The sequence below is a fragment of the Lactuca sativa genome, chromosome 7 (genome assembly GCF_002870075.4).
Source record: "Lactuca sativa cultivar Salinas chromosome 7, Lsat_Salinas_v11, whole genome shotgun sequence".
NCBI classification, from domain to species: Eukaryota; Viridiplantae; Streptophyta; class Magnoliopsida; order Asterales; family Asteraceae; genus Lactuca; species Lactuca sativa.
Genome location: NC_056629.2, coordinates 166840398 through 166912486, shown reverse-complemented (window position 1 = coordinate 166912486; position 72089 = coordinate 166840398). Strand labels below are relative to the sequence as shown.

The 72089-nt window shown below is 36.2% G+C and overlaps 2 protein-coding genes, 1 non-coding gene and 1 pseudogene across 5 annotated transcripts; 2 read left to right on the top strand and 2 right to left on the bottom strand.

The window, feature by feature from the left end:
* Window positions 1-21109: 21109 nt before the first annotated feature.
* LOC111919121 (small nucleolar RNA R71) lies at window positions 21110-21222 on the bottom strand (annotated as a pseudogene).
* Window positions 21223-23125: 1903 nt separating this feature from the next.
* On the top strand, window positions 23126-29125 carry LOC111919084 (glutamate receptor 3.5). Of its 3 annotated transcripts, none has more exons than XM_023914692.2 (6): window positions 23126-23267; window positions 23678-24052; window positions 24158-25500; window positions 25646-25955; window positions 26842-27251; window positions 28581-29125. In XM_023914692.2, exons 2-6 carry the CDS (start codon window positions 23752-23754, stop codon window positions 29019-29021), a joined length of 2805 nt encoding a protein of 934 aa, XP_023770460.1. In that variant the 5' UTR covers window positions 23126-23267; window positions 23678-23751; the 3' UTR covers window positions 29022-29125. The 3 variants fall into 3 exon arrangements, with proteins under 3 accessions (XP_023770460.1, XP_023770461.1, XP_023770462.1); XM_023914693.3 differs by having other exon boundaries at window positions 23182-23267; window positions 23610-24052; XM_023914694.3 differs by lacking the exon at window positions 23126-23267 and adding an exon at window positions 23291-23576.
* Window positions 29126-31504: 2379 nt separating this feature from the next.
* LOC122194901 (uncharacterized) lies at window positions 31505-35372 on the bottom strand. The gene is made up of 3 exons (XR_008225106.1): window positions 33190-35372; window positions 32086-32835; window positions 31505-31984 (listed from the first exon to the last, which is right to left on the bottom strand). It is a non-coding gene; the product is annotated as an uncharacterized LOC122194901 (transcript).
* Window positions 35373-49026: 13654 nt separating this feature from the next.
* Window positions 49027-51218, top strand: LOC111919083 (septum-promoting GTP-binding protein 1). Its single transcript, XM_023914691.3, has 6 exons — window positions 49027-49493; window positions 49665-49803; window positions 49908-50001; window positions 50085-50124; window positions 50205-50288; window positions 50757-51218. Exons 1-6 carry the CDS (start codon window positions 49140-49142, stop codon window positions 50919-50921), a joined length of 876 nt encoding a protein of 291 aa, XP_023770459.1. The 5' UTR covers window positions 49027-49139; the 3' UTR covers window positions 50922-51218.
* Window positions 51219-72089: the final 20871 nt, after the last annotated feature.

The window sequence follows — 72089 nt, the reverse complement described above, 5'->3', positions numbered from 1 at the left end:
ATAAACTTTAATTTTGAAAACACGTTGTTCTAAAAAATCAACATTCTAGTAACATCACTCATGAATTATATAGGTTTGGAAAGGTCTACGTGTGTAGCAACACAAAATAGCCTTCCTAATTATTATTTAACCCATGTGTTGTGTGCCATATATGGTTGCAATAAGTAAAGTGGTCCGTAGCTGTAGATATAAATGTTGTTTTGTGATAGTGAAAATGATATTTTAACTATACATGTTTTTTGGAATAGGTCTAATTTGTTTTTAATTTTTTGGGTGTTTTATAGATGAACAAAATAAGTTTTGACATGTTCATTTGGTCATATAACCTAATATAATATGTTTATTTTATACTTACAATCCATCCATTTCATCTTCAACAATACATATACATACATACAAACAATGGCTTACGATTTGCCAATAATATGTGTATTTTGTACTTACGACTCATCCATTTCGTCTTCAACACGAGTCTACGTGTACTTACGACCTACATGACATTTCGTCAACACGGGTCTACGTATACTTATGGTCTACATGTCATTTTGTCAATACGGGCCTATTTATATTTACGGTCTACATGTCATTTCGTCAACAAAAGGGCCTATAGGCTCCTGAGCTCTTTGTCGTTCCGTCATCATCCCCTAACTAGATCTTAATAGAAAATTCAAATATCACAACAATTACGCACATATTCACTTTAAACTCTACTAGTACATGCACATTTATACTTTTACTCTACGAGTTTTAAGTACATTTACACCTAAGCACATAGAGATTATACTATTACCTTTACTCCACTAACTCTCTGTCCTAACATAAATGAACATATATTGCAATACATAGTATAGTGAGATAACTCACTTGGACAATTACTCAGACGATTGACAGCTATCTGGGCGATCCTACTGACGATCCAACTGGCAGGTAACGCGCCTAACAAGTAAACATGAATTTTTAGCGAAAACCGAGATTTACGTAGATAGGAGTTTGATACCAAGAACTTTTATTTGCCCGAACCTCAGCCTCAGAGTTCGTGAGGATGTGAATCAAAAGCTTGAAGAGATGAAAGTGAGTGTCTCTACAAAGCTCCGTGAGCTGGATCAAAAGTATTCTTTGATTCTTGAGAAAGTTGACATTATTGCTGATGTTGTTACTACGTTTTCCAAACACATCAATCTTTTGTTCCCAAGTTTGATGAGAAAGTAACTACTGATGATAATAGCTTTGGAAACTTAATACCATGATTGTCGAATTAAAGGAGCTTGTTTCGAAGTCTGGCCCGTCATCTTTTATAACTCCTGATTTTTTAGCTCAGAAGTTTCATTTATTTGAGGCTCAAGTTCACAAAGTGTTGGCTCCATTGTCTCAATTCATTAATCTTTTGCCAACAAATGCCCGCCTGTTGTTACAGGGGTACAAGGAGGAGAAAAGAAAGATGTTGATAAAGGAGAAACAACAAAATCAACTGAAGAAACAAAGGTTTTTGGAAAGATTTTTAAAGCTCAAACTCAAATTCCTACAACAAAACTAACATTTTCGAAGGCAGAACTAACAATGGCAACTACAGTTACTACAAGGCCAATTGCTAAAGGTATTATAATTGGTTCTGGTGGTGAAGGAAGTTCTTCAAAACCTAAGTCTTCAAAAGTAAATAAGGGAAAGGGAAAAGGAAAGAGATAGTTATTGAAAAATCAAAAGAAGAAAGAAAAGCTAAGATGTAACGCTCGTAGATCTAGGCTAGTCAATTTAGAGATAATAGGGGTCGAAAATGACTTTTCGACAAAAGATTATTTAGAATAAATAATCTTAAACAAGTTGTAGAATATGTCTAAAGGGTTCCGTACATATAAATAACGCCGAAATCCGAGTTATAACGAAGAAGTTATGGCCCGTCGAAGTTTTTCGGCAAAACCGGCACGACACCGGGAGACGTAAATAGTGAATTTAAGATAGATGACTTTTTATCCTTAGTAATCTAAACAAAATTTGTATTATACTTTAAACCGAGAAGATACAAAAAAAGAACGCCCAAATCTGACTTTGTATGAGGAAGTTATGATTTTTCTAAGATTTGGCATAGCAGTGCATGGCCCGAAACTTGAATTTTAGTTCAAGCGGTTTTTGGCTTACGCAGCCTAAATGAGAGTTGAAGATCTCATTAATAGGAACTCAACAGTAAAAAGACAGACGAAAACAGAGTCCGTATGAAGGAGTTACGAATTCTCCGCGGTCATTTAACAGTCTAAACGCCTCCTACTACAAAATTTAAGATCGGTCGAGAATTAGCTGACGGAGTCTAAATGAAAGTTGTATATCTTTGTTTTACCTACGCGTGAATATAAATAACATCGAAAAAGGACATCGTATGAGAAAGTTATGAATTTTTGAAAATCGGTTGATTTCCACCCTGTGTGTGATGCCACGTGTCAGCACCAGGCTGGCTGGCTGTAGCCAGCCTGGCTCACAACGTGAATATCAAAAATTCACTACGTGAGTGACCCTCCAGCCCCCTATAAATAAGAGGTGAATCCCTCTTCATTCCTCACACCTCCCATAATTTCCCTCTCTCTCTAGAACTTCTCTCTAGCCCCGAAACCCCCCGAAAAGCCTAGGGAACCTCCCTAGCACGAGGCGGAAGCCCCGGAGCGCCCGGCGGCTCTGAGAAGAAGAGCCTTTTGGCTCGGGAACGCTGCTCCAGTAGAACCCGGTTTTGAGAAAAACCCGCTGTAAGTGAGCTACGTCTAACCTATCTTTAGCATAACTTATGTTTTAATATAGTAATGTTATTAGGACCTTAAAATAATTATTTGGGCTATTATTATGAGTTATATAAGAGTGTTGCTTAACACTTATATAATAGTAATAATAGCTAGACTATTAATTATTCACGGTTAACGTTAGACTAAACCCTAGTGGTATTGATACTAGGTTTTGTCAAGGGAAAATTATTTTGAGATAACGAATCATTGTTCAAGTGCAGAGTCACCACCTTTCAGGTGAGCGCATAGTTACTTTCATCTTACACATTGATATGAAGTATTTTATATAAATTACGTGCTATGTGTGCATATTATCTGAATACTTGTTGTCTATGCTGGATGAACGATTTTATACATGTTTTAAATGATTTAAACTGTATATGTATTTTATCTACGATAATGTTGGGGTAAAACATGGGTAGATGTAATATGAGTTGGATGATGAGTTGAGAGGTGTTATAGACCACGAGGTGAGGGTGAGGGGTGAACGATGTGAGAAGCCTTTTCCCAAACGATGGTCTCGTCATTCAGCAGAGTTTGGATGACAACCACAGACTATTCTAGATAGTCCAATGGAACAATAGCAGGCTCGCAACCTGTAAGTGTTGTGAACAATGTGTTCACCCGGTGTACTCTAAACCTTGGTGATCATGCAGACTTGATGCCTAAACCCTGGTGATCATGCAGACTTGATGCCTAAACCTTGGTGATCATGCAGACTTGATGCCTAAACCCTGGCGACTATACAGACTTAGTGCCCGTTGTGTAAACCATGGCAACGATGGACTTCATGCCAATTCCTTAGGATGATCCTTAGGAATGAATGAACGAGAGATAGCTGATTCTTAGGGTAGATCCTTAAGAATAAATAAGATAATGGGGATGGGTAATTGGTTTGATTGCTTGATTGTTTAAACATAATAATTATATTATTATGGGTTGAAAACCCTATGTACTCACCAGGTTTCCCAACCTAATCCACTCAGTTTATTTATATCACAGGTGTCGATATGAAGTTACATTACACTGATAGATTAAGGAGATATAAATCACTAGTGATAATGAATGTAAGTTCTGTTTATGCTTATGTTTCTGTATTAACGATGACATCCCAAATGTTTTAAAATGAATAAAAATACATTTCTTCATAAATGCTTTGATAACATATTTATCATGTTTTACTGGGAACAAATCCCGCAACATTTTTATTAAAAAAAAGGTACTCTGATTTTTATAAAGCATAAACAAAATCGGTCTTTTCTGGCCGTGAAAATGGGGATGTCACATGAAATAAAAGCAGAATTGGAGAAGCAATGTCAAATTCAAAGCATCATGAGACTTCGTGAAAATGATCCTCCTACAATGGATAAAGGTGATCCAAAGAAGTTGCACAACTATGAAAATATTGAAGCAAGAGTGTTATATAATGAATTGTATGCATTCGAAAAGAAGCCAAGAAAGAGCTATGCAATAGAAAACACATATATGAATCAACTTGATTTCCCAATCAATGAAATGATGTTCATCACACAATACAAGATTATTGAGAAATTCGAGAATGAAGAAGACTTTCTACATATGAAGCTAAGGTTTCATGTTGTGTTGGGAAAGGAGCAGGAGGAAGTTTGGTCCCTTATCAAGATTGTTCGTGTGATAAGTGTGACTAAGGATGTGTTGTTTGAAAACATGATTCAGAATTTTCGATTTCATGTTGTAAGGGCAAACAATGTGGTTTGTGATTTTTCAGTTGTTGACTTTCCATTAATGAACTTGAATGATCTTATTCAAGTTGCATTGATTCTCAAATATATGGATGCTTCGAAAGTTCAAGGGATAGGCAAAGAGGTTTTGAGACTTAGTCTAGGTCACAGCAAAATCTTTATAGATAATTACTATGATTGTCTAGCCTTAACTGATATTGAGTTGTGTGCTGCAGTGGGAAAGGAAGTAAAAGTTGCTCAAGAAATTGTGAAGAGTTAAGAAGAACTGAAGAAGTTTGCTGATGGGGAAATTTGTTTAAAGCCAATGGGATTAGTTATTTCGGTAAAAGAAAAGAAAGGAAAAGCTAAGTGGTTCTTATTTCAAGCATCAGAAGTAGAACGGTATATAACTGCTCCATATACGAACTTTATTGTTCGTATGAATAATTGTACGAAAAACAACGAAGGAGATAAGGCTGAGCTAAAGAAGGTTATGAGCTGGTATACGGAGGTTCGAAGGTTAATGCATATGGCTACTCAAATTCTCAGAAATTGAGTTCAACACTGATTACAAAAGGGGAGATTGTTAGTGTCAAATTTTTTTTTAATGTGTCGAAGTGATTTGAGTCACTTTTGAATGTCATCTTATCTATTTACTAAGGCATATTAGTTTCGAAGTCTTAATGTTTAGCCCTTAGTATTTTTTGTATACTTTCTTATTCTCTCTGTATTTGAAAGTATAAGTGAGTTATAAACAAGATCTTATTAATTACTCTCGCTATTGATAATACTTTGATTACTCTGATTGTATTCATACTCGATTAAATCGCTACTTCAGTTTCGGATAATTGTATTTGGTACTTGGTTTACTATTTGAGTTTTGATTGAAAACAATGATTTTACTTAATTAAAAAATAAAAAAAAAATATTATCGTGATTTTTGGGATGTTACAGTACATGTTGTATGAGCGAATATTATGGGCTTATAATATTTGTATAAAACATTATTATAAATGTAACGAATTACGCTAATAAACGTTTAAAAATAAAAATACTATTTAGGATAAATAGTCTTGGTGAAAGGTGTAGTAGCCACGATGACAATTTGGTGGGTATAAAGAACGCACAAATCTGGCTTCGCGTGAATAAGTTGTGATTCTTCAAAGTTTTGTGTTAAGCCCTATACGACTAAGTGTGTTGCAATAGATGAATTTGAGATATGTTGCTTATTAGCCTAAGTGATCTAAACAAAAGTCGTAGTAATCATAATTACGAAATTATGCATATAAAGAACGTCTAAATCTGACTTTGTATGAGCAAATTATGATTTTTCAAAATTTTGATGCGACATAGTACGACAACGTACGACATAGAAATCAAAATTAAAATTGGTTGATCGTTAGCCATAACTATGTAAACAAGAGTTGAAGATCTCGTAAATAAGAATTTGAAGATATAGACACAGTCGATAACGAAGTTTGTATGGAGAAGTTATGATTTTTGCACGGTCTTTTGCAGTGTAATCTTCATAGACTTTAAAATTTAAAAAATAATGAGAACTAGTTGTTAAGATCTAAAGGAAAGTTGTAGTACTCGGGAATAACTATACATGAATATAAAGAACGTCGAAAACGGAGCTCGTATGCAAAAGATATGATTTTTAGAATATTGGGAGTTGTACCTTGCATAGGCTACACGAGTCAGCCATAATTTGATGCGTGTCAGCACCAGATTCATCCCTTGCCACCTACGCAAAAGTGTGGAGCGCCCATGTCAGAAGTGCGGTGTGCTTTTTACACCTGAAAACCTATAAATTGATGTCGAATTTGCCTCATTTCATCAAAACTTCCACTCCAATTCTCAATATTCCTCTAGAGAACTTTCCCCTTCCATATCCCGATATTTTCTGAGTTTGTGAGCATTTTAGCATGGCTCTGAGGCATCAAAGACCCCGAAGAAAAGGAGTGTTTGGTGTTGAAGTTTTGTCCGCGACTTTCCAAGCTTTTATATTCATAGTTGTTATTATGAACCTATAAATAAGATTTATCAGTGATAAGTCATGATATTGATTGATCTACTTACAGGAATGATGTCTTAGCAGTCAGCAAGATTTGGTGAGGTGTTTAAAGTGAATTTTCCAAATAGTATACTATGTATATCAAATGGATCCTACCTCCGATATGATCTTACATGGTTGTTCCTTATTTGATGGAACTTAAAGTATTTCTTGGGATTATTGAAGAATCCATAAATAATTTTATAAATACGAACGAATACTGAAGCATAGTAATATTCATATGTAGGATGTTTAAAAGAGATAAGTTGAAGTGTTAGGTGAGAAGTTGGCCTAACCAACAATCTTCCACCTCAAGCAAGTGAGTGCATAGTTACTTTAATGAACATGATTTTAATACAAGTATTTATTAAAAAGTATTAAATGTCTATTGAAAGTTATATGAGAATTATATGTTTATTGTTTGGAATATGTGATTAGAAGTATATGTGATGACATGTGTTGTATGAAGCAGATATGGTTCTATATGTGCTAAGATGTATATATGATATTATTACATGATGATAATAATATAGGTATTATTACTGAGAAGATAAATGTGTATTGATACCTAATATTCTGTGTTAGATAAATTAGGATAGTGTTGCCTAAACAGAGTAGTATTGGACGTTGATTACAAGGATTTTAGTTTAGTCTAGTTTCTAAACTAAGGTTTGCAAAGGATGTTTAGATCCAATTGAGTTGGATAATATTATTCATATTGTATATCATGATAGTATCGCAATGACTATATTGACAATGACTAGTGAACCGATCTAGTAACAAATTAAGGTTTGTCAACGACATTAGGTTTAAGTTAAGTTGAAAGAGTGTTAGTTATATCATGTATTGTAAAGATATTACACAGGAAGGAAATATGTGTTGATGACGGTTATGGTAATCTAGTCTAGTTATAGACTAAGACCCAAAGAGATGCTTAATTCAATTAAGTTTGGATATTATGTAGCATCATATTTAGAGTGTGTGTGAGATTAAACCGGAGAGTAAAACTATGTTCACTTGTGATCTGGTGGGGTACGGGTGTGTATAGGAGTGCTATATTAGTATTCCCCTTCCTCTTCTTTTTGGATAAGCTTCGTGAGTCATCGTTTCCATTTACAAAGTGATCAGATGAACTTCAAAGTGATTGGACGAGCTTCATAGACTACCAGGGCATGTCTATATTAGATCACTGCTAGGTATGTCTGAGCCATCTAGACAGCTAGATAGGGTACGTCCGAGGGTAGAACTATGTTCAATAATACTTGTGATCAGACCACTGTTAGGCATGTCTAAGGCATCTAGCGGAGTATAGATGACCACCCCTGACTTAACTGTCTTGTGGTGTTAATCCACAGTGGCTTATTTGTGTACTCTATTCATCTCATTTGTTTTCTTTATTGATCCTCACTTGTTGTCAGGGAATCCCCAAAGCAGTATAGTCAGTTCGTTGTTTATAGTGATCCATCCGAATCAATATCGTAAGATTGGTGTATATGATATGTATCATTGAAGAAGAAAACGTGAAAAAAATGTGGTTGGTTTTTTTAGGGTTACAAGGTTTGTGGCATTTAGAAGATGTTTTTTTGTCTTTATAAGAAGATGACACACAAACCTTTTTAGGTATGCAGTTAAAAATAAAAAATAAAAAAAAATCTTCAGTAAAAAAAGTATGTATGACCGCAAACAAAAGAGCTCAAAAATAGATTATAAAGAAAACACATAATGCAACGCATGGTCAACTGTAATTTGGTCGGTCAAATGAAAGTAAATCGCACCACTTCACAAACCTCATGTTCAGGCCCCGAATAGATGTGCGTGTGAGCTTGGTCCATCATTTAATCTCCACTAAAGTCTTTGAAGGCTTATTGATAAAAAAAAGTCTTATAAAATTACGAAGGGTTAATGAACTAGAAAGGTAACGAACTTTTATCTTTGTCCACATTTAGGTAACCATGTTTTTTTCGTTCACATTTGACCATTGAACTTGTTTGACCTGTTCAAAATAGGGTAATATGACCGGTAATTACGGTAATATTACCCTATTATGAACAGGCCAAACAAGTTTATTGGTCAAATGTGTACGAAAAAAACATGGTTACCTAAATACGGACAAAAACCAAAGTTTTTTACCCGTTTTGGTAATACTGGACAAGAACCGTCTTAGGGACTGAATGCCCTGGGATCAGGCTCCGACATTCAATGAACAATTAGGTTAGGCTTGGTCTAACCCAATTTAGTCACGGCTAGTCATGGGCTAAGCTGTGTTGCTCGATCTTTAAAACACATACAACCTAACCCCTTAAGCATATATAACCTAACCCCTAACTAGTTGGGCCTAAACTGGGTTGGCCCAAGACTTAACCATCTCCTCATACACAAGACCGGACAACCCAATTTCATTTCACATCAATGGATCTTATGACTACTTGCACTTAACATAAAATAAAAATAAATAAATAAATAAATTAAAAAAAAAAACTCAATATTACCAAAATAGGTAAGTAACTTTGGTTTTTGTCCAAATTTAGGTAACCGTGTTTTTTTCGTATACATTTAACCAGTAAACTTGTTTGATCTGTTCATAATAGGGTAATGTTACCGCTAATTACCGGTCATATTACCCTATTTTGAACAGGTCAAACAAGTTCAATGGTCAAATGTTAACGAAAAAAAACATGATTACCTAAATGTGGACAAAGACCAAAGTTCGTTACCTTTCTAGGTCATTAACCCAATTACAAAATATTCTTCCTCCTGCCTATATAGGATAATAGGATAAGTAAACTAGTTTCTTTATATTTTCCAAAACTTATGTTATACAAGCCAATTTATCATTTGTGGATAATTAGTAGGAACCTCATTTTCATGCTTTAAAACATAGTTTCGTTACGTTCGAGAGGACATTAGATTTTGGTCTACATTTTCATACATAGAGTACAACCGGTCTCACTGTCTACTCTAACGTCGATTGGGAGATGTTCCTCCACCCGACCCGACGCTTGACTACTGGTTACTTTAGAAAGGGCTAATTTAGAAACATTTTTTACAAAGAAAATAATGCAATAAAATATTTACAATTTGAAAAGATATATACAAAAAATATTATTAGGTAGGGTTTATTCGTGTGGCTGAAATGAAATCTTAGAACAAACCCAACACCATATGTCGAAATCATATATTTATCTTATTGGTCAATTGGTTATCAGAAATTGTTAACAAATGGACAATACAAAGATCAAATTCGGTTGAGAAAATAGAAACCATTAATATTAATATTAATATGATTTTGTTAAAGAATAAAACACACATGGAAAAAGTTGAATAATTTGTAAATAGGAAAAGAAAGATTCTTTGCTGGGATCACAAGACGCTGTTATATCATATGACCTTATACTGCGATGCAATGTACAGTGCCACTTGCTTGTGACCTCGTAAAGCATAACCGTTAAACACGAGCATATATTTTAAACTAAATATATAATACTTTTACCTGTATTTTTTTATTTAATATGTATATATCGACAAAAAAAATACCAACTAAAATTATATATTTTGTAGAATAAATATCATATATAAAATTAATATGTATTTGAAAACAACCGTTTTTTGACCAAGTTTTTTTTTTTTTTTTTTTTTTTTTTGTAAAAAGTCATCCATTTTTTTTTTTAAATATAGTTGTTCTTTTATAAAATTCAAATTTTTACATCTCTTCCAACCGCTATAAATAAACGCTTAAGCCTTCACATTTTAGCACACATAAATCACAATACGTCTCTCAAAGTCTCCATCGGTTTATAAAAAATGTCGTCTTCATCATCATCGTCATCTTCCTTAGACGATGCTCTTGATAACGTAATACAGTCAATCGTCATTGTACGTAATAGACTAAAACAAAATATTAACAGCCATGAAGTGAGTATTCCACAAGGCAAACGAAGAAGATATATCCAAAGACATGTGAAACAATCCACCAACGTCTCATGCATCTTTATTTTGATAAGCATGCTCTCTTCCAACGATATTATTTCTGTCGACGGTTCCGGATGCATAAAGATTTGTTTATGTGTATTGTCGAAGGTATAAATAGAGCGTCTTAGTATATCCGACAATGCCCATATGTAAGAGGTACATTAGGCTTTGATCAAATTCAAAAGTGTATTGTTGTATTTTGTATGTTAGCATATGGCAACCTATAACGCCCGCAAATCCGGGCTAGCCAATTTAGAGACAATGAGCGTCAAAAATGAGTTTTTAATGGAAGATTATTTAGAAGGATTAATCATAACCATGTTGTAGAATATGTCTCAAGGGTTCCATACATATAAAGAACGCCAAAATCCGAGTTATAATGAAAAGTTATGGCTAGTCGAAGTTTTATGGCAAAATCGGCACGACACTGGGAGATGTAAATAGTGAATTTTTGATAAAGTACTTTTTAGCCTTAGTGATCTAAACAAAATTTGTAGTATACGTTAAACCGAGAACATACAAAAAAAGAACGCCCAAATCTGACTTCGTATGAGGAAGCTATGAATTTTCTAAGATTTGGCATAACAGTGCACGCCCTGAAACTCGAATTTTAGATCGAGCGGTTTCTGGCCTACGTGACCTAAATGAGAATTGAAGATCTCATTAACAGGAACTCAACGGTAAAAAGACAGACGAAAACGGAGTTCGTATGTAGAAATTATGAATTTTACGCGAACATTTAACAGTATAATGTCATCGTATTGTTAAATTTAAGATCAGTCGAGAATTAGCCTACGGAGTCAAAATGAAAGTTGTAGATCTTATTTTTACCTACGTGTGGATATAAAGAACGTCGAAAACGGAGCTTGTATGCGAAAATTACGGGGCTTAGAAGTCGGCAGAGTGCTGTTGCAAAAGGGGTGACGTGGCACAATCTTGGTCATTGCTTTCTCCCCAAGGCTTGCCACTAGATGGTGACATGTGGCACCAATATCAACCATATTTCACCCTATAAATAGAACCTCTCCCACCCTCATTTTTTCACACCTTTCCCATTCTTTCTTCTCTTTACTCTCTCTCTAGCCCCGAAATCCCCCGAAAAGCCTAAGGAACCTCCCTAGCACGAGGCGGAAGCCCCGGAGTGCTCTACGGATCCGTGAAGAAGAGTTTTTCGGCTCGGAAACGCTGCTCCAAGCAAAGCATGGTTTTCTATAAAACCCGCTGTAAGTGAGCTACGCCTACGTTATTTTTAATATGACTTTTATTTAATTATAGTAACGTTATTAAGAACTTATAATAAGTATTTGTGCTATTATTATGAGTTATATAAGTATTTTTAACGCTTATATAATATTAATAATAGCTAGACTATTAATTAGCCTCGATGAATAATAGACTAAACTCTAGTGGTAATAATACTAAGTTTTGTCGAAGGAAATTATTTTTAAGAAGCGAATCGTTGTCTGACTTCGGAATCGTCGCCTTTTCAAGTGAGTGCATGGTCCCTTTCATCTTACACATAGATATGAAGTATTTTATATAAACTACGTGCTATGTGTGCATATTATCTGTATACTTGCTATCCATGCTGGATGAACGATTTTATACAAGTTTTATATGATTTAAACTGTATATGTATTTATATCTACATAATATGTTGCGTAAAACATGGGTAGATGAAATATGAGTTCGGTGATGAGTTGAGAGGTGATATAGACCATGAGGTAAGGGTGAGAGGTGGACAATGTGAGAGGCCTTGTTCCTAAAAGCTGGCCCCGTCATCTAGCAGAGTATAGATGACAACCACACACTATTCTAGACAGTCCAGTGGAACACTAGCAGACTCGCAACCTGTAGGTGTTGTGAATGATGTGTTCACCGGTGTACTCTAAAAACCCATTGACATGTATTGAGAGTGGACTCTCGAAAACGATATTGTCAATAAACGAGATAACCCTAGCAGCTGTGCTCGTAGGACAATATTGGCAGCTACGCCTCGCATAGAATGTCAAAATTCTGGCAGTTGCGCCTAAGTGATAGAACTAGCAGTTGTGCTTGACAGCCGTGTCATTGACAACGATGGACTTCGTACCTATTCCTTAGGATAATCCTTAGGAATGAATGAATGAGAAATAGTTGATTCTTAGGGTAGATCCTTAAGAGTAAAGAATATAATGGGGATGGGTAATTGGGTTAACTGTTTGATGATTAAACATAATAATTATATTATTGTGGGTTGAAAACTCTATATACTCACCAGGTTTCCCAACCTGACCCACTCAGTTTATTTATATCACAAGTGTTGATATGAAGTCACATTACACTGAGACATTAAGGAGATATAAATCACTAGTGATAATGAACGTAAGTTCTGTTTATGCTTATGTTTCTGTATTGACGATGACATCCCAAATGTTTTAAAATGAATAAAAATACTTTTATTTCGGAAATGCCCTGATAACGTATTTATCATGTTTCACTAAGAACAAATTTCGCACATTTTTATTAAAAAGAGGTACTCTGATTTTTATAAAAGCATAAACAAAATCGATCTTTTCCGGCCGTGAAAATGGGGATGTCACACAACCCACCACCCTTTATACACTAGACGAGAGTTTTAAGATGTTTACACACACCGCACGAGAAAGTCTTCACGAATTTTGTAGATCTATCATGTCTTTGTAAGATCCACGATATTAGAGTCCAAGAAAAAGCAGGAAAATATATCGAACGAGCATTTGGAGGACTTAAAAAGCGTTGAGAAATTAACCATAACCATTGTGAGCAAATGCATACGAACTATTGTGAACGCATTTTCTGACACACAACGTGGACGATAAACATTCGTTGACACACTTTATTCTTCACGGATATAATTTAAGACGATTCAACTATATGTAAGACTGTAACAAATAAAATTCTTAAGCATGCTCGCACATTTGTTTCTTATCAAGTAGTAATGTTTTGCAAGTTCGACATTCAATTTAACCATGTCGACATAAGTTTTTATCACTAAAGAGTGGCAAGGTGATCTATTAACATCTAATTAAGGTTTTGAAAATTATATATGGAACACCATGGTTTCCAGGTATTTACACTTTTAACCTTGTTGTGTAAATTTTTGGCATTTTGGTCTAAGCGCCAAGCGTTTGGCATAGAACGCTCGGCGTTCAAATACTAGGCATTCTATGATGGACGCCAAGCATTTGCACGCAGAGACCAAACCCTAATTTTAGGGTTTGCATCCTATTTAAAGAACATTATGGCCTCAAAACCCTTCACCACTCTAGCCTCCATCCTCATTTCACAAAACCTAAGTGTGTATGGGAGTTTGAAGCCTTGTGCATATTTTTGGTATCATTTTAGTGTTCTTGATAGAGAAGGAACATCATTGGAGTGTTGGTGTTGCTCTCAAGCTTGTGGATCTGGACTCTTGGCATATTGGAGCATCATTTTGTAGTATAAAGTTTTGAACTTGATCATCATATCTCTAGATCTTGCTTATGTTAGAAGTTTATGCTTATTAGCCCCATTTTCTTGGTCGTTTGGGTAGGAGCTACCTTAGACCAAAAGAGTTGTCCTTTTGGACGTTTTATGGTAGATTGAGTGATAAAAATGTGATCTTGCACCTTCCTTTCACTCCATGCAAGTTTTAAGGTGTCTTAACAGGCTAAGGAGTTGGAGTTTTAGCCTTTGGGCTCATTGTAGCCATGCATGGCCATAAAGTTAGCAACTTTATAGCTTTAGACGTTCTAATAGTTATGGATCTGAAGTTTGGACTTGATATCTTAAGCTATTAAATCATAGGTTTGGAAGTTGGTGAGCAACGAGCAAACGTCAGGCGTTTGCATGTGAACGCTCGGCGTCATAGGGAGAACACCTGACGTTCTATGCAGAAGCCCAATGGGTCAAATTTGGGCCTTGGGCCATTAGCGTTTTTGGGCTTAGTTTAGTTAGGCTTGTACATAAAGGGCAAAATGGTCTTTTCCCTCATCATGATGAGGATTGGACTAGACCATGGTTTTTGGTTAAACCCTAATTATTGATTGGGTTTGTTTCTTGTTTTGTTTTAGCGTGAGGAGCTATGTTTGCTTTGGATTGAGTGTTGTTTCAGCTATCATCAGTAGAGGTGAGTTTTCTTCGTTGTAATTACGGGTCGAAGGCACCAAGGTCAGCCCATTGGGTTAGATTCATGTTTTCTGATAGTATGTTATCATTCTTAGTGATCTGTAGATCTGCTTGATTGTCTGTTGACTGGTTATGTGTTTATCTGTTATATGTGCACATATTTTGGTTGGTGGTTGAGGCTTTACTACTATGTGCACGGGTCAACAGACCGGGAGCATTTCAACCCGATGGTTGATTGGGCCTGAGGGTATTCGATCTCGAGAATGATTGGACCTATTGTATATTGGTATTCCAACCCGATGGTTAACTAGACCCGTTGTATATTGGCATTCCACCTGGGGTATTCCATCTCAAGGATGATTGGACCCGCATGGTAACTGGGCTTAGGGTATTCCAACCCAATTGTTGATTGAACCTGACATGTTGTTGTAGATGTTATATGTTTATGTGTTGGTACTTTGGGGGAACTCACTAAGCTTTGGCTTACGATTTTTAGTTATTGTTTCAGGTACTTCTGATGATCGCGGGAAGGCGAAGGCATGACCGTACACATCCACTGTTTTATGTACTTTTGATCTATGGGATACTCTGATATGGAACAAGGTTTTGAAAACAATGATTTTGTATACATTCTATGATTTGGGGTTGTTTAAAAGTTTAAATTTCTTGTGATTTTTATGGATGTTCCAATATATTCATGTGATTGTCTAATTATTCCAATATGATCCTTAGTCTCCTTATCATCTTTTTGTATTGTGTTTTGATACAACAACATATTTTGAGTATGTTGTTTCCTTAGTCGATGTTGATTGTTTGTGCTCCATCTCCCCCTCTTGTCATTACTTAGGTGTTGTTTGTTTTTTCAGAGACAAAATGTTTGCAGTCTACGGACCTCATCTACAAACCTATTGATATCACTGTATTTAGTCATACATTCTAGGTGATATCTTAGTATTTTTAGCTGCATTTTAGTCATTAATTGTGATAATTGATACTTAATATGTTTATATTTCGTTTTGTAGAAACGAAGACATTCTCGAGATAAAATGAGCTAAAATGTTGAGCTGGAAGTTAGAGTGCTGGAAACGAGCCTTTATATTGCCATATTTATACACATTTCAAGGCATTATTTTAATACATTTAAAGTTATAGTTTGGTAAATTGCAAAGATATTTGGTACTTATTAAGTTAAATTGTATTTTGTAGCAAAAAAAGACATTCTTGAAGAAAAAGGGTTGAAACCAAAAAAAAGTTGGATACTTGGAGGGCTGGAGCTGAAGCAAGGAGTTCAAAGGAGAAAATTTTGAGTTATATACATCTCCATGACTTAGAGTAATGATTCCCATGGCGTGACAATTAGAAGAATCTCGGTACTATTCATAAAGATAAAGCTTACGACGTGACCATGTGTCCTAGAAGATTCCTACACGGAGAAGCTCGATTTCCTTGGCGAATATGGGATAGACATTGATTTCACATCGTGACACCCTTATGGTCACGAATTGAAGAGTGATTTTAAGGAAACTATCTATATCGGAAATTATATCAATTTGAGGGAGGGATGTGTTGGGTATTTATTCAAAAATTAGTTTCAAAAACATAAGATTTAGCAATGGAAGACTTTATATTTTGAATAACATAAAACAAGTTTATACCCACCAAGGATCTTCTTGCAAAGTTTGGAAAGAAAATAAGACCAACCAAAGAAGAGATGAAGAAAAAGACAACCTTTGTAGTTCTTTGGGTCCTCTTGGGAGGCTTGGAAGTAGATGAAGAATGATTGTTACATCCTGACTCCCAGGTATAAATTTGAAGCTTTTATATTCATATTTTTAGACCTACTCGACGAGTTGGCTGCCCCAACTCGTCGTGTAGAAACTAATTATGTCGCAGAGATTATGAAGCCTACTCGACGAGTTGGAGGACCCCAACTCGACGAGTTGAGGTTGTGCATGAAAAACCTAATTTTTAGGGTTTGCACCCTATTCAAAGGACCTTAAGTCCTCTATCCAGCCCCTCTTACCACTCTATCGTCCAGAAGAAAACCCTAAACGAGCTAACCTTCCATTTTGAGTGTGTACAAGGCTAAAGAGTGTGTGTTTGGTGCATTTCTTGGAGAAACTTGAAGGTTTAGGAGCTTGCAACAAGAAGAAGCTTATAGATCTGACGTCTACTCAGTTGAAGCAACCTTTTGAAGGTAAAAAGTCGTTACCTTGATCATTTTCTTATTAGATCTCTCCATTCAAGAGTTTAGGGCCTTTTAGCCCACTTTGGATCCATTTTTGGAAGTTTAGCATGATTTGAAGTTGTAACTTCAGATCTGGACACGTCTAGGCCCCATAGTCATAAAGTTATCGGCTTTATCTAGTCTTGGCCTTTCTCCGTGCCCTAAACCTCTTCCTAAGACTAGTTTTGGGTGTTTTAGCCTCTTGAGGCCTTGCATGCACGTAAAGTTGCCAACTTTACTTGGTAACTACACCATAGGAGGCTAGATCTATAGTTTGGAGCCTTGGTTTAGCTTAAAAGCGTCTGAATGAGAAAAGGGCTAAAGGAACTCGACGAGTTGGATAGGGTTTACCCGACTTCTGGATTCTGAGTGAATTCGGTGAGTGGATGAAATGACTCGCTGAGTTGATTAGAGTTTTCCCGGTCTTCTGGACACTGAAGAACTCGACGAGTTACTCAGGTAACTCGGCGAGTTGACTCGAGTTTTTGGTTTCTGAGTTCTGAAGGAACTCGACGAGTTGGGTCAACGTGGACTGTTGACCTTGACCGTTGACTTTGACTTTGACCACTGGTTGACCAAGTTTGACTTCTAAGGGTATTTTGGTAATTTAGGATTCTAATGGAATTAATCATATGGTGGTTACAGGTAGTTGATTTTGGAGCTGAGAGTTGGGATTTGATCTTCTTGATTCAACACTACTTGTGAGGTGAGTTTTCCTCACTATACTAATAGGGTCGAAGGCACCAATGTTGACCCTTTTTGGATTGTTATCTTAGTTATCGCATGATGATATGCTTAGTGATCTGTTAGATTTGTATCCTGGTATATAGGATGATGCTATGTCTAGTGACCTGTTAGGTCGGTATCCTGGTATATAGTTGATGTTATGATTAGTGATCTATTAGATCCGTATGACTGTTTGTACATGCTAGCTAGCATTTGTTATCTATGTAATGATTGTATGCTTGGGGTGGGTTGAGGCGGTCCTGGTTTATGTTGTAGGCCAACATACCCAGGGCGTACCGGATAGACTGAAGGCCCGATGGGGCGTACGAGTCAGGCCGAAGGCCCGGAGAACGGTCCAGATAGACCGAAGGCCCCAAGAGTGGGCCAGATAGACTGAAGGCCTGGTGAGGGCGGTCCAGTCATATTGCAGACTCTATATGCATGTTGTTTGTTATGATATTGTTTTGGTTGTACGACATTGGTATTTTGGGGGAACTCACTAAACTTCGGGCTTATAGTTTTGGATTTTGTTTCAGGTACTTCGGATGATCGCGGGAAGGAGAAGACTTGATCGTGCACCTCCTCGCATTTTATGATTTTGATTTTTGGGATACTCTGATAAGAAACTATTTTGAAACATTTTGTAATAAATAATGGTTTTTTGGATTCTTGGAAAAGTTTTAAATTTTCATGAATTTTATGAATGTTACAATGATGAACTTAAGAGACACCAACAATGGCTCAACTTGATGTAGAATGCTAGTTCTTTTGTATAAAATTCTTAAGACTCTTAAGCTTTATGTTCTTATCAAAATAAGAACATAAAGAGAGCATCATGAAGCAAGTAAACATCATGTGTTCTTAAAAAAACTAGAGAGAGTGGGATGAAGAGAAAAAATTTTGAACTTTTGCATGGGTTAAGACAAGAGAATGAAATCCTCACTTTATATAGAAAATCTTTGGTCCATAAGTCCTTAACACTTTAAGAACCCATGCCCTAAAGTCTATGTGTCCCCTATGCTTCAAGTCATGCCTTTCTTTTGAATAAATTAGTTAAAAGACCATCACTCCTTATTTTAATCCTTTTGTTCATGTTTGTCCTTTTAGATGAGTGTTTTTTTCATTAAACAAATGAAAAGCTCATACTCTCTTTTGTCTAGCCATATTTCTAAAATATGAAGGCAAAAGAAGACAAAAGCCTTTTATATTTTATAAACCATGTTTATAATTAAAATATAAACTTTAACTTTTTGGTAAAAGACAAAATAATTTATCTAGTCCAAAATGTTATGCGTGACTTATTCATTCATACCATATAAATTATATAGAATGTTACTTGCTAATGAAAATTATTATTTCCTAGAAATAAATAATTTCCAATTTAATAATAAGAGTTTATTGAATATTTATTAAAATCAATTTCTAATAAACAATCAATTATATCAAGTTGTTGTTAGTGCGACCCTTTAGTATCATATGTTAATTAACAATATCATTTTAATATGATTCTTGAGCATACTAGATCTTTCAGGATGTGAAGTTTTATACGACTTCTAGACAGAAATCCTACAAAAATTAACCTTTGGAAGGAGGAGAAGATTGAGGATCAAGAGTTTAGAAGATTGAGGATCAAGAGTTTAGAAGATTGTAGCAAGCGTTCACATCATACATTCGGTTTGCTTAGATTTGATCATGTCTAGTTTGCTTTCTTATGTGTTTATGTGTTTCTTTTATGCAATTATGAGCTAAATCATTAGGTTTTCATATAGAAATGATGAACCCCAATACTAAGTGTTAGTTTCTACTTTTCATGGATTTATGAAGTTGGTTTATCTTGTGTTTGATTTATCAATACCTAGCATGTTAAGAGTTTTAATCTTTCTGCTTAGAATTCAAGTTTAGTGTAGTTGAATGATCACTTTAATTGCATGCATTTGTTTACCTAGTTGTTTATGAACATTAAATTGCTAGAGTTAGTGATGGACCAAATCCTAGAGTATGTAATAAAGACAACAACTTTAACTGTGTTAGAGAACATAATTTGATAATTGTGTTTGGTTATTTGTCTTGATTATTGATAATTAATCTCATATATATCTTACATATCCCAATAATCTTAAATAATCAATTTAGTGTCCACTTGTGTATGATCATTGTATAATAGTTCATGAATTAGTGAAAATATTAGGAGATCGGACCAAGACATCTTAAATAAATAATTTAGTGTCCACTTGTGTATAACCATTGTATAGTAGTTCATGAATTAGTGAAAACGTTAGGAGATCGGACCAATACATCTAATAACTTTTACATTGGTAACCAACCGAATTAATCAATGTCTTGAAACTAACCAAAGTAAAAAGGGTGATTCAAAGTTAAATGAAAGTGTCTTTATTCTCGTTATTACAATCATTTTTAGTTAGTTATATGTGTTAGTTAAAGTAATTACGTTAATCTAAACTTGCAAAATCAGATTCCTCCGCCCCCCCTAAAAAAAATTGTTTTTGCTATTAGATTAATTTTTAGTAGTTATTTTATTAGGTAAATAACATTTCATGATATCGACACCCGACTTACTTTTCTTTACTATTAACTAACTAGGTCCACGACCTGTAACTGCATTAGCAGATAAGTTTTGTTAGGTTAATAATTTAAAAATTAAAACCGGTATATATATATCTGTGCACATCAAGTTTTTGGTGCCTTGTCGGGGAACGACTTATTTCGGTTTTTAATTTAATTACTATTAATTAATTGATCCTTTTTGTGGGGTAATAACCGCAAAAAGTTAAATTTTTGTTTAAATTAGTTTTTCTGTTTTATAGTGTTCACGACGTGACAGCTCCTCTGTCACTACATGAAACTGAATTTTCCAGTTTGTTTTGTTTATTTACTCTATAGTTTGTTTTTATGGTTTTGTTTTGTTTTTTTTTTAGTAATATATGACCAGGGGTCTCAATTTCCTATCGTTCCACCACCTGAAGATCTAGAATCCGCATTCCGCAAGAAGAAAGATAGAAAGGTCGACAAATCAAGTAGTAGTTTTCATGTGGACAAGTTCGAAAGCTTTGAGAAAACTCCCGAAAAGAAGGGCACTGGATACGAGCCATGAACAGAAAGCAATTTAGAATATGAAGTGAAAAGCGAAGTAGAAGAGATGGCAGACATAACAAATATGGCGATGGAGGAATACAAATAGCAGATGCGTAACAGCAACGGTCCCGGTCTCGTTTCACAAGAAATTCTAGCTGTAACGAATTTTGAGCTCAAGGGACATATCCTTTCAATGCTCAAGAATATTCCATTTTCCAGGAAAGACTATGAAGATGCTTTTAAACATATTGACGAAGTGTTGGACATTGCAAACACTTTCAATGTTCCAAATGTTTCAAGATATGTGATACTACTAAGGATGCTACTGGTGACATTTACAGGAGATGCCAAAATTTGGTTAAAGTCACTTGCACCCGGAACGATTAGAACGTGGACCAATCTTCATAATGCTTTCATAGAACAATTCAACCATCCCTCAAAGATAGTCAAACTCAAGAAGAAGAAGAATATATCAAACTTCCAACAAAATGATGACAAATCTTTATACGAAGCTTGGGAGAGATACATGAAATTTTTGAGAAATTTCCCTCAACACGATCTTAATGTGCAACAAGAAGTATCTATATTCTATGATGGGGTAAATGTGACCACGAGGCAACTCTTTGATTCTCAAGGACCCATGACGAAAAAGAATCCTGCTACAATCAAGGAATTAATAGAAGAATTTGCAAAATATTCTAGAGAATACCACAACCCTCCTGAAAGACATTATAAGAGGTAAAGGAAGTGGAGAATGAGGAAACAATAGCTTAGCAGTGGTGATGACGAAGCTCATCATCTCGTATCTTGGATTATCAACAAACATATCACCAGACATAGCCAATCATGAAGACAATGATATTCATATATTTTGTACTTTCTTTTATCTAGTGATCTTGAGAAAAAAAAACATAGATTAAATGGATCTCTAAAGGGAAAAGAATAAGATAGGGATTTAAAGTGTTCAATAACATGCAACACACACTCTCTGATGGTATTACTTATAACAATATCATCACAACAATGTCAATAAGTATTTCATACATTATGAGTGTTTAGGATAAAATTTTGAATATCCTGATTATATTGATGGTTTATCATTTTTTTTTTTAAATCTATATAGTAATTAGTAAGAGGTGGAGATGCTTGTGTTTTCACTTTTCATAATTTTATGAATCGACGTAGTGCATCTTTGCGGTTATATTATTATTAGACTATCTATTTGGTTATTTGTGAAATGTAATTTAAATATTTAATAATTCAAAGAAATGTAATTTAATAATTCAATCTCTAGTAATCTATTATATATTAAAGCAATCATTTATAAGTTAACATGAGATGGTTGGTAATTACTAAATTATGACCAATAATACATCTATTAAGGAATACAAATATTATATTAGCTAGATGACTATTAATTATTTAATAACGAACCAACAATACGATCTAACCTATTTTGTTCTTAACATATGGTAAACTTATATATATTTTAAATGTGATCACATTGGAGGAGAGTTTATTAGAACAACATAGTTGCTCCTATTTTTTATCGTGTTCTTTGCCTTTTTTTTCAATGAATTAAACCTTAATGCTTCTTAATGTGCATTCTTTGCAACATTATAGTTTTTCTTTCTATTCCCTTTTGTTTAGATATCATTATAAGTTGCATGTTTGTCTTTTTCTTTGTTATCATTAATCTTAAATACATATAATAATAATGAAAGAGATATGTTGGAGATGAGAAACTCATGTGTTGTAGAAAACGCAATCGAATCGAGATTATAAAGAGTGACCAACAATTTAAAGGGCCCCAAAAATCATATTGCAGAATTAGATAATTAGTCAAGGATATAACCTCCATAACCCATACATATATGAAAACATGTAACATCACGGGTCTTTAGCGAATCAAAACTATGACTAATGTATGCATGGTTGAATGTTACATCTGAAGCGATCAAAACATTAATACTCGCGAGAAAGAAAAATGTTTTACAAACCATTATCGAACTTTATTAAGTAATGATCATGAAACTATCATAAATAGTGATTTGCGAAAATTAAATTAAATCTGCCGAGCCCCACAAAGAGAATTTTTTTTTATTTTATTGTTTTAATTAAACAACTTGAACTGAAAAGGCTACATGTATCTTCATAATTACAAAGTTGTTAAATTTGATTATTTATGTTGTGTTTGTATACTTGTATATTTTTAGTTTGTGGGAAGATTATAAAACCTATCATGTTAATTAAAAGAAATTCAAATAATTTTTTTAATTAACAAGTTATTTGAAAAATTCTTACAATTTTTATTTTTATTTTCAAAAGCTTTTTAACTTGAAAAAAAAAACATTATGTTCTAATAACTTATAAAGATTTCAAAAATAATTTAATAATATTATTATTTAGAATTTAGAACTAGAAAAAGGATAATTCTCATAAATAATTTCATCTAAAATATCAAATCAAAATAGGGTATAAACTATAACTTTAGGAGTTGGTGGGAACCATGAAGGCGGGTTGCATCGTCAAAAAAACATTTCTCTCTCCCCCGTCCTCTGTCTCACTCCACTCCCTTTCTCCTATTATTTGCTCAAGACCTCCAGGTAGATCTCCATGTCGCCAGCATCACTTTCTTCATAATTTAATAATCTTTTTATTAAATTTTTTTCAAATTCATTTAATCTCACTTGTTTGAGTATTTGATATTATTTTTTCATGGTTTTTAAAACCCTCATTTTGATATTTGACTTCTTCATCGGAAAGAATCTGCATCATATGGCTGTATCCTTTTCAAGTCATATAACTTATTTAATATCTTCCTCTTTTTTTAATTATAAATTCTCTGGTTTCCATTGTGGGTATCCATATCTAGCACCCACCCTTTGCTGGATTAAGTTTCTTGTCCCAAAAAAGTAATATTTTATCTCCTAATTCCTTTGGCTTAGGTTCGATTGTTCTTGAAAATCTTGATTTTTCTTCCAAACTTCAAGATTTTACCATTCATGTCTTGCAGAAGCTGTTCCTTCAGGTCCAGATGTGAGCTGACCAACTCCAGTTGACTCAAATTTCAAAAGGGTATCTTCAAAAATGGAGCTTGATAAGCCTATCATGAAAACAAATATGCTTTTCTTGATTTTTGGTTTGTGGGTTATGGTGGTGGCCATGGCAGACAAGGGTATAACTGTAAATACATCATCATCAAGAAGGCCTAAAGTTGTGAATATCGGAGCTTTATTAACAGTAAATTCAGTTATCGGAAGGTCTGTGAAGCCTGCTATCATAGCTGCAGTTGATGATATAAACTCCAATCCATCCATTCTTGGAGAAACCCATTTGAATCTCATCTTACACGACACAAATTGCAGTGGGTTTATCGGCACCATTGAAGGTAATTAATTAATGCTCTGTTCTTCGTTTTCTAGGGTAAATTCGATACCTTTTTATTCTTTTATACCATTAACACATAAAATCCAATCGCTATTTCGATATATAGCTTTGGAGCTAATGGAAAAAGAAGTGGTGGCTGCAATTGGACCACAATCATCAACTATCGCACACGTCATCTCACATGTCGTCAACGAGCTTCAAGTACCTCTCATTTCATTCGGAGCAACCGACCCGACCCTCGCAGCTCTCCAATACCCTTACTTCCTTCGTATGACACAAAGCGATTACTACCAGATGTCCGCCATAGCCGACCTCGTAGAATACTTCGAATACAAAGAAGTAATCGCCATTTTTGTCGACGATGATTATGGCAGAAATGGGATTTCATCGTTAGGCGATTCCCTCGCTAAGAACCGAGCCAAGATTTCTTACAAAGCAGCGTTTACACCAGGCGCATCGGAAACAGACATAAGCGAGCTATTAACAGAAATTAATTTAATGGAGTCTCGTGTTTATGTTGTTCATGTAAACCCGGATTCGGGTCTCCAGATTTTTTCCATTGCTAAAAAGCTCAATATGATGACAAGTGATTACGTTTGGATCACTACCGACTGGCTTATGGCGGTTCTTGATTCGCAAGAACCGCCAAATCCTGACGCGATGGGACTGGTACAGGGTGTCCTGTCCCTGCGTCAGCACACTCCAAATTCAAATTACAAAAAAACTTTCATCACAAAATGGAAAAACATCAAAGAAAAGGAAACAAATAGTTTCAATTCATACGCGCTTTACGCGTATGATTCCGTATTTTTCCTCGCACATGCGATCGATACATTCTTGAAATCAAACCAAGAAATCACATTTTCTTCCGACCCAAAACTTAAAAACAACAACGGGTCCCACCTTCAGTTATCGGCTCTTCAAACGTTTGACCAAGGTCAAAAGCTTCTAGAAACACTTCTCTCAACAAACTACACGGGTCTAACCGGCGAAATCCGGTTCGACTCGGACAAGAACCTAGTCCACCCGGCATACGATGTTTTAAACATGGGTGGGACCGGGATCCGCACGATCGGTTACTGGTCAAACTACTCAGGTTTATCGGTCAACTCTCCGGAGACTTTATATAAAAAGCCGGCGAATAGTTCTACGAGTGCTCAAAGGCTTTATAGTGTGATTTGGCCTGGTGAAACAAGTGTGAAGCCACGTGGATGGGTGTTCCCAAACAATGGGAAGCCTTTAAGGATTGTGGTACCTTATAGACATAGTTATAAAGAGGTTGTTACAAAAGATGTTAGGTCTCCGGAAGGTGTGAGAGGGTATAGTATTGATGTTTTTGATGCTGCTGTGAATTTACTACCTTACCCTGTGCCAAGGAAGTATATTCTATATGGAGATGGTGTAAGGAACCCGAGTTATAGCAATCTTGTGGCTGCTGTTGCTGAAAATGTAAGTTCTTTCTTGAAATAGCAACATACTTTTGATTCCTGTTTTCAACTTGGATTTGGAACCATATCAATTTTTAAGTTTTTGAGCTCTTAATTTTGACCTCAAAAGTCAAAGCCTGCAAATTTGACTTGCGATTTTTATACAGATATATGATGCAGCAGTTGGAGATGTTACAATTATCACAAACCGAACAAGAATAGTTGACTTTACTCAGCCTTACATGGAATCTGGGCTTGTTATTGTTGTTCCGGTCAAAAAGTCAAAAACAAGTCCATGGGCTTTTCTTCAGCCATTCACCATTGAAATGTGGCTTGTGACAGGTGGCTTCTTTCTACTTGTTGGGTTTGTTGTTTGGATTCTAGAACATCGTTTAAATCACGAGTTTCGTGGGCCCCCAAGCCAGCAAATCATTACGATCTTCTGGTTTAGTTTCTCAACCATGTTCTTTTCACACAGTAAGTATTGTATTGTCTGGATAAATGATGTTTAAAAAGTATTTGGGAAAATGAGGACATACTTGGGGAAACGTACAAAAAGGTCCTTGTGTTTTCTGATTTTTACCGTGTTTAGTCTAAAATTGAAACGTTTCTCAGTTTTGATACTTATTTAGAGGTTTCATGTCTATTTTGGTCCTTGGAACCTTGAAATAAGGACCAAATTCAGAAAGTTCTTGGGACGAAAATGTTTCAATTTTGATCTAAACTCGATAAAATCAGAAAGCACAAGGACCTTTCTTGTAATTTACTTAAGTAAACAACGACAAGTTTGTGAAAAGTTGGGGACTTTTTTTTTGAGAAAACCTCATTTCCCTGATTTTTTCTATTATGTCGTTATTTCTTCGTTAAATAAAAAAACAACCATACAAGGTTCATATGAAACATTTTCTAGTTTAGTCGAAAATTGAAACATTTTCAAGTTTTGGTCCTTGGTTCAAGGTTTCATATCGATTTTGGTCCCTGAATCTTGAAAATAAGGACCAAAATTAGAAAGTCCATATGAAACCTTGAAATAAGAACCAAAATTGAAAAAAGTTTAAATTTTTGATCAAACAAGGTAAATTTTGAAAAAAAAAAAAACAGGGACCATTTTTGTAATTTACTCAAAATAAATGAAACAAATTTGTGAAAAGTTATGACACTATGGAGAAAGGATTATCTCCCCACCTTTTTCTATTAAGCCGTTTATCATCTATTAAGTCAAAAAACACACACATATTTAGCTTTTTTTTTTTATCAATTATTGTTTCTTTTTAGAACTAATTGAACCTGTAAATGACCATTTTACCCTTTTGTTGTAACAATATTAAAACTTTACGAAGTAAAAATTCTTTGTAACGTGTAGGGGAGAACACGGTTAGCACGTTGGGGCGATTAGTTCTACTGTTATGGCTTTTCGTGGTGTTGATCATCAATTCAAGTTACACAGCTAGTTTGACTTCGATCTTGACCGTTCAACAGTTGACTTCTGGAATCGAGGGTTTAGATGGCATGCTTGCAAGTAACGAACCGATTGGAGTTCAAGATGGCTCTTTTGCGTATAATTATTTGATTCAAGAACTCAATGTTGCAGAATCGAGGATTAGATCGCTGAAAGATAGTGAAGATTACCTAAATGCCCTTAGACTTGGACCAAAACTTGGTGGTGTGGCTGCCATTGTTGATGAGCTTCCTTATATTGAGCTTTTTATGAGTTATACGAAGTGTGAGTTCAGGATTGTTGGACAGGAGTTCACCAAAAGCGGATGGGGATTTGTAAGTTTCTTTCAATTTTTACGTTTTGTATTTGACTTCTTGGGTCAAACTTTAAACCTTTGAAAAGCAATTTTGGTATTGATTTTATCAATAATTAAACATAGAAATCTGAAATATTTGGACCATTCTCTTGAAGTTTGATTATTTATCGAAGATTTATGAAAATTTTAAAGAATCGGTGCTGTTTAAAACTGAAGAGTTTGACCCCAAAAGTCAATTTGTAGTTTGACTTGTTACAAATTTAACAGCAAAATATCTATATTTTGTACTATTGGTTGTGAAATTTGATTGCTCATCAAATTTATCTAATATTTTTGTAAAAAATTTAATGCCAATTTCGTAGTTGAAAACCGTACTTTTGACCTCAAAAGTCAAACTACACCTCATGGGAATACTGAGAATACTGCTTCTATTTACACACTGCCATCTTTCTATTTATAGCATTCATTTGTAGAGTATGATTGGTTTTTGAAACAAATTCCCATGAATTTCACAGTGGGAAAACTATTCTTCCGACCTCAAAAGTCAAACTTGATTTCTATTTTTAGACATTGCGCATCGCTTCTTGATTTAGTTGGTGCAATCGTCTACCAACCAAAGATATTAAAATGAGAGTAAATTCCATGTTTGGTCCGTGAGTAAAGTTGATTTTCGCAATTTTGGCCCCCATAAGTTTTCTTTTTCATTTTTGGTCCTTGTTTGAGGTTTTTATAACGCTTTTGGTCGGTGTTAAAAGAAATGACCATTTTTTGTCTCTTGTGAGTTTTTAAATTTTGTCGTATATAGTCATATTACTTGTAACAAGCACCAAAAAAGTTACAAAAACCTCAAATAATGATCAAAATTGCAATAGAAACTTTTTGGGACCAATAATGTAGTTTACTCTTAACAATAAATATAAAAAACATTTTTTTTCTACCTTCCTGCAACCCTAAATTAAAATTTCACTCAACTTGTCGAATTCTTGGTCCCTGAGTTCAATTGATTTTTTCAATTTTGATCCCAAAAATTTCTCTTGAAATTTCGCTTTTTATTTGAGGTTTTTGTAATGTTTTTGGTTCTGTTCCAAGTAAAAAACCTATACTTTTTGTACCAAAATTTCTAAGGGGCAAAACATAGTCATTTTACTTGAATCATGAATGAAAACATTACTAAAACTCAAATAAGGACAAAAATTTCAAAACTCAGCTATGCACGGGGACCAAAAATGTGATTTACTCACAATAATATAAAAAATAAAGGAAAACATTTTGGCCTCCTTCCCAACCCAAAATTAAAATTTGAATCAAACTTTATTTATAAATTTTCTGACTCCAGTAATGCTTTTAGGCATTCCAAAGGGATTCTCCATTAGCACTCGACTTATCAACCGCAATTCTCCAACTATCAGAAAACGGGGAATTACAAAGAATCCATGACAAATGGCTCGCATCAAGTTCATGTTCATCAAAAGTTACAGAAATCGATGTCAGCAGTCTTTCATTAAGCAGTTTTTGGGGTCTATTCCTGATTTGTGGGGTCGCATGTTTCATTTCACTTAGTATTTACTTTTGTCGGGTGTTATGTCAATACCGGAGATTCAATCCCGATGAAGAAGAGCCACACGAGCTTCCGGAACCGGAATCAGCAAGGCGGAGTGAGAGACGGACATTCCGGTCCACGAGTTTTAAGGATTTGATTGACTTTTATGACAAGAAAGAGGCTGAGATTAAGGAAATGTTGAGGAGGAATAGAAGGCAAGTTAATGGGCATAATGATTCGCCTTTATGAAATCGGGAATTTTGGTCTTGTGTTGAATGGTTGACTTTCCTAATTTGGAAAGATTTATGTATATTGTTTATGGGTGTGAGTGAAGTATACTTTCTTACAAGAAATCATTATTATGATGCTAGATATTAGGGCATAGTTAGAATTTTGTTGCATTGTTTATATGAAGGTTGATACTACACATTTTTAGAAATGATAACTCGAAACACATAAATCAAAAGTAAGAATTCTGACTTTTTTTTATGTGTTTTGAGTTGTGGGTTATGATTTTAAGTTGATTAATAGGTTATTGGGGTATAAGGCTGGGCTGGGTATTATAAAGTGTACCATAGTGTATAGGGTTGGGTCGGTTCTGAGGATTCAAATGTCCAAGACGAAACAGATAAAAAATGTCTTTAGACCTTAACATGTAACAATGTAACGAATTAAATTGTGTAAATTATTTTTTTTATTAAAATGACCATAAAACTTATAGCAATAAACATAGCAAAATCATAGTATTTTAATGATTAATAACATATCATAATAGCTAATCGAAGATCCTTGAAGCTCTTCTAGCGTTCTTGATTGCAAATTGGTTGATCAACTCTTAGTAGTCTATATTCTCTAAGATTTTTTTCTCGATAAATATCATCGCCAAACCGCTAAGTCTTTCTTGGGTCATTGTGGAACGTAAGTAAGATTAGGGGTGAGCGCGGTGCGGTTCGGTGCGGTTATTAGCCAAAACCTCACCACTAACCGCAAATGCGGTTAATCCATTTTCAAAACCGCATGGTGCGGTTATTTTTGCGGTGCGGTTAAGCGGTTATTTTTGCGGTGCGGTTTTATTTTTTCTATGTTGCGGTTATTTTGTGTGGTTCTTAACCACAGTTTAGAGCTCAAATAGTTTTAAGAGTTCAAACATATTACTTGTAATAATAATAAAAATCATAAGGTATAAGACAATTAACTATTTAACTTAAACCACAAACAACTAATATCTTAAAAACATCAAATCAATAGTAATTAACAATAAATATCTTAAAATTGTCTAATTTCATCCTTTTTTCAAAGTTAAACATAAGAAAAAACCAACACTTTTGTCTTCTAGTATTTTATCCGTTTTTCATTCATGAAATTTGTCTTATTTTTAATATTTAATAAACTAATTATTGATAAAAAACTGTATATAATATATGCGGTGCGGTGCGGTTTTTTTGCGGTTTTTGGAAATTAATAACCGCACGGCACCGCAAATTTGCGGTTTTTGAAAAACAGAAAACCTCACCATCGGTTTTTATTGCGGTTGCGATTTTTCGGTTGCGGTTTATGCGGTTTTTGCGGTTATTTTTAGTTGCGGTGCGGTTTTTGCTCATAAGATTTCACAAATTTCAATTTGGAAAAACTCATTTCTGCAGATGCGACCGTTACTGGAATAGTCAACAATATTCTATATGCAATGCTTGCATTTGGGAAATAATCAAGTTCTTTCAAAAACTTCAAAACGTCTATAGGGTTGCTAAATTCATTGGTTTCCAATGTCTCAAATAATTTCAACTTCGTATAAAATTCATCGGCATCAATATCCGATACTTCTTCAAACTTGAGTGCTTTTTCAAGACGATAACAATATAACTTAAGATCTTTATCTTCAATTCCCCTCAAATTATGTGGAAATAAAAAACCAAAAACTTTATCATACTCTTTAAATTGTTCAAATCTTGTCTCAAGAGAAGAAATAGCTTGATCAACAATGTATAAAAAATAGTTGACTCTGAAATTCTCTTCAGGTAGTAAAGATATCACGCCCGGTTATAAGCAGGGGCAAGCTGTGCATGGGCACATGGCCTTGTTTCTGAAGGGGGCCCATTTTTTTTAATGTTATATTCAGGATCCAACCCAAATGCTCTCTAATCGATCAGTTGTAGAAGGCAGGAGAAGACAAAAGCGATCTTTCAAGCAAGGGTAATTAATCGATTACGGAAACTCACTCGATCGTATGAAGATCGATTTCAATGTTGCTAATTATGTAATCGATCACCACGGTAAGCTTCAACCTAACATTAATCTTCTTTCTTTTCAACTTTACATTGATGACGATGAACAGAACGCCACCACGTCTTACTCCCTGGATTTGTAGAACATTAATCTGCATTAGTGTACAAATTAATAGAAAATATAAAATTATATTTTAAAATTTCCAGGTGGTTCAAAGAAACAGTGCACAACACATACTACTTGAATGTTGAATACTTGAATGAATTTTCTGCTTCATGTGGGCATAATATATATGCACTATAGGTGTTTGATGTTTTGTGTCACATAACTGTTTCTATAATCATAGAATGAACAAATTAAATGATATAATAGAATACATAAAATGAAGTAAGAAACAATGTATATACCTAGTTTAATTTTCATAACAAGACCCTAATCTATGCTATAATCTAGAATGAATAATTAAACAACTAAAAACATCATTTCGTGTTTGGATTTGGTAATCAAACTGGGATTATGACTACTCTAATAAAAAAACATATTGTGCCTTGAATTTGATTAAAGAATGACAACCAGTCATTGCCATGTTATTTGAGCAAATTTGTTATTTCTTCTATGTATACTGCCAGTTTAGTTGCCAATTTTCAAACCATGCTTTTCTTTTATGGTAGATGTATGGTATGTATGGACCTACCAACTTGGATAACATTTTTGGAATTCTGTAACTGTATGTTGAATGGATTTATAAGTCTGTAACTTTAGTTTATATCATTTAATTCGTTACACGTATGGCCTAAGGGCCTTTTTTCCCGGTTCGTCCTGGGCATTTGAATCCTCGGGACCGGCCCTGAAAGATATTAGTTCATTTTGGATTAGGTGGCCAAGATAATGCACATAAAGCCTTTCACTTGTGATGTGTCACACATGCTCTTTGATAACCGGGTCAAACTCTTCCAACATTTCAATGACACCCAAAAAATTTCCATTACCTGTTAAATACAATTAACAAATAAGAAGTGGAATCAGTCATCATAATTAACAAAAAGATTTTTGGTGGAACTAAAACAAAAAAAATACAATTTATAGTTACCTTTTTATACAACTTTTCATTGGATCCACGAAATGCTAAATTATGTTTAGCAAGAAACTTCACTGCTGCAATAATTCTTAAAAGCACTTGTTTTACATTAATCTCTTTCTTTCTTGAACTGCTCATGTTGAACTTTATCAATTGTTTCGTTCAAGTTCAATCTTTTACGCATGTCAAACCACTTATTCCTATTTGTAAGATGATCCAATGAAATTTCGTGTTCTTTAACCCTAGTGGTAACATGGTGCCAATTTGCATAACCTTCACCATCCAATTTACCTTTCGAAATCCCTTTTCTAAACACTTTACAACAAAAACAAAATACCCTATTTAGATCTTCCGAATATACTAACCATTCTCTATCACACTTCTCCAAATTTGATAAAGTTCTTGTATATAAAGCTGTAGAAAATCGTCTACCAAATTTATCATAGGGACCATATATAATACTATTATCTCTTTTAGGACCTTTCTCAACCAAAATTTCAATCATATCAGAATTAAGTTTTTCCCACCTTCTTGGATCATATATATCAACAAGCTCTTTAACAGGCTCATGTTTTTCTGTCTCTTCTACTTCTACATGCTCTTGATCTTCAATGTGCTCTTCAACATGCTCTTCAATGTGCTCTTCAACAGGTTGTCTATGGATAAACTTATCTAGAGCACCGGTGTCAACCTTTCTTTTTTCTTCATCTAGTTTTCTCTTTTTATGTTTTTGATAACCAGATGGTTGTTTAGACTTCATCACTACAAGTTCATTAGTTTCAACTTTCAACATTCAAGTAATTACAATAAACATAATTTGATAAACAATTTTACAATAAACATAAACTTATAATTTAAACTACTAAACTGATTTCTATGAATCTTATAAACTAATATATTCATTGACTATTCTATTAAACTGATTTCTATAGTAGATAAACCGATAATAAAATATTAAATTCATTCAATATTCAATTAAACAGATAATCTATGAAAGTATGAATCATTCAAGTATCCAGTTGACAATTATAAACTTGATAATCCTACCTAATTGGCTGATAATTCTTAATTTCTCAATTCTTATAAATCAATTTCTCATAAATCTTAGTATCTTACCTGATCGTCTAGACGTCTGCCCTTGCTGAATCGTTGAGCCGTTGATTGAGTTGTTGTCTAGACGTCTACTTTTGTTGATCGTTTTTTTTTTGAACAAACAAAACTGATCGACTAAATTAGGTTGTCGGCTTCTGTTTCATGTCTTCGTTTCGTTCCTTTCCTTTCTCCCAAATTATTGGGCTGCCGGCTTCAAATTGTATATACTAAAAAATACTTTTGGGCCCCTCAAAAGTTTGGGCCCTGTTCCTATGCACATATTGTACTTGGGCTAAGTCGGCCATGATAATGTAACGTTAAATTTACTTAAGGGTATCTAGCTTACTATCCTTACACCTTACTACCTCACATCATTCATACAGCTTAGGTATTGTTTGTTTTTTTGAAGCAAAAATTTATGAAGTCTGCGGACCACCTCTGCAGTATAAGAGGTGGACTAAACGGTTGCAGACTATAATAAGAAGCGTGTTTGTTTTTTTAACATTCGGATGCTACTGCAAAATTAAAAATTTAAAATAAACTGATTTTATAAACCGAAATAGTTTTTAATACCGAAAAATTAATAATATATGACATTTTAGCAAGAATTTATGATATTTCAGTAAAAAATAATGATATTCCAGCAAAAAAAAATAGATATTTTAGCAAAAGAATAATGATATTTCAACAAGAAATTATCATTATTCAATATAAAAAATCAAAAAAAAAATCAACAAGAATAATAATAAAAAAAAAGGTAAAATAAGATTTCAGCAACATATAATCAAGATTTTAGCTAGGAGTGTTGATCGGGTAATTTTTTTGGGGTTTCGGGTAATTTTTTTGGGGTTTCGGGTAATTCGGGTTTTTCATGTTAAAAAAATACGCGTTACCCGATCCAAATTAAATTCGGATAATTCGGGTTTGGGAAATTCGGGTATTACTCGAAATATATAAGTTTTTTTTTGAATTTCACCTAAAAATAAATTTAATGAAATAAATATGTCATGCTTTATTAGTCTTGTTTATATAAACAAATGAGGCATAAACGAAGTTACTCAAGCTTTGAACATTGAGATTTTTAGTCAATAATATCTGAGATATCAAGTAATTTTTTAACAACTTAATCTAATCAAATAAGATATTAAAAAAACAAATACTTAAAGATCTTAATTTAAAAGTTCAAAATGTTTAAGATAATTGTAGCTATAAGTTTTATCATGTTCTGAAGTTTCGTCAAGATAATGAGTTTGTTAATTGCAATAAAAACTATAATCTAGAAAACAGTGAAGTTTTAAAGAACATGATAATATATAAACAATTATTTTTAATATTGCTAATGTCATATTATCATAATAAAAGAGATTCATGTTTTACAATAATGATAGTTATTCAAAGCGTGATTAAATACTTGCTACAAAGTAAAAGCTCTACGAAAAAAAAAATTAATAATTTGGGTAATTCGGGTATACCAGAAACCCAACAAACGTACCCTTTACCCAACCTGGAAAAAAATCGGGTTATCCGATTACCCGAAAAAATTTACCCAATACCCGAAAAAATCTGGCGGGTAATTCGAGTATCAGGTATTTTTGATAGGCCTAATTTCAGCAAGAAAAAAGAAGAAAAGGCTGGAAGAGACAATACAAGTGTTGCGCTAAACAGAACGCACGCAGAGGTTTTTTACTCTGGAAACTTCTAAAAAAAACAAACAACTGCGAGATTAAAAGTGTTACGCGTATGTTGCGCCACGCAGCAATAGGAAGTCTCAAGAGGTTTTTTACAAAAAACAAACAACACCTTAGCGTATTATGTCGAGTGGCGGATCCAAAACTATGATGTAGAGGGAACCATTTTGTATAAAAATTAATTAATAAAAAAAATAACATTAATTATACATTAACTTTCAAAGGTTATTTTAGATTTTTAAGCAAACTAGGTTCCAAAAATATTAAAATGGTAGCCAAATATGTTTTAAAAAAAATATTTTTTGCCTATAATATATGGTGGTACACACTTTTAAGTGTGGCAACGTATCCCACTCAAAGTGGCTGCATCCGCCATTGATTATGCCTAGCACCCCAAGAAATAAGACAAGAGAGATAAAGGAAGAGAAAACGAACGGACATGTCCACTGGAACTTTTCATGGTCTTGTGACAGTCCTACTTGGGGTGCGGTGTACCCGGACAACACCCAAACACCGAGCTCTCACCAAACCGCTTTGAGGGTACCATGTTGTATAACCTTATGGAAGGACCGCTTAAAATCCTTATATTAAAACTAGGTGATGACATGATGTCACCATAAAGGACCTCTAGAAAATATTACAATGATTTAGTTAGTTTTGGAATGGGATAACATTAATATAATATATATTAAATTTTTTGTAGATTTCAACCTTTAAAACTTTATATTCCAACAGTTTAATATAAGGGAAAAAGAAATATTATAACAATATAAATATACTTTATAACGGTATAAAAAATTTGATTTTATGACCAACTATATGTCATTTATGGTATATATAAGATTGGGATAAATTTATATCAGTATCTATAATAATATAAAAACTATTTATAACAGTATAAAATTGTTTTTATGACTAATAATATGTGATTATGTTAGTTAAATCTAAATATATTTCAAGGTGTCCATGAACACTTTTAATTTAAAAAACTTTTTTACATAATAGTCACATGAGTTAGAAAAAGATATTGTTATACATACTATTCGATATGATGGTTTTAACAATAAAGTGTAACCAAAAGCAACCAACGGTTACATTCATATGTTTATAAGTTTTCTTTACGTGGCTAAATGATATGATATGTCATAGTATAACGTAAATAAATGTCACTAAAGGGTAACTAATAGCCACATGAGTTAGAAAAAGGTGTGGCTATACGTACCATTCAGTGATGGTTTTAACAAATATGTATGACGAAAAGCAAACGATGGTCACATTTTTTTTTCCGTTATGTTATTTGTTCCTGTGACTAAAGGATTTCATAGGTCGCACTTTACCATAAATTAATGTTACTAAATGGTACCAAATGGCCACAACATTTAGAAAATAAGTGTTGTTATAAGTAATATTCAACGATTATTTTCACAATTATGTATCACTAATACTCAACCAATGGTCACATTAATGTGATTAAATGATATCATACGTCACAATTTAACATAAATAAGTGTGACTAAAGGGTAAACAATAGTCACATCAAATATAAAGCAAGGTTGTAGAACTCGTTACTCGGTACCTGTTCGGTCGACTATCGAGTAGCGAGTACTCGGGGAGTACTCGGATTTGGAAATTTGTGTAGAAATATGTTTAAGGAAATTATATATGTCAAAATCATAAGTTGATTGAAATATATAACAAAATTGGATACATGTGAATACACAAAAAATGAAAAACACATAATGGTCTCACTTCATGAATAATTACTAAAAATTTAAGATATATATGTAGTAATAATCACATGTGTGTATGTGTTAAATAATAAATCATTAAGTATATTATACATATTAAATACCGAGTTGACCGAATTTCACAACACTACTCAATTCGTAAGGGGCCGATCGGAGAGTACTTGGGATTATGTAACTCGCCTCGGCAGGGGGGGGGGGGGAGTAGCGAGTACTCGGAGGAGTAATCGGCCAACTTAGCGAGTTTTACAATAAAGTAACCATGGTTGATACTTGATACCAAATCGTCTTACGTTATATGTGACTAAAAGGTAGATTATAGACGCACCTATATGATGAATTTCAATGTGGCCATAAGACACCTGTGGTGTCACGACATACGGTCACACTTTTGAAGAAAAAAATAAGTGTGGTCGTAGGATACAGTCACATTTTTTAGGCCTTAAAAAGTGTGGCCGTAAGTCATTTTTGTTGTAGTGCATGTAGTTAAAGTTTATTTGATCCTTCTGCCAGAAAAGAAGAAGTGGATATCTTTTGGCCCCTCGTTGATTTGGTGTTGACAACAAATGTTTGGCCAAGTTGTGACTAAGTTGAATAGATTCAACAGTCAGTCTGAAAGGTCACCACAAGTCAAAATTGGGAAACATAATCTTGAACCATGAGATTGATCGTTGATCCATGTCTCTAGTTCATAATAATATATCATGAAGATCAAAGGAATTTATCTCTAGGGTTTCAAATCACCTAAATATAAGTAGAGGGCTCTACTCTTTCAAAAAAAAAATAAGTAGAGGGCTTTAATTATGGTTTAGATATATAAGATATACACCTCTAAGCTACAAAATTTCAGAATACTCGAACCCTAAGAGAATCCCAAATAGTCGTCTTCACGTCGTGACCGTCTAATTGTCACGTTGTGACCGAAGAACAAAATCGAGGATTCAATTTTGTTTAAGTTCGAAGTTCGAGGATGGCTTGGATCTGGTTCTTGTTTGCATCTTGGGTGCAATCACAAAAGAGGAACTCTCCTTTGGGTTCTTTATTTTAATACACTGGCTCAACAAAAGAAGAAACCAACTAAGAAATCAAATGTATGTTTTCTTATAGCAAAGTTTGTATAAGTACAGTAGTTGCATTGAAATGTCACTAATTGGTGATCCTAGTAAGCATTAGACTGATTTGTTGTTGATGTCCAAGTGCAAGTAGGAGCTGATAAAGATTAGTGTCTATAACCATAACAAAGTCCGATAATGTTATTATAAATAACAATGTCCTTTTGGGTTACACGTAAGAACAAAAATAAGCAGATCTGTAAAGATATTTATTCGAGGAACTTGTTTTGTTAATTAATTAATAAATTAATTAATTAACAACAAATAAATGGAATATGGAATATTCCAGAATGATTTCAATACCTTAGATAATTATAGTTATATTTGGTATTTATCTCTAGGGTTTCAAATCACCTAAATATAAGTAGAGGGCTCTACTCTTTCAAAAAAAAATAAGTAGAGGGCTTTAATTATGGTTTAAATATATAAGATATACACCTCTAAGCTACAAAATTTCAGAATACTCGAACCCTAAGAGAATCCCAAATAGTCGTCTTCACGTCGTGACCGTCTAATTGTCACGTTGTGACCGAAGAACAAAATCGAGGATTTAATTTTGTTTAAGTTCGAAGTTCGAGGATGGCTTGGATCTGGTCCTTGTTTGCATCTTGGGTGCAATCACAAAAGAGGAACTCTCCTTTGGGTTCTTTATTTTAATCCACTGGCTCAACAAAAGAAGAAACCAACTAAGAATTCAAAGGTATGTTTTCTTTAAAGTTCTACTAAGTTACATAGACTAGAGAGTTTAGATTCTTTAGATTTCGAGTTTAGATCAAAACTGTTTATCATTAATGAGGATCAAAATCCATCATACTTAACATGTATTAAGGTGCTAGTATAGTTTGAGGCTTACATGACTGTGGGATATTTTGTGTAACATCCCGATTAAAATAGAATAAATAAATAATAAACCCGGAACCCCGAGATGTAATTTTATTATTATTTTATAGCCAAAATCAAATAATTAGTGGGGTGTTGGTTTCGGGGTGCCAAATGGGATACTTGTGATTTCCGAGTGTTAAAGGGTAAGTGCGGGACTTAAATTGAAAGGATTTTATGGAGTCAGGGGCCGAAGTGTAAATTTCGGATCTGATTTGAAAAGAATTGAAGAGGGAAGGGTTGAAAAGGTAAATAATGGGCTATGATTGAAAGGAATATTATGGGGAGGGACTTTAGTTGCCATCATGGCAAACTTTAATTAGAAGCGGGTATTTAAGGGACTCGAAACCCTAACCCTAGGGACCATTGGTGCAGCCGTCATCTTCTTCACTCCCTCTCTCTCTCCTCCGCTGCTGCCCACGCAAGTGAGGATCGAGAGCCAATGTGTGATGGAGGAGTTGGTCGGTTGAAGCAAGGGTGCATGAGTGATTGTTGTAGTTCGCCAGTTGGGGTCGTAACCCTCTTTCTTCTCCTCGTTCTTCTGTTGCAGCGAAGTCACCGAACCACCGCCCGTCCGCTGTTGAAGCCAAGAATCTCCAGACCGACGCTGCCTTTCCCCTTCTGTTTCGTTGTGTTTTCGTCGGTGTCATGTCCCAGCTCGATCGCCGCCGCCTGTGTGGTCTCTCTTCTACTTCAGTCGACATCCGCCACCTCAAGGGTGGCTGTTATGTGCATGCTCAGCCCGTGTGTCGCAATGGCGTGTGTTTTGGGTTGCTGACCGCACGGGGATGTCTTCTTCTGGCCAGAAACATCACGGGAACCACCATGGTGGTCGTCATCTCGTTGTCGTTGTGCACCACCGTAAGGTGGGTGGTTGTGTGTGTTTTTCCGAGTAAATGGTTGTGGGTTTTGGGGTGTTTGTGTTCGAATGTGGTGACGATATGAGACTGCTGGAATGATTTTGGCCAGAGATCTGGAGGAAAACCCCACTGCCACCACCATGAGATGGTGGTTGTCGCTCTCTACCGCCGGCTATCGCCAAGGTGGTTGTGTGTGTATTATTAGTATGTGTGTGTGTTTATTTTGGTATAAGCATTGTAACTTGCAACAAGAAAGTGAAATAATGGAAAAGAAAACCCTAACCACCACCATGAGGTGGTGGCTGCCGCCACCGGCCGTCGTGTCGGGTGGCGGTGTGCTTTGCATTGTGGTATTGATTCGTTGGGATGCTTGAAACCCTAATGGGCTTAATGAAACTCTTTTGGGCTTATTGGGGCCCAATAAAGCCCTAATTGACTTAATAAAATCTTACAGGCCCAATGAGGCCCAAAGTGACCTAAAAGCCCAACCATTTGACTAATGGGCTAGTATTGTGTTGGGAAATCCTAATTAGGGTTTGGAAAACCCTAGTAGCATAAAACCCTAATTTTTGGGAATTGATCGGCACGCACACGAGAATTATTTAATAACTTGAAATATTAAATAATAGTCATTGGCAAATTAATGTAAGGCAACAATGGACTTAACAGATTAAGTCCTTAATGGGTTAAGTAAGAAACACTTAACCCTAATCATCATTTCATGTGAAAGCCCTAATCTTACTCGGGCCTTAAGTTGGGCCTTACTATTAGGCTTTGGTGATTGGACTAATAATGGGCTTTCCAAGAATAAGTAAATGGACTAAATAATTGTATGGGCTTAAGGATAAGGCCCATGTGAGAGCCTTGGGCCCAATTTGGAAAATTGGGCCATATGTTGTACTTTGGCCCATTACTTGACTTTTGGGTCTTTGGAGTGTGAGTTGGACCTTGGAATTGGAACCAATTATTAATTGGGTATTTTTTGATGTTGATAGTTCAGGAAGTTGTCAACCAGCAGGTGGAGTTTTATCTGCGGGACTTCAGCAGTGCCAGGTGAGTTATCCTCACTATATCTACAGGGTCTATGGCACCAAGGCCGACCCTCTATGATTTACATCCTGGTTTAGGATGGTTGATATGTTATTGATATGCTAGATTACATCATGGTTTAGGATGGTTGTTATGTTATTGATATACTAAATTTCATCCTGGGTTAGGGTGGTTGCTATGTTAGATTTTGTCACACCCCAAAACCGAGAACGACGGAAACGTTCTGGGGCGGAGGACGTCATGTAATGTACCACAACAATGTAAAGTAGTAAACAAGCAACAACATCATTCATTGCATTAATAGTATAATTCTAATTACAAGTGTGTTCTTTCATAATATACAACAATAACATGAATAATCAGAAAATAAGACGAGTCCGGACTGCTCCGTCTTCACAAAACCTGGTCGTCGTACCTGTCTATTTGTGACCTGAGAATACAAGTTATTTTGAAAGCGAGTATCAGCCAAAAAGCTGGTGAATTCATAAGTATTAATGTGTCTTTGATTTGTAAAACTTGTAATGAAATAATTGACCTTGTTCTGAAAGAAAGTTCGTATAAGTATGAAAATGTTTGTAAGTAATTGAAAGCGTTTGAAAACCCTAGAAATCCCTATGATTCCTATTAGTATAGATGAAATCTTCTACCAAGACCTAACTGTTTTGAAAGTAGCCTTCTACCAAGACCCAACTGTTTTGAAAGTAGTCTTCTACCAAGACCCGACTGTTTTGAAAGTAGTCTTCTACCAAGACCCGACTGTTTTGAAAGTAGCCTTCTACCAAGACCCGACTGTTTTGAAAGTAGCCTTCTACCAAGACCCGACTGTTTTGAAAGTAGCCTTCTACCAAGACCCGACTGTTTTGAAAGTAGTCTTCTACCAAGACCTAACTGTTTTGAAAGTAGCCTTCTACCAAGACCCGACTGTTTTGAAAGTAGTTTTCTACCAAGACCCGACTGTTCGACTATTATTATTAATATAAGAAATTGTATCCTTTGGTACTAGGATACTCAAATATAATTCACCTCATCGGTTATGTGAATGAGTCACAAGATAAAGGTAATAATATAACTAACTTAAGTATTATCCTTTTATACTAGGATAACTAACAGTGTTAACTGAAGACATCTGTAGATGTACATTTACCTCTGTAGCTAACAGTTGGGTGTAGGAATAGTTAGTTCCTTAAAGTATACCTATAATGGTATCAACCGTAGACATCCGTGGATGTGCTTTTACCTCTGTAGCTAACAGAAATTCTAGGAATGGTTAATCCCGCAAAGTATCCTTTGGTACTAGGATATTAAGTCCAATCTATCTCGTCGATTATGTGATTGAATCACAAAATAAAGATAAGAAGGAGAATTATATAACAGTATCTACACATATAATATGTAATAGTAACTCATCATATAGTATCTACGTAAAAGTGTCCATGTAAAAGTATTCATGTATACATACTCATGTAAGCGTATCTATGTAAACGTACTCATGTAAACGTATCTATGTAAACGTACTCATGTAAGCGTATCTATGTAAACGTACTTCTGTAAGCGTATCTATGTAAACGTACTCATGTAACATGTAATGTACTAGTATAGGCTCATGAATGAACTGACTCTTGTGTGATTCCCTATACTTGGAATGGTAAGTGGTATTTCCTAACTATACATATAATAGTTACTAACCATGTACGTGTACAACCTGAAGTATGTCTTTGCTACCCAAAGGTACTGAACTGACTGAGGAAAACTTCTATGTCTCTATATGTATACATAATATATAACTGATAGTTAAACGACCTTCGGACGGATACCCGATACCCTACCAGACCACATCCCAACGGGGAAAAGGAAATAAAGCGAGTTAGCCTTCCTAAGTCCTTTAAACATTATTTATATAACTATACATATGCAGGCATGCAATTGACAATATAAAAGCATATAAGGAGTTTTATAAAACCTTTGAAAAAGATTAATACCTAAGAAAAGATCGACTTGATGTCAGTTTATAAAACAGTTTGAAAGTATTTGTTTGACGAAAACAGTTTAAGTATAAAGGAACCTTTGTTTGAAACATAAATGTAACAGAGTTTGAAATGAACATACAATGTTTAATAAACAGTTTAATAAAGTGTTTTAAACACCTAAAAACGTTTAAGATAAACATTTGAAGAAATCTGATTGGTAAAACAGTTAACGTATAGTAAAGCCATTTGCATGTTAACTATTAATCACATGTGATTGATATAATAACTAAACATGATTCAACTTGTATTCCCCCATAAAGCATTTATAAACATTTAAAAGGTTAATTCAAGGGGTATGAACTCACCTGTAGTTGGTGGTTTGGATGAACTGAAGATGTAGGATTGCTAGGTGTCAAGTGAAGACTTGAACACACTCTATGATCCTAGTTAACATATAATATCACATATATGTATCCAATTAGTATTTAAACAACTAATAAACAAAGTTAAGACACCCTAGGACATGCTAAGCACCTTATACAAGTGTTATAAGTCCCAAGGATTGCATCTAAGCGTTGTAGGGAAAGGCTAGTGTGCTTGGGGTTCAAGGAAAACTCCATTAGAGAGTTTACGGTTTTGTGATCACTAACAAAAGATTTTACGGTCGTAAACCCTTGATTTTATGGCCGTAAGCTCATACACTTTTGACCATTTGTTGGTTTGAAGCCTTAAAAGTCCCTAGAAGCTTTTCTACTTGAAGTATGTGTCTTTGGAAGGAACTAGGGCACCATTTCACTCCTATTTGGAGTTTACGGTTCCTAAACCATTTTACTTTGAGTTTACTACCGTAAACTCATAAGTTTTATGGTATTTTGGGGTTTTCAAGTCCTTAGCTCACCAAGGTAATAGTCTAGGTTAGATTTTATGCATAAGGAAGGAATATGGGCCATTTATACTCACTTTGGGGTGTTTATGGTTTTGGGAGATCCCCAAACCGTAAACACATATAAATGAGGGATTTTGGTGCTTTTCAAGGGTTTAAACACATCTAGGAAGGATTTAGACATGTTTCACAGGCTTGTGAAGGACTAAGGCACCCTAAGGCACCCTTTGGCACTTTTATTTGGGTTCACGGTCCAAGAACATTCTTGGACCGTAAACACCTTGATCATAGTGTTCTTAGGACATTTTCTTGATGTAAACATGTATAACAAGCTTTATAAGACTCTAGGATAGAAGTACTTACTACATGGAAGCTTGAAATGAGCTAAAAGTCCAAGAACACTAGTGTGTGTTCTTGGTGAAAATGGAAGAATCAACCTTTTGGAATGATTTCACGGTTAGAAATGTGTTAAAACACTAGATTAAGTCATATAACAACTTAAGAAAGCTAGAAACACTTACTAGATTGAAGATCTTGAAAAACTTTTGGATGATACTTGAGAAAGAAATGGGTTTGGATCTTGAGATTTGGAAAAAGTGTAAATAATGACTAACTCTCATATATATACTCCCAAATTTAGGGTTTTTGGCTGAAAATATTTTATTCAGGCAGTAAACTCTAATTTCTTAGAGTTTTGAAATAACAGTGTTGCACAATATCCCCAGTGCATCCTCTCTCCTGATATCTCTTAAAGTGTAAACCCTGAAATACTCAAACTTATTCTAAAAAGTCTGAAAATTAACAGCAACTGTTCTGACTTCTATTGACTTGATATGATTGTACAGAAATAGAAATTTCAGGTTGTCACAAATTTCGGATAGATCGGTATCCTGGTTATAGTATGCTTGTATGTTGTATGATCTGTTAGACCGGTATCCTGATAGATAGGATGTTGTTATGCTATTATGATTGTTATATCGGTATCCTGGTATATAGGATGATGCTATGTTAGTGACCTGGTTAGGTCGGTATCCTGGTTATAGGATGTTGCTATGATTGGTGATCTGTTAGATTAGTATGACTGTTATATATATGCAAGTGTATGATATTTATGTACACATGCTTGTTTGATTTGGGGTTGGGTTGAGGCAGTCCTGCTTTGTGCTGGAGTCCAACATACCCAGGGCGGTCCGGATAACCTGAAGGCCCTGCAAAGGGATTCAGTCAGACCGAAGGCCCGACGAGCGGTCTGGATAGGCTGTAGGCCCTACGTGGCGGTCCAGACGTGCCGAAGACTCGGAGAGCAGTCCAGATAGACTGAAGGCCTGTGAGGCGGTCCAGTCAGGCTGATGACTCATTATGCATGTTGTTCTGTATTGGTTATATGATATGGTTATGTTGTATGGTGTTGGTATTTTGGGGTAACTCACTAAGCTCTCGGACTTACATTTTAAGTTTATTGTTTCAGGTACATCAGATGATCGCGGGAAGGCAAAGGCGTGATCGTACAGCTCCTCATATTTTATGGTTTTATGAATGGATTCTGGGGATACTCTGATGTCTAAACTATTTTGAAAACAAACTATAATAACTTGATGTTTTAAAATGTATTAAAAAGTTTTAATTTGGCTTAAATTTTATGGGTGTTACATTTTGAAGGTCATTATTATGTAGTGGTAACTTATCTTGTATAATGATATTTGAATTGACAACTCTCCTTTAATACCTCTTATAAACTAAAACTACTTTTTGTTAGATCTTTGAGATATTGGAACCGAATTTCTACAAAAGATGCTTATTATTTTTAAAAAAGTATATTGAATCGCTTTAAAACATAAAATCAAAAGAGGGTGTTTTTAAATTGCCTAACATATTATCTGCTAGTGACTATATAAGGTGTTGTATTTTGTGGTGCACAGTTTACTCCAATAATTATATAAGATAGCTCTCTCTCTCTCTCTCTCTCTCTCTCTCTCTCTCTCTCTCTCTCTCTCTCTCTCTCTCTCTCTCTCTCTCTCTCTCTCTCTCTCTCTCTCTCTCTCTCTCTCTCTCTCTCTCTCTCTCTCTCTCTCTCTCTCTCTCTCTCTCTCTCATGAATTCAAGCAAAAAACACATTTTGTTCTTGGTGGGTTTGTAAAAAACATTTTATAGTTTTAGATTCTAGTTTGCGATTATATGTAATATTTGCAATTCTATATCCGCAATCATGACAACTTAGGGAACCTTCCCATGCAACAACACTATGGTTCTTGATTATCTTATTTAGTTTGGAATCATTTAAATACATTATTTCTCAAAAGATGTATATTAATGAAATTAATTGTGAAACCCGTATATTATACGGGTTGATTAAACAAAATGCCGAGTACGAACGATTAAATAGTAAATTTATTTGAATTTGAAATTTGAAATTTGAAATAAGTGAAAATTATGAGAAAAAAAACATATAAAAAATAAATAAATTAAAATTATAAGTTTAGTTATTAGACTCGTGTACTAAACTGGTTAATTATAATAAAATGGTAGGTTTAATTTATGATAGGTTTAATTTATGGGAACTAAATTAATGATATATTGGAAATGAAAATTAAGATAAATAACAAGTGGAAAATAAATATATCTCAAAAATTATGACAAAATGACATGTGGCCAAGTGAATGAGAGAAGGACATGTGGCAAAATCATTCTCATTTATTATGGTAGACTTTGTAGATCTCTGGACATAGTTATATAAGGACTACATACATCAGTAAATACTAATCATGATGGAACGTTGGTGTTTCTTCCAATCAACGAAAAGATGCATCATTATCCTTTTATAACATGAAACATATAAATCAAACAACTCTTAGATGATGTCAAAATTCCTAACCCTTGGAATTTTGCTACACGTTTATATTCATATGACAATGAAGACATGTCATAAATGAGTATGATTCAAGTCTCATGTGAATTATGTCATGGGTATAAGTATTTGAAACAACATCATGCACCTAAATTCACAAAGATTATAGTAAAAGTGACAACATGCACATAACTTTAAAAATCTGATGTTAAAAGCGACAACATCAAGATAGGGACATTCAATAAAGGGAAAATCAGTGAATATATAATCACTTAATCAATAGTGAAAATGTACATCAAAATATAAGGTTGTTTCCATATCCAAGCATGTTTCAAATTATGGTAAAATTGTAAATAATTCAAAATTAAAAGACAAAGCTAGCAATTTAGCTAGGAGCTTCTAATTCATCATCACTTCTTCACTTGTTCTCCGTTCCTACACATAACAATTGATGTCACTATCATATAACCAAGAATTTTATAAAGTGTAAAATCGTACCATATAGGTGTATACATAACTTAATGGTCCCACCAACTTTTCCTTTCTTCACCTATTCACGGTAGAATATACAATTCCTCCTCCAATGGACTTTCTTACCAGATAGAAAACATTTGGCATATTTCGCAAGATGTTCCTTCTTATAGATTGAGTGACATCCTTATGAGAAATGCCTTTGCCTTTTGCCTTTCTTTTTACTATGCAATTTCTTCTTTATATGCCATTCCCCTATCATGAACGTTGAGGAAGACTTAAGACTTTTATTCTTAAAAATATTAGAAAGCAAAGTAGACATGCACACATGGTAAGTTCGGCATATTTAGAACGACGTTTATATCTATACCAACTCCATACAAGTTGGAATTTAGGAAGATTAATCTTCAATCCCAATGCTAAAAAACCATCTGAACACACATGCACACACGATGTTATTAATACTCTCTTCATCCTAATCATCGATAGGTATCACATCATCGGTATAAAAAATGGGTCAATCTAGTATCTTCATTCCTAACCATACCAACTCTAAAAATACCATTAGAAATTGTGTCTGCTACCATTACATGCAACTCTTCCATAACCATAATGAAAAGAAAAGGAGACAATCACCTTGGTTAAGACTTCTTTTCGACTAAAACTCGGATGTGGGGTTTCTAATAACCAACACAAAAGTTTTGGCCGATTGTAAACAATTCATAATCCAACGAATCCATATTTTCTCGAAACCCTTAAACTCCATTGTTTGAAGTCAACCTTTAAAATCATCAAATTCTTCTTTATTTTTCTTATACTAGGTTATCACATCATTAACTATCAATGGATCATCAAGAATTTAACAACTCTTCACAAAAAATGTCTATCATCTTGGCCAATATGTATGCCAAAATTTTAGCAATTACTTTTTTATTGCATACCAATTAAACTAATTGGTCTAAACTCTTTTATGAACATCAAATTATCCACTTTAGGAATGAGCGTTATAAGAAAAAAAAATTGCAACCATTCGGAATGGAACTAGTCCCATAAAAAGATCAACAAAATCGAAAATATCACATTTGAATTCTGCCCAATAATGCTTCAAGAATATATATATTTTTTTTTAATCAAGAAAAACTCTTCTCTTCTTACATGAATTGGATTCGTGAACCCAAATACCATCATCCATAATTCTATTAATAGCCCTTTGTTCGTGGCTTCCTGTTTATCACCATCAATTCTTCATTTAATCTTCGATTTTTGCAACAAAAATTTCAATTTCTTCAAGTTTCCCAATTTTTCTAAAAGTTTTCTTTCTTTCTAAAGCTATGTTTTCATTTGCAGCCCCCACGTCAAATAAAGTATCTATGTCTCTTACTTTATCTAATAGCATATCTTTTTGCTCTTCTCCTGGGCCTTCCAAGCAAAAGCAAGGCTTGATTCTTGCCTTTGATATTTTGATATTTTATTACATAATACGATGTTCAATTATTTTCACAAATAAAAAAATAAAATCGCTTTAAAACACTAGGAAGTATCATTGTGAGTTGTGACAACCTAACCATGCTTTGATTACTTATGCACCAGTAGTTTCATTAATAAATGCCTTTTGATGAAGGTTTGCCACATGCCCAACATTTGGTCTATACTACAATGCTAACTTCCAAACTAACTTAATTTTTTAAGTGGCCACCTTTCTAATAACCCGATTTTTTTCTAACATACCTAATTTAATTATTATACTTTTTTCATAAGACATAATTACCCTCATGAGGACTGCAATTATTGATCACATATGATCTCACTGACCTAAAGTCCTTTCTTGCTTATTTATGTCTCATTGTAATATTCGAAAACTTTGATTTATATTTTATTAACATTATTTTGTAGATAATTGATATAATGAACTAATAGTCTATATCTTTTATAGCAACAACAATAACGATAACTGAGGTAGAGAGATAGATGTAAGTAGTAATGCATCATCAAATATAGAATAATCGTGTCACATAAATGACTTTAAAACAAGGGTAGCATAAGTCAAAGATAATAGACAAAAACAAAATGTATAGGTATATATTATTTTTTTATCAAAATTAACAAAAGATATTTAAATTTTATAATATTAATCTTAATATAAAATAAAATATTACACAAATGAAGGGGGAAAGGAGGTTTTGATTTTGATATCGGATCTTTGCCTTCCTGAAAAACAGGTCAGCTGTCCCTATTACACGGTCGACGTCGTCAATCTAACGGTTGTTAAAAATCCTAATTTTAATTACTTTTTTAAACACCAAAAAAAATATTAAATAATTCTCAAAAAAAAAATATAAAAATGAAAATACCCTAAACTCTCATACCACTACTTGAGTTGAGAGGCACATAAAACACAGTTCTTGAGAGGCCCCTCTATCTCTTCCCCAATACATTTTTATCTTCTCGAAAAATTAGAAAGAAATTCTATAAAAATGACTCAGATTAGCAGAAAAATGTACAGATTAGACCTAAAAAGAACGATTCTATGGCGTGTAGCTCTTCTCCGGCGATGTGCTAGATCTCTCTGGCACCAAATTCTTGCTTGTTGGATCGGAAAATCTGTCCGGTACCGGCAATTGTTGCACTCCGGTCCTTTGATTCCGACGTCTCGTCGTTCTCCGACAACGACGATCGACCCAGCCACCGTGAGCCACCAGTTTCCGGCGTCCAGCGGCGAAATGTCGTCGTCCTCTGGTGGCTCCGATCACGATCAAGATACTTCTGATTTGGTGACGTTGAAGATTAGTCTTTTGGGTGATCATCATATCGGAAAAACGAGCTTCTTGGTTAGTATTTAATAATTAAATTCGTTTCCTTTTTTATTCAGATTATATTTTCAAGAAATCTTGAAAAATGAAATACCCAATTTTAATTGTGTTTTTTCTTGAATACCCAAATTACCCATTTGCTATTTTCTTATTTAATGTTTAAAATTAAACTATATAATTTAATTGAAGGCAAAATACGTTGGGAAAGAAAAGAATCAAGAAGAATTAAAAGTTAAAGGCATAAATCAGATGGATAAAACATTGTGTGTTAAAGGAGCCAGGATTTCCTACACCATTTGGGAAGTGGGTTGTGATGCATTTTGTCAAGGTAATTAATTAATATTTTATTTGATTAATAGTTCTTTTTTAATTCTAGAAGAATTTGATTCTAATTATTTAAATTAAAATTTTGTTTTCATAATTCATATGTAGATGCCGATTTGAAAACATCGATTCCTGCTGCTTGTAAAGACTCGGTAGCATTGTTGTTCATGTTTGATTTAACAAGTCGTTGTACACTTAATAGGTACTATTTACTTTATATCATAATTTGATTCTTGAATTTTCTTTTTGTCAGAAAATATTAATTATATATATTTTTTTGTTCAGTGTTATCAATTGGCATCAACAAGCTAGGACTTATAATCAGGTGAATATAAATTATATTACATTTTTGTGAAAACATTTTTTTATTGATTTTTAATTAATTATTTGTTTGAATGATTTTAGAGTGCGATTCATGTTATGGTTGGTAGCAAGTTCGACGAATTCGTTCAGCTTCCATTGGATTTACAGTGGACAATTGCAAGTCAGGTAATATTCAGTTTTTTTTGACAAAAGTCTCATAATTCGTGCTTACCAGATATAAAATTGATTATTATTTTATGTTCTTGATAAAAAAAATATGATCGATTTTTATATAAGTGCTTATACATAAAAATGAATTTGATGCTATTAAATTAATAAAAATATACATACTTACACGCATTACCAATAAAAATCTAAATAAAATAAAAAAGGACTTTGCACCTTTAAAGTCAAATTTTGTAGCCAACAAGTTTGACCTTTTCATGATGAAAATGATGGGATAACCCATCACTAACTTCTAAAAGAATGTTTCTTCTGCCCACCTCCAAACTTGAATTATGTCACACAAGTCCCATCAAAAGAGGAAAGTTCACACTTAACACCTTTTGCCTCAAAATACATTTTATAATATATTTAAAATTATGATATACATATATATTATATATGTCTTAATATTAATCTATAATTGTACAGGCAAGAGCATATGCAAAGGCTATAAACGCGACATTGTTCTTCTCGAGTGCATCTTACAATATAAATGTAAATAAAATCTTCAAGTTCGTAACTGCGAAGCTCTTTGACTTGCCATGGACTTTGGAGCGAAATCTTACAATTGGCGAGCCTATTATTGATTTCTGATTTCTGATGTCAGTATTCGTTATTCATGGATTCAGTATTCAGTATTCACACCCTCCTCCGTCTTTAAGTTTGTGATGTAAATATAGAAAAGAAATATGGGGAGGAAGTGGTCGATCGATCGTATAGTCAGTTATTGCATCTTCGTTCTTTGTTTTCTAGTTAAGTGAGATTTCAAGGGTTTTCAGTTCTTTTTATTGTTTTTTTTACTGGAGAGCTTGGTGGAGGTATCGAGGCTTCCCTGTCTTCATGTAAAACCTGTATTTTCTTGTTAGTGAATTGATTTCAAAATTGGTTAAAGCACATTTCTTTACATAGTGTGATGTCGACTTGATTCATGCTCTAACTGATGAATCTTGTATGGCACGATGAAAAATGAAACATTGAAACTTATCTATTATTTTCTTTATAATTTGTTTGAAATGTTTTGTGAAATCGATAACAATCCTAAAGAAGTCAACATGAACTTAGATTCATTCCATACATTTCCGCCTTTGGATCATCACACAACAATCCACTAGGCGATTAACGTAAAATCTTATATCAGCAACTTGTAGATGTCATTAATATTTGAAATTCTTAAACAATAACCGTTGAGGCTCGAATATTAGACATTTTCTTCAAGTATAAGAGGATGTGGTATGAGCAACAAGAAGTGATGTTATTGTTGAGATGACACCTCATAACACGGTCATAAAACAAGGACACCATCCCCTTTCTCGTTAAGGGGGTGTTAAGGCACAATTCATTGCAACGATGAAGATCAATAAAGAGAAATGTGATGGACTTTTGGTTTTTTTACTATTGAATTGTAATGGTTTTAAAAAGAAAAAAATAATAATTAGTGGGTGTTATAACATGGAGATAATTTCTTACAATGATGTTATAGCATTATGGGTGATGTGGCATGTCATATGCCCATATATCCCAATGCTCTAAATATCACCTTGAGATCACAAACAAATCTGGTAAAAAAATTAACACAAATATCTGTGACTTTCGAGTATTTCAACTCGTTTCTTTTTCTGTTTTCCCCTTTCAACACATCATAATAAAATATATGTCGTAATTTTCAATCCTAACATAGACCTAAATTCAAATTACAAAACTAGTCAAGTTGGTAGATTACTTAAGATGACTCCCGAAGACGTGCTTTCATTTGAAATTGAATTATAACTTGGTCGGTTGGTCCTCTCGTACAGTTTGAAATGGGCTTTTGGCATGATCCATGCCCTTTTAAGCTCATAAATGAGCATCTATGGGCTGCTTTTGTCGCATATGTAAGTAATAGAGCCGAAGTTGGGAATCTTTCAATTCATTTATCTAAAAATAATGTAGTTTAGGTCTTTAGGATATACATTTAAGTTTTAAGTTCTAAACATTTGAAGTTTAAATTTATATAAAAAAATGAGAAAAATATTGAATTATTTAAATTAAAGTGTTTTTTCTTTTATATTTAAACAAATAATTTAGATAAATAAATAAAGGAAACTAATAAGACTTTAATATACATTTATTATTATATTTATATATTATGTGAATTTAATAAAATGAAAAAACCATAAAATGACATGTAGAAAAAAAATGAAAATAATAAGAAAGAGTCATATGGCATAATGCATAAAAGATTACAAGTGACAAAATTATTTTTATTTGTTAAGAAGGATTTCTGGTTTTCTTTTCTTTTTTGTTTTTTCTACTTTGATCCCAATTAAAAAATTAAAAAAGTTGTATCTAAAACAAATTAAGTTGTTAACGGGAATTTTTACACCAAAAGTTATCAATAAAAATAAAATAAAACCAGGTAGTTAACATACAATATCGTTTTTAACTGAAATCGTTAAATCAACATGATATTTGGTATTATCTAAGATAAAAACATTATATTTACTAAAGGCAGAATAATGATCAAAAATGTATATGCATAATGCACACAGAATTTAAGGGCCGAAAAAAGACATTACATTAAATAATGCTTAGATAAAGAATCATATATTAATATAAAAAATATCATATTCGATGAAATTTTCTTTTGTTTTTAAACAAAATCAACATATTTATCCTTTATTTTAGATAAAATCACAAAATTACGCAAATGTTCCATTTGTTTTAAAAATAAACATAGGTTCATTCTCTAATATTTTTCTTTACAAGTATGATCTTTGTGATTTTAATTTCTTCAACAGCAAAAGAATTTTTTTCATTTAAGATCTTGAAACCAAAACAAAAAATAAAAATAAATAAACAACAACGACAAGTTTTATTTTAATAGATCGAATCATTAATACAAACTAAAACAGAAAAAATCATCATCTAAGTTTTTTTGTATGAATATGAGAAATTTATATAAATACATAAAACTTCAAGATAGTTCTATCCAATCAAGGAACACCTCTTAAGTCTGCTTTTCAATTTAAAATAGAACATCGTTGGAGATGGCATTAGCCCTATTTGTCAAATTAACTGAAAAACTAATGTAACGTGTGTCGATAAACAATATTCTTGTTGTGGTAACCCTTGCTAAGAGGGGAGTCAATCTTGCTTCTACGTCATGTCCTTTTCTTTAGTTGTTATTTTTATATGGATATTTGAAGATGGTTCTATAAAAGGTAAATGGTAAGGCTACTTGCCCTCCCCACCGGCATGCATATTAGACCTGCTATCGAAGTTGAATTGTAATGGGTTTAATAAAAAAACTAAAAAAAGATGAAACTTGGTCTCACTTATTCAGTTGTATGGTCGATTTGGAAAGCCATGAATCCTCTTATTTTTAGAAAGCTTAGGTGCTCTCTATAAAGACGGTGGATGAGATTCAACTTATCTCTCTTACAACTGATTTAAATATCATGCCAATCTTATTCGTTTAAATTGGAATATTTTGTGTTGATCTCACTCCTACCCCAAACATATTTGGAGCTATGGCAAAAAACTTTAAAAAAAACTATTAAATTATATATATATATATATATATATATATATATATATATATATATATATATATATATATATATATATATATATATATATATATATATATATATGAACTAAAATTTTTATTATAAACAACTAGAGGAGAGATATTGTTATACATAAAATTGGTATTTATATACTATAAAATAAGTTCAGAGGGAAGTAAATATAGTTTTGACAAAAAAAAAAGTAAATGTTAATGCAAAAAAAAAATTGTAACGTCTCAAATTTCAAATCAAAATTTTCATTTAAAAATAAAAATATTTATTCAAATTACAACTTCAAAGATATGAATAAACCATTTGATTCAAAAACATTTATCAGAATAACGTTTAAAGTTATTATGTGCGGAAATCTCCAATAGATGCTAAAACATTTCAAAAGTCAAGGTAAAATATATTCTATATCAACTATCTCAGGAGTGGCTAATCATTCCTTACATGCAATTCCAAACCACTAGGCTCAAGCATCTAGGTTACACATCTAGGCTTAGTACGTTCAACTTTTCTATTATTTGAATTTCTTCTTCCATCAATTTCTCCAACTCATCAAGTTCGTTTTCTTCATTCATGAAAAATACTTCACTTTGAGCATAGTCTTTCTTGAATCCATCTTCCACTCCAAAAGTCATTTCATCATCTCCCACTCGTAAGGTATGTTTAGACTCGTGTATATCAACCAAGGCTCATGCGGTATTGAGTAAAGGACGTCCAAGGATGATTGGTACATCTTTATCCTCCTTCATATCAAGTACCACAAAGTTTATTGGAAAAATAAATTTCCCAATTTTTACCAAAATATCCTCAACTATGCGTCGAGGATGAGTCACTGAACAATTAGCCATATCAATTGTCATTCTAGTAGCATTCAATTCTGGAAGGTTGAGCTTCTAATAAAACGAATAGAGCATCAAGTTTATACTAGCTATAGAATCGGCTAAAGCAAATGTCTTCATAACTGTTGGGTTTTATACAAACAATCATATGTGTGCATGCAACCCTAATTTGGATCTATGTTTTCACTATTAGACATACAAAAAATGAACACAAAAAGGAAACCCTAGCATGCATCTAATATTTCGAAAATCAAAAACAAAAGAGATTAGAATACATACCTTTGTTGCTATATAGTAATAACAACTAAATCTTGAAGTTCCTTTGCTCTTGAGAACAAGTACCACAAATGTAGTACCTCTAATGGCTCACAAACACACAAGAGTGAAAGGATAAATATGACAGAGAGGATGGAATGTAACTAGCACTAGAAATCGTCTCTTCTAGAGATTCTCAAGGGGGTGGGACGAATTCTTAAGCATATGGGTCCTATTTATAGTTGAGGACAGCTAGGGTTTCGGGGTGGAAACCCTAATCCCTTAGCTTAGGGCCTAAGCAAGTCCATGGACCTCCTTGCATTAGGCCTTGGACGAAACCTCCTAGATCCTTCTAGGATTTTCGGACTAGCCCTAATAAGAGGGATCCAATGGCCGAAAGCCTCAACTATCAAATAACTACAAAACAACCCCTGTACTTTTAATCAATTCCTTTAATCCCAAAATTAATTCCAAATTAATTTCTGATTAAATACTAATTAATAATATGATTCCAAATTAATATATTATTCATATAATATATTAAAAAAATCATATTTATACCCCAATTTATTATTCTTAATAATAAATCAGCCTCTCTCCTCAACAGTCATCCTGTCCAATCACTGGTGTGAAGGCAACCCAAAAGGACAATGTTACTATCGGGTTAAGTACATCCCATTTATAGTTATGGGTGTAACACTCCAAATCATGTACACCTTTGAAACCCTTGAAAATGAATTAACTGGAAAAATGGTCCCTCTCGTATGTTGGGCGTACCTAAGGGTACGCTTAACATACTATGGGAAAAGGGTCGTGAAGGAGCCTTGTGTACGCGGGGCGTACGTAAGGGTATGTCGGCCGTATGCAACACATGGGCTAAAACCCTAAATATCAGATTTGAACCCTATTTAAAAACCATTTAGCCTCTTGGACCAAACCCTATCAGCCTCTCTAGCCTCATTTCGTCCACCTACAGCTGAGATATTGTGTGAGAGGTTTTTTTGAGCTTAAGGAGTGGGTTTTGTGGTCATTTTAGAGTTCATTCAAGAAGGAGAAGTTGTCAAGGAAGCTTGGAGTGTCATTTGGCTTCAAGAATCTACATATTGTCGACCTTAAGGAGCTTCTGGAGGTATAAAGTTTGAACCTTTCCATCTTAATCACTAGATCTAGCTAGGGTTTTCTATTTTTGTAACATCCCGAGTTCAGGAGTGCAAGTTCAGGGTTTAAAGTGAAAATGTGGATGGTCAACTCGGCGAGTAGGGTCGCGATTTTGGTCGCGTGTTAAGTGGCCAACTCGGCGAGTCGGTGGCTAGACTCGTCGAGTTGGTGTTGTATGGAGAAAACCCTAATCCCGGGGGTTGAGCCCTATATAAAGAACATAATACCTTTTCCCCAACCTCTTTGCTCTCCCTTGAAGTCCAGAAACCCTAATATTCGTTTGTGAGAGAATTAGAGAGCATTTGGATCTTGAAGGAGTGTTTGTTGAGGAGATCTTTGAAGATTAACAGGCTTGGAGCAAGGGCTTTTGTGACAACCCAAAAATTTCCGTTAGTTTTAACGTCGAAATTAATTACGTCAAAAATTAGCCAAATTTATCCCGAAAATATTTTTGACCAGATTTAAACATGTTGGAATATTTAAATTAATATTCGTCAAGCGAAAATAAAAACACGTAAATTATCTTTCCATTTATTTGGAAAAAGTTTATTTTTATTTGCGGCCATTTAACTAGGTGCCCTAAACACCTTCCTAAGCTCCTAAAAGTGACTAGAACCTTACATGCATGAGTTAGAACCACCAAACAACAAAAGAAATGGACCAACATGAGTTTACTACTGTAAACTCATGTGTTTACGGTTTTAAACTCCTCAAGGAGTAGTCATGGGCCGTAAACTCCTTAAATGGTCCATTTTGAAGCCTTAAACCTTTCATAAGCCCTAGAATTGAACCTAGCCTAGTTCCACAAGTGTTATAAGACCTTAATGCATCAAAGAACACACCATCCATGATTTTACAGCCGTAAACTCATGGGGATAAGGTCTTAAAGATTTTAAACTCTATAAAGAGTTTACTCTTGAAGAGTAAACTCCCTAACTAGGCCATGCACATCCTTAGATGTTACCCGGGACACTCCTAGCACTTGACCAAAGTGTTGTCCGCATTTTAGGATGTGTATACGTGTTTAATTAGTATTATATTTACTAATTGTATGTAAAAATATGTCATCATATGTTAATAGGTCACTAAGTGTGTTCAAGTCTTTACTTGACACCGAGCACCCAACCGGCACTTTCGTTCGATCCGCTTACAACAGGTGAGTTCATGCCCCTGAATTAACCTTTTAAATGTTTTTACATGCTTTTATGGGAGGGGGAATACAAGTTAATGTTGGAATAGTGTCTAAGGCTGCAACTATATTAGGCAAGTATTTGATCCGATTGTGCATGGTCCTTTTGGGTTGCCTTCACCATAGCAACTTGACAGGATGATTTATTATGAGAGAATAAATATTATTAATATATTATGAGAATAATATAAGGAATAATAATAATGTTATTTGATTAATATAAGTCATAAATTAATTAGTATTAATTTGGTGACTTAAAGAGATTAATTAAATAAGAGGGTATAAACTGTCAATTGTTTGATAGTTACACTTTAGACTGTAAATCCTTAAGGGATAAGGGATGGACGGATTCTAGGGCTTAGGATAGCTCAAAATCGTCCAAGGCTTATCTAAGGTAAGGATTTGGATTGCTTTAAGGAAAGATTATCCAACTAGGTTTAAAGGTGAAACCCTAAGGAGTCTACAAGTATAAATAGATCCCTTGAGCAAGAGAAATCGGCATCACTTCAAAAGAAGAGAACCCCTGGCCGATTTCTTCCTAACCTCTCTCTCAAATCATCCTCTTTGCTAGTTGGTGTTTGTAAGCCATTAGAGGAGTGATAATTGTGACTCTAGAGCTCCAAGACAATAAGATCAAACAAGAGATTCAAAGGTAAACTTCTAGATCTGATTTTGTATTGTTCTTATACCTAATTAGTTATTAGAAGTCTTGAATTCAAAGCATGTTTAATTAGAGAAACCTAGATCCAATCATTAGGGTTTTGCATGCGCACATAGGAAAGTTCTTATGGCTAAAACCCATCAGTTAAAACATGCCAGTTATCATATCAATCACATGTGATTGATAACCCACATGCACAAGGATTTATTACACTGTCAGTTGTTTTACCAAGTATGATACTGTAAATGGTTTTCCAAAACGTCTTTACTTGTTCAAATTTTTTTCTCAAATTGTCTCTCGCGCTGTATGTTTTACTTCAAATTCAGTTATAGCAGTATTTTAAACAAAGGTTTTCTTTACTTATATTGTTTTATCAAAGTTATAATCAAAACTTGTTTATGAAAGATTTTCAAGGGTTTCTAAAGGTTTTCAAACTTATTTTACCAAAGAATACCAAGTCAAGATTTTCTTAAGTGTAAAGGTTTTCCAAAGTTTTCTTCCATGTTTTTATACTTCTACTTCGTTAGATACTACTACTTCGTTATGCCTCTACTTTGTTAAATGCTACTACTTCGTTAAACGCTTCTACTTCGTTAAACGCTTCTACTTCGTGAAACGCTTATACTTCGTGAAACGCTTCTACTTTGTTGTTAACTCTTCTACGTTGTGAAACGCTTCTACTTTGTTAACGCTTCTACTTCGTTAAACGCTTCTACTTATTTAAATGCTACTATGTCGTTAAATGCATGCCTGTACCTATATAGTTATATAAATGATGTTTAAAGGACTTAGGAAGGCTAGTTCGCCCTATTTCCTTTTCCTCGTTGGGATGTGGTTTGGTGGGTATCGGATATCCGTCTGAAGGTTGTTTAAACATTAATTATATATCATGTGTACATGTATAGACATAAAGGTTTATAAGGGTCAGTTCACACGCGAGTCTATATCATCTCTCCAGCGCCTCTAATAGAATTCAGATTACGAGATGCATCTTCAAGACACGGATCTCCCTGTCATCGAGTTGGTAACCAAAGTCTCCTGTAGGGAGAGCGGGCATTGTGTGTATAGATCTATATGGGACTGACACTCCCGCACCCTGACTGCTAGCTACAGTCCACAGCCTACCAAGCTAAAGGGTGACAAATGTCATATTTACACCGACGCTTGCAGGGCGTCAAGTACTCTAGTGTCGATCAGTCTGGTTACAAGTATATCCATGTTTACCTTATAATTCATGGCCTTAAGGTAACGGTAATTAACACTGTATGCTGGGAACACACTCTTAGAATTTCTCTTTGTTTTAGACCTTGCTAGCGGTATCTTTCATTTGATACTGTCTGGGGTCTGTGTTTCTTTGTTTTAGACCTTGCTAGCCGTATCGTACATTTGATACTGTCTGGAGTCTGTGTCTCCTTTTGTTAGACTGAGCCAGGCGTGTCGTTCACTCGATACTCTCCTGGAGTCTATGATTTCTTTGCCTTAGTCAGCAGTATTTTCTGCTGAGGCATATGTTATTTTCCCTTGTATTTTACTAGTGATATTATCCTACTTTCTTTAAAGTGAAATACCGTATTTTGGGTAATGATAGTATTTCAGGGAAAATTTCTCTTTAAAACATAACACTGTCGAGTCTTGGTAGAAGACTACTTTTAATTAGAAAATATAAGATTTTCTGGAAAGGACTCTAATACACTGTAGACTCTAAACTACTACTTTTATAAAGTTATTTTGAATAAAATGCTTACTTACATAAATGACACTAAATACTTATGAACTCACCAGCATTTATAATAATGTTGATATTCGCTTTCAAAATAACTTGTATACTCAAGTCAGCAATAGACAGGTACATCCCAAGAGCTTTTGGTGAAGACAATTAGTACCAAGCTGCACCTATATTATTACTTGTATTACTTTAATGTCTCTATGAAATGTAAACCATGTAAAACTATTACTATTAATGCAATGGTTGTTGTACTTTGATTATTATACTGCATATGTTGTGATACTTGACATGACGTCATCCACCCCAGAACGTTTCCGCCGTTCCGGTTTTGGGGTGTGACAGATTGGTATCAGAGCATTGTTTATAGTGAGCTAAGTATGTCAATTCATAAAAGATATACAGCCTATAAATACATAGCGATAAAACACTCTGACTAAGAATTATACTTTAAAATATAACCATATTTTACCAATGTATAAGAACATCTAGAATCTAAACACTCGAACAAAAGTATCACAAGAAGAACAAGAATAAAAGTCTTAGGATGTTGAGCATTACCGTCAAACCTGGGCAGTTATGTAATCGTAAGCTGGAATAAATGTAACCTGATCAACTACATTTATTCGAGATGCGATGAACGTGTGCTTGGGAGTGATAGTGGTGTTGCAACAGGTCTGAAACTTACCAACTAGGAATGCTAGAGCCAAGCATAAAGCTTAAAATACTATGGGAGTATTTTGGAATACTAAAAGACTCACATTAATCCCAGAATCATATTCAGAAGATAAGAAACAAACAAGAAATAAAAAAACCATAGGGGTATTTTAGGAACCATAGATAACCATGTGTGAAGAACTAAAAAGATCCTTATTGATATACCTACAATTACAAGAGGGTATACTCCCAAGGTTATATATAATAAGGATCCCATAGGCTAAGAATGTGTGGTTTCACTCTACTTCCTTTTCCTCGTTGGGATGTGGATATAGAGTAGTATCACATATTCGAAGGCCTATCGGATCTAAGCTATATATGATTTGTATACCCTATGTAATCGTAGCAGGACTCGATATGGATCACCCAATGAAATGTTAATAATCTCTTAGGATTCTTTATACATTTCCATTCTCGCACGAACCCTGTAGAAAACCCTATCCACTTCAATACTCGACATAAGAGTTGATTCAGACCCCGAAGAGGTTCATTGAGAAGATTTCCAGTCGAAAATAAATGAACTAGGTCTAGACTATTGAAATCACCAAGTGCCTATATCTTTTTAGGGGCATCGGTGAGAAATTCGCCTAAACTTCCGAGATTTCCAGTCATCCATCATGAAGTGATGACACCCAGAGTCGGATTCGGAAGTAAGGCAGAGTAGAAATTCAATATGTCTATAGGAGAAGAAAACCCTAGGTAACTACCCGAAGGAAACCAACGCCGGTCCCAGTCAAGGATATGAGGTAGACAGAGGGAGCCAGTACATGGAACCCGAGAAGTGTCTTTTCCCCGTTTTTGTCACGCTAATACACCTATAAAATAATACAATTTAGTGAGTTAGTGATTACACTACTCACGCTATGTGTTAGGTAAATCGTCTTTTCCCGTTGCAAGTAATACGATTAGAGCGGATCCCCACACCTCTAATGAGAGTGTTTAGCCATAAGTCTTCATGAGCCTTTCTTCCCGCGGTCTTCATTCTGAACTGTTCTCAGATCTTTCCAAGTCGGAGAGTGAACCTTTCCCAGTATAAAGGTAACTTAGTAGGAACGAATCCCATCTTATGGCTTTTCCGATACTCATAGTTCTACCTTGAATACCCGGACTACATCATAGGGGTGTAGGTCAACACTCAGACAACCAATATCTGAAGCACGGGAAAAATTTATGCCTAATATAGTAAGGATAGATACGTCTAAGGGTTAACCATCGTCTCTCACCAGCTGTGATTCCTGTCCGTGTAGGAAAACCATGCCTCCGAAGAAGCGTAACCAATCCACTTGCAAGAAACCGACTCTCCTATTTGATGAAGCTACGTTCCAAGTTGTAGTCTCGGAAGCCGTAGCAGCTGTCATGGCTCAACTGAATGCTAACAACGCCAAGGTTAGCAAGAGCCCTATCGGGAATTCCGATCCAAGTAATGGACAGCAGCAACCAACCTCTGTGTACCCAGCCACCCAAGAACCTCAACCAAATCCACTTAAGAGAAAGTTCAAGAACGAGGAGGGAAGTACCTCAGCTCAAGGACCTTCCGAAGGGCAACGAGCTGAGACAGTCAATACCCCTGCCAGCCCTTACATCCTGACTTCAAGAAGATCATACCTAGGAAACCTTCCCCACTGCAGCAAATGTAGCTACCATCATCATGGTATCTGTCGAGAACTCCCTTGTGCTAGGTTCCACATGAACGGGCATATTGCTCGCGTCTGCAGAACCCCGGTCGAGTTTATTACATCAACCACCAATGTGGCGATCAATACAGTTTGCCGCCTATGTGGTGAGATTGGGCACTTAAAGCGAGATTACCCAACGGAAAGAAAATACAAGGACACAGGAGGAGTCTAACTCTAATGCTTAGGGAGAAGCATCAAGGAACTCGGTAGATTTTTGGTACGTCTCTCAATCTCAGATAACTAACCAAAAACATTAAAAGGCTAATTCAAAATGTAATTACTTCCCCGTTAAGGCGAAAGTCGCAGCACGGTTATAAAATTTAAAATTTCATCAGGTAAAACTATAATGGCTAAATATATACGTTACGGCCATGTATAATTGAGATGGATAGACCTAGAATGAGTGAATGTCGCCTCATTTCCTGTTCCTCGTTTGGTTGTGGATTTAGGGCGGAGTCGCTCAGTCAACAGTCCTCCCCACCTTAATTATACATGACTAGTATATATTAGGCGATTATAGAAATGCCTCGTGAGAATCCATTCATGAAAAGGTACTTTACTCAGAAACACTCAGGACCCTCTATAGTTTCGCGTCGACTCTATCGGTCCAAGTATCCGCGATAGTGATACACGGGACGAAACCCGAGACACCTAGAACTTGTGTGCCCGTTCGGCACATGACTCTATCGACCCTCATTCTATGTCATGTCGAAGTATGCCAACTTCGACGCCTCTATCAATCATGGTTCGACTTCGTGAAACCTTGTGTAAACCCTTAGTGCTGTGTAAAAAGAACTTTCACCGTAGCCATTTCGGCAAATAAAGGTTCTTCCGAACCTAAACATAATAAAACATAATAAAGACTAATGCAATCCTTCAGTCATCACTCTTATTTCAAACCTCCCAAGTACCCAGGAGAAGGGTACCGCGCGCTGTTAACCAACCCTTCTTAGATAGATAGAAACCGAAGTGAAAGACACTGCAGGTATTCCAGAAGACGATAACCACCCGAAGCATACTCTGTAGATCCCCCAGAAAGACCCTTCGTACCTCGCAATCAGGTTCGTGAATCAAGAGGATAGAACTCATGGGACTGACCACTATAACTGAGTATATGCATAAGGGTGGTATATAATTGAGATCAAAAATATTTAAAATGTGTGCTTCCTCCCTACTCCCTGTTCCTCGTTGGGTTGTGGGTCTGGGGAGGAGTCGCACAACTGAACATCCTGCCGACCTCAATTATATACGGCTTGCATACACCAAGTATTAGTGGTTAAGCAAAGTATGAGCTCTACCACGAACCTCATAGTAAAACCCTTCATCCTACCCCGTGGAATAGGAGCTAGAGTCAAGAGAATCCCTGCGGGTTGAGCTACTATAATGACCACAAATCCGAAGTTTGTTGTCATCCCGGTTAAGCCAACATAGTAGCTAACACCCTCAGTTGGTAAAGAAATCTGAGTCATAAGAGTCAAGGACATTGACTACGACCATCCACTCACGCTTAACCCCACGAATTGGGCATCTCAGTGAATATCTCGGAACCCTGGAACCCACGATAAGCTAAACCCTGAGAAGAGTGGATGAGGAGATTAAAGTTCCGAGTGATGGAACCCTATACTCACTATATTTGACCTTGATCGAGAAAACTCAGAACCTTCAGAAGAGTAGTTGCTGAAGATGTTCGCACTACTCAGGCACTTCGTCCACCCCGTTACCGACGAGTAGTGCCTAGGACCCTCCGCCCTCTCGCGTGGAGGAAATCTGTAACGCCGTAAAAATTAAAACAATTTTTCGCATTTTCAAACACATTCTTACAAACTCATTCATACATAAAATGTCATTGTATCATGTCTTTGTTTCACAAAACATCTCCCGAGATCAAAATACATAAAATCCCATGTGTGTGTACGAATCAAGTCGGCGCCTTCCCGCGGTCATCACCGGTACCTGAAACACATAACACGTAACACTGTAAGCATAAGCTTAGTGAGTTCCCCAAAATACCACTCTAACACATAATAGCCACTCGAGGCTGTAACTCTGTCGACCCTCTGGTCAATGTGTCTTAGTAGGGCCCTCCAGCCCCAACTCTCTGTGGGCCCTCTAGCCCTAACTCTATGGACCCGAAAGTCCCAACTATGTAACTCTGAATCATGCATATCACATATCACAATAAATCACAACACATAAATAACATGCAAATACACTGGCATATAACTCTATAGTACTCTGTCACATAACTCTGTTACCACACTAGGTAAAGTATAGTGAGAAGACTCACCTCAGGCGTCTCGGTAAATCTCTGACTCGGTGGAAGATATTGCCTAGCCTTCGCCTATTCACATAAATAAATACTCTTATAAATATAACCCTCGAGACTAGACTCAACCTGCCATTGGCACCCTCAGAAGGGTAAAATACTATTTTACCCCCCTCTTGACACAAGTACTCCATTGTTGACCAAACCCTAAAAGTCAACAAAAGTCAACGGTCACACTTTGACCCTACTCGCTGAGTGCACTCTGGTGACTCGGCGAGTTCACACATGTCCTCTAACTCTTTGTCCCGCTTGGCACGCCGAGTCCCTCCCTATGCTCGACGAGTCATACCAGGCACGAATCGCGGGGCCACCCCAACTCAACTCGCTGAGTCTCAAGAAGAACTCGGCGAGTACCTCCTTGAACTCCAGTCCTCTAACCCCCTCCTGACTCACTGAGTCATCCCCTAACTCGGCAAGTTTACTCACTAAGCAATTTACGTGAAACCCTAACCCTACTCGCCGAGTCACAAGAACAACTCGGCGAGTTCATGCCATGCACAAACTCTACTAACCTCCTAAGGTCAGATCTATTTCCCCAAACCATAGATCTGGCCTCCCCAAGCATGAATGTCACGTAAAGTCCGAAACTTGATGCTTGTATAACCACAACAAGGCATCAAAAGGAGATTTAGTCCCAAAAATGGCAACCTAAGCCCAATAACCCCAAACGGGTCCATAAAGCTCCAAGGGTTAAGGTCTCTGGACCTCTTTGAGTCCAGATCCAAGGCACAAACTCGAAGAGGGACCATTTGCTCCACATAATCACTCTCCAAAGGGGGTTAGAAAACCCTAACTCTAATGATCAACACCAAAACTGAAGGAGGTTCGAACTATTACCTCAAAATGAAGTCTCTAAAGTCTGGAACTGCTAGAATCACACCCCCTCTTTGCTCTTGGTCACCTCCTTCTTGCTAAACCAAAGATACAAGGATCAAAAGTGACTTCTTCTTCCTCACAACGATTTGGCTCACTTAGGGTTCTCTCAAGGGACTGGTAGCCGCAATAGGAGGCTATAAGTGCCCTTAAATAGGCTCCAAACCCTGGGGATTAGGGTTTCATTAAACAGCGTGGACTCGCCGAGTCCACTAATGGACTCGCTGAGTCCGGACGTGAACTCGGATGAACATCCGCGACCCTACTCGGCGAGTCTTGGCTCCAACTCGCCGAGTTCCTCCACAAACTCCAAAATAATTAAATAAAATAATGTACCTGGGAAATCAGGATGTTACAATTCTCCCCACTAGAATCAGACTTCGCCCTCGAAGTCTCACTCTGGAAACAACTCCGGATGCTGCTCACGCATCTCACGCTCCGGCTCCCAAGTAAGCTCTGACCCTTTCCGGTGTTGCCACTGGACCTGCACCAGAGGCACCTCCTTGTTCCTCAGAACCTTGATCTTTCGATCCCGAATAGCCACCGGTCTCTCAACGTAGTTCAGGCCCACATCCACCTGAATATCCTCTAATGGCACTACTGCCGACTCATCGGCTACACACTTTCGCAACTGCGACACATGGAAAGTGTCATGAATCTGACCTAGCTCTGCAGGTAGCTCCAACCGGTAGGCTACCATGCCTACCCTCGCGATCACCCGAAAAGGACCGATATATCGGGGCCCCAACTTGCCCCTCTTCCTGAATCGGATCACTCCTTTCCAAGGAGAGACCTTCAGGAGTACAAAGTCGCCAACCTGGAACTCGAGCTCAGACCGGCGCTTGTCCGCATAACTCTTCTGATGACTCTGAGCGGTCAATAACCTCTGCCTGAACTGTTGTATCTGCTCAGTCGTCTGAAGCACGATCTCGATACTACCCATAACACGCTGCCCGACCTCTCCCCAGCAAATGGGGGTTTGACACCTTCTCCCATACAACAGCTCAAAGGGTGGCATACCAATGCTTAAATGATGGTTGTTGTTGTAGGAAAACTCTGCCAAGGGCAAATACGTGTCCCAACTCCCGCCGAAATCCAACACACATGCCCAGAGCATATCCTCGAGTGTCTGAATCGTCCGCTCGCTCTGTCCGTCAGTGTGGGGGTGGTATGCGGTACTAAAATGTAGCTTAGTACCCAATTCCTCATGAAATTTCTTCCAGAATCTGGAAGTGAAACGCACATCTCGGTCCGAGACAATCGAGATCGACACTCCATGCCGCGATACCACCTCCCGCACGTACATCTCTGCCAACTTCTCCGTGGAAGAGCTCTCACTGATAGCAAGGAAGTGGGCGCTCTTTTTCAACCTGTCCACAATCACCCAAATAGCATCGACTCCCCTCGCAGTCCTTGGCAATTTGGTGATAAAATCCATGGTAATCTGTTCCCACTTCTACTCGGGAACCTCCAACGACTGCAACTTACCATGCGGTCTCTGGTGCTCGGCCTTAACCCTACGACAGGTTAAGCACCTCTCAACAAACCACGCGACATCCCTCTTCATACAGGGCCACCAATACTCCCTCTTCAGGTCCAAATACATCTTAGTGGCCCCAGGATGGATCGAGAACTTCGACCGATGAGCCTCTTCCATCAAAATGGTACGCGTCCTGCCCACAAACGGTACCCAGATACGACCCTGAAATGTCATAAGCCCCCGACTATCGGTAACGAACTCCAATACCAACCCGAAAACTCGCTCTGTCTTCTGGTTTTCTGATCTCACGGCTTCATCCTGGGCCCCACGAATGGTGTCCAACACCGGAGTCATCACTGTCAATCTCAAACAAACATCTCGCATCGGGGCGCTCTCCGCCCTTTGGCTCAGTGCATCGGCTACAACGTTAGCTTTACCCGGGTGATACAGGATCTCGCAGTCGTAATCCTTTACCACATCCAACAATCTCCTCTGGCGCATATTCAGGTTGGACTGATCCATGAAATATTTCAAGCTCTTGTGGTCTGTGTATATGGTACACGGAACCCCATACAGATAGTGACGCCAGATCTTGAGGGCGAACACCACTGCCCCCAACTCTAGATCGTGGGTGGGATACCTCGTCTCATGAGGCTTCAGCTGCCTCGATGCGTATGCTATCACATGCCCTCTCTGCATCAGCACCGCTCCCAACCCTGATATCGATGCATCACAATACAACACAAAGCCCTCTATTCCCTCCGGAAGGGCTAACACCGGGGCTTCGCATAGTCTCTGGCGAAGTGTCTCGAAGGAGGCCTGCTGCTCTGGGCCCCAAGAAAAAGCAACACCCTTCCGGGTCAACCTGGTGAGTGGCACGACGATCTTGGAGAAATCCCTGATAAATCTCCGGTAATAGCCTACCAGCCTTAAGAAACTCCTGATCTCGGTGGGTGACCTCGGCAGCTCCCAACTCATAACTGCCTCAACTTTGGCCGCTTTGGCATAAAGCCTCTCTGATCTCAGAACTCCAAGGATCTCCCTCAAATGCTCCTCATGCTGCTCTCTAGATCTCGAATACACCAAAATGTCGTCGATGAATACGATCACCAAGCGATCCAACATCGGCCTGCACACTCTGTTCATGAGATCCATGAACACTGTCGGGGCATTGGTGAGTCCGAAGGGCATCACCACTAACTCGTAATGCCCATAACGAGTCCGGAACGCTGTCTTCTGGATGTCCTCATGTCGCACCCTTACCTGATGATACCCAGACCTCAAATCAATCTTGGAGAACCAAGATGCTCCCTGCAACTGATCAAACAAATCGTCGATCCTCAGCAACGGGTAACGGTTCTTGACTGTCAGCTTGTTCAACTCTCGGTAATCAATGCACATCCGGTGTGAACCGTCCTTTTTCTTGACAAAAAGGATAGGCGCTCCCCACGGCGAGCTGCTCGGCTAAATAAACCCCTTCCCTAGCAACTCCTGAAGCTGCGAAGATAACTCCTGCATCTCTGGAGGTGCAAGGCGATAGGGCACCTTGGCGATAGGCGCGGCCCCTGGAACCAAATCGATACTGAACTCCACTTGCCTCACAGGAGGCACGCCCGACAACTCCTATGGAAATACATCCGGGAACTCACGCATTATCGGAACCTTATCAAATGACCTCGGTCTCTCTGAATCAACCCGCGTATCCATCACATACGCTACAAAGCCCTTATAGCCCTGCTGTAAACACTGTCTCGCTCTAGCGGCCGAACAAAATGCTGACCCATAACGTGTACCCTCTCCGTACACCGTAAGAACTCCCCCACTAGGGTCTCATACGGTCACCAGCTGTCGCTCGCAGTCGATAACCGCTCTGAATTTGCTCAACCAGTCCATGCCCACGATGACACAGACATCTCCCATCGTAATAGGAACTAAATCAATCGGTAACTCAACACCGAAAATCTCGAGTACACACCCTCGGTTCACCTCTGTGGCATATACTGCCCTCTCGTCAGCTATGGAAACTCTCAGAGATCGACTCAACACCTCACGACTAACACTGATGTGCTGACTAAAAGCCAAAGATACAAAAGACCGACTCGCACCCGAGTCAAATAACACCAAGGCAGGTACATAACTAACAAGAAAAGTACCTACACATAACATAATATAAACACAATATCTCAACATCAAAATAAATACACGAAAGAATACATACCAGCCACGACATCGGACGCTGCGCGGACCTCCTCCGCGGTCAACTGAAAGGCTCTCCCTCGTGCCTTCGGTGCCTCGGCCTTCACTGGCCGGCTCTCAGTAGCTCTGATAGCAGCAGGGGTAGATCCCTGAGAGGCTCCCTGTGCTGATCCCCGCAGCTGTGGACACTCTGCCTTCTGGTGTCTGGTCTGGTTCAGTGAAAACATACTGCAAACCCCTTGGGGAAATCCTTGGCCATATGCCCCTCCTTGCCACATTTTTAGCAAGACCCTGCTCTGCACACCCCATCGTGGCTCTTGCCGCACTTGCCACAAGTGCGGCCCCTCTGGTTCCCTGATCTCGAATCAACGGGCTTGGCCCGCTTGGCTACCGGCTGAGACTGTACCGGTCGTCGATCCCTCCCCTGAGACTCAGCCTCCTCCCTAGCCTAGGTCTCCAGCTCTATCTCCCTCTTCCGAGCATTTGCCTGAAGCTCGGCAAATGTCCGGTACGTCGAGTTCGCCACGAACTCTCGTATATCCCTCCTCAAAATGCTCAGATATCGGCTCATACGTGCCTGATCGGAGGACACGTGCTCTGGGCAGAACATCGTCCGCTCATGAAACATCCTCGTAATCACCGTAACAGACTCAATACCCTGCTTGAGGGTCAGAAACTCCTGGGCCAAACGCTCACTCTCCACCTGGGGAACGTACTCATCTCAAAACATAGTAGTGAACCTCTCCCAGGTCACTGCAGCAAGCTCAGCAGGTGTATAGTGTGCCGTCACAAACTTCCACCAATCCTTCGCTCCCAAGGGAAGTTGGTTCAGCGCGAACCGAACTCTCAAATGCTCTGGAGATGAGCAAGTAAAGAAACACCCCTCTATATCTGAAATCCACCTCATCGCCGCAATTGGATCCTGGGTCCCGTCAAACTCCGGTGGTTTTGTGTTGCTGAACTCTCGGAACAGCAACACATCACCACCCTGCGGCCTAGCCGCAGCTATAGTTGCAGTGGCCGCAGCAACAACAGCCTCAGAAAGATCAGCGTACTTCTCATCAAATGTCTCTATCAGCATGGTCTTGATAGACCTAAACATCTCTGGTATCTCTGCCCTGATGGCCGCATCCACCTCCTCCTCGATGATCCTACGGATCTCCTCATCACTCGTACCGCTGGTCCCTGGTGTGTGGCGCATCCCAACCATGATCTCCCTCTCTCTGAAATACAACACAAGAATAATTATCAGGGACTCGCTCGAGTATGCTCACACTCTAACACTCCACCCTACTTGTCCCTTGGTACTCCAAGGATTCTTACTTGGACTGTGCACTGACCCGGTGTCTTCAGTAGTACGAACCCAATACTACCGTCCACACCGCATCAGCATTCACCCCAAGTCCTCCTCCCAGAGTCCCAAATCCCAAGTACTCTACTCTCTCTAATCATATGATACTCGCTAGCAGATCTCTCGTAACCTCCTCGCTGCTACCTAAACACTCTGAAGTATTCCTAGCAGCAAGACTCCTAGACTCAGGCATCACATATCAGGCCACTCTAGTCCTAATAAGAATACCTAGTCTACTCTAGCATGCATAGCATAGCTCATCATATAACATATCACATCATATCTTATAACACTTATCGTAATGGTATTTTGGGAAATCACCGTTCGGGCGCTGGCTGTTCGTACACATGACTCTGCTCTGTTTGTCTCGTAAGTTCTTCTTTTGAAAACTTATTTTATTATCAAAATTTCCTCAAATCCTCAGTTTGAGTTCAGATGCGCCTGAAGGTGCACCCGAATCCCTCAAACCAAGGCTCTGATACCAACTTGTAACGCCTTAAAAATTAAAACAATTTTTCGCATTTTCGAACACATTCTTACAAACTCATTCATTCATAAAATGTCATTGTATCATGTATTTGTTTCACAAAACATCTCCCAATATCAAAATACATAAAATCCCATGTGTGTGTATGAATCAAGCCGGCGCCTTCCCGCGATCATCACTGGTACCTGAAACACATAACACGTAACACTGTAAGCATAAGCTTAGTGAGTTCCCCAAAATACCACTCTAACACATAATAGCCACTCGAGGCTGTAACTCTGTCGACCCTCTGGTCAATGTGTCTCAGTGGGGCCCTCCAGCCCCAACTCTCTGTGGGCCCTCTAGCCCTAACTCTATGGACCCGAAAGTCCCAACTATGTAACTCTGAATCATGCATATCACATATCACAATAAATCACAACACATAAATAACATGCAAATACACTGGCATATAACTCTATAGTACTCTGTCACATAACTCTGTTACCACACTAGGTAAAGTATAGTGAGAAGACTCACCTCAGGCGTCTCGGTAAATCTCTGACTCGGTGCAAGATATTGCCTAGCCTCCGCCTATTCACATAAATAAATACTCTTATAAATATAACCCTCGAGACTAGACTCAACCTGCCATTGGCACCCTCAGAAGGGTAAAATACTATTTTACCCCCCTCTTGACACAAGTACTCCATTGTTGACCAAACCCTAAAAGTCAACAAAAGTCAACGGAAACACTTTGACCCTACTCGCCGAGTGCACTCTAGTGACTCGGTGAGTTCACACATGTCCTCTAACTCTCTGTCCCGCTTGGCACGCTGAGTCCCTCCCTATGCTCGACGAGTCTTACCAGGAACGAATCGCGGGGCCACCCTGACTCAACTCGCTGAGTCTCAAGAACAACTCGGTGAGTACCGCCTTGAACTCCAGTCCTCTAACCCCCTCCTGACTCACTGAGTCATCCCCCAACTCGGCAAGTTTACTCACTGAGCAATTTACGTGAAACCCTAACCCTACTTGTCGAGTCTCAAGAACAACTCGGCGAGTTCATGCCATGCACAAACTCTACTGACCTCCTGAGGTCAGATCTGTTTCCCCAAAACATAGATCTGGCCTCCCCAAGCATGAATGTCACGTAAAGTCCGAAACTTGATGCTTGTATAACCACAACAAGGCATCAAAAGGAGATTTAGTCCCAAAAATGGCAACCTAAGCCCAATAACCCCAAACTGTTCCATAAAGCTCCAAGGGTTAAGGTCTCTAGACCTCTTTGAGTC

Coding starts and splice junctions, on each gene's coding strand:
- LOC111919083 (XM_023914691.3), top strand. CDS start 49,140: ATGACTCAGATTAGCAGAAAAATGTACAGATTAGACCTAAAAAGAACG. Junction 50,002..50,084: donor AGTCGTTGTACACTTAATAG/GTACTATTTACT, acceptor TTTTTTGTTCAG/TGTTATCAATTGGCATCAAC. Junction 50,289..50,756: donor AGTGGACAATTGCAAGTCAG/GTAATATTCAGT, acceptor ATAATTGTACAG/GCAAGAGCATATGCAAAGGC.
- LOC111919084 (XM_023914692.2), top strand. CDS start 23,752: ATGGAGCTTGATAAGCCTATCATGAAAACAAATATGCTTTTCTTGATT. Junction 25,501..25,645: donor TGGCTGCTGTTGCTGAAAAT/GTAAGTTCTTTC, acceptor ATTTTTATACAG/ATATATGATGCAGCAGTTGG. Junction 25,956..26,841: donor AACCATGTTCTTTTCACACA/GTAAGTATTGTA, acceptor TGTAACGTGTAG/GGGAGAACACGGTTAGCACG.